This window comes from Dermacentor variabilis, chromosome 1 (genome assembly GCF_050947875.1).
Source record: "Dermacentor variabilis isolate Ectoservices chromosome 1, ASM5094787v1, whole genome shotgun sequence".
NCBI lineage: Eukaryota > Metazoa > Arthropoda > Arachnida > Ixodida > Ixodidae > Dermacentor > Dermacentor variabilis.
Window position 1 is genome coordinate 232,862,090 of NC_134568.1, and position 72,089 is coordinate 232,934,178.

Here is a 72,089-nt window from a genome sequence, read left to right on the forward strand (position 1 = left end):
TGACTGTTGGAAGCGAAATTTTGATTTATGGTCTTTAGGGCATTTATAGAGATAACTAAAAATACGGGCGCCATGTCCGCTCTAAATTATTACCACTCGGTATACGGTTGCATGACGACGGGTTTAATTTCGCCAAGATGCTCGCATCCACTGATTTTTATGTAATGTTCTTCAACCTTACCGCCGTACATGCGTTAAAGCACGAGGCCCGTATAGTATAACGTGGACGAGATTGTGATTGAGACTGCAGCCTTGATTTCCTGTGCAGATTATCAACGTTAACGTGCATTTAAGATGTCAGGGGCTGTATATGTCCGATGCGCGGCCGAATTGCACCGCATACAATATGCGCGGGGTGCTCTTGGCGAATGATCGGCGAATGGTTGAGAGTCGAAGGGGGTGGACACTGTATATACTGTCCTGCCAGACCATCGTACTGTGGTGACCAATATCAGAAAATTGCATAACGAGCGCTTCCAACCCAATCCAGGCATATCCAGATGCTTCCGCGCTATATACCCCGATTAATTCGATTATTATTTTTTTTTTACCGCAGAAGCGGTTTTGTTCAATATTTACCGCAGAATTCCTGATGCAACGGAAATGACATCATTGCTTGACATGTATGGCGACATTTGGCCCGCTACAGGCCTAGCCGGTGGCCGTTTCTGGCCCGTTTTTCTCTGTCACTGAAATTGGTGTTGACTTTCGCTACGCTTTATCTCCTCGGCAGCAAAGTTCGAGCGGGATCTCGGTGGTCTTTTAGAGATTGCTTCTCGATATCAGGGAATGAAGGAGGCCTGACCTATGGTCACGCAGAGTCAGCTAGCAATGTCACTGCAACGTAATGGTGGCGCCACCTCTAACCGCTATGGCAAGATGCCACGTGCCAGCGTTCCATTGCAGACAAATCGCTATCTTTTAAACCGACACGTACTTGCCATTGTATTGTAGTGGCGTTTCTTCAGGAGCATACGCAAGCTTTTATGTACCCCTCCCCCCCCCCCCCCCTCTATCGCGAATGTTCGGACACGTCAAACCGGTTTTATAGGTACTGCACGAATTCTTACTGCAGCTATACATGCGTGAGGTTCTTGTGGTTAAACTTTATGCTTCAGTGACTTCTGTGACTTGTGCCTCCCTAGTTTGCACCGCCAGAGAAAGCGTACATGGCCGTCAATCGAGCAGGACCTTCCAAACGACCAAGGAACGCTGGAACGGATCTATAGTGGCTCAGACTATGTACATCGGCCACCACGCGCTAATACACATTTCAATGCCATATACTTGCAAACCTTCTGGCGACTATATACTTTCACTCTTTCTGTGGCACACAGCGACCGGCAGCTTCTGTGACAACCTATACTTCCGAAATCAAATAGAAATCCATAGAAATAGATAGAACGACGAAGGCGGTATATATGACGACTACGGCACGATAACAATGAGATGACGCTTCTGAATTGATGACAATGGTATACGACGACAGCGTGACAACAATGGGATGACAACGAAGGCGCGACTAATACGGCATGTCGAGAGTCGGATGGCGGAGATGGAACTACCCCGACGGCACCACGAGCACAGAGTTATAGTGGTCAAAGATAATAGACAACTTCGGTCACTGGGTCTGCCGTAAGAGGCCAGACAAATAGTGTCAAAGTGCCTGAAATATACACAAAGAATTAGGGGCCTGCAAATATTATAAACCTCCGAATAACGCATCTACTATATATGTGCTATTCGATTCGGTCTTGGAATCGAATAGTTACTATTCGTAAATGCGAATATTTTTCGAATATATTGCGAATATTTCAAAACGTCAACTGCGCCCAAATAAACCTAAATTTGGAGCAAAAGTGCGTTAAATGCTTCACCCTCGAGGTCAAGTATAGACATGAAACATTAGAACTTGCGTAGCGGAGCAGGCTGCGTCGCTTTGGTAGCCATATATACTTTACAACCTGTACAGCGATCATTCGCACTGTCTGTAGAGCCCTGTGCATGCGAAGGAACTACTTGTTTGCTCCTATAATGCTCCATTCGTGCTTTTAATAAAGAACGCTCCATAACGTACTGTGTAATGACAGGAACTTGTATAAACATTAAAACGTTTTATATTAATTGTTATAATGGATATTCATTATTTGTCGTTGTATACGTATGTCAGCTAACAGTGGCGAAATCCAACATTGGTGCGATCAACAATTTTTAAGCGAAGTGGACAAACTCGAGAGGTTGCCACGGTTTGGCGTCCTTTCGATATATGTGTTGACTGTTACACAATCAATGTGTTTATTCCCCTTATGGCTGTTAGTTATCCAAATGCCTGAATACTTATGTGTTACCGCTGGTAAAAGGAAACGTTAATTAATATATTAGTTAATAAGAGGTGTGTGTGTGTGTGTGTGTGGATAATGTGCTTAAGCGCAGATTATTCTCTCCATAACATGCTGTATTCGACATTCTGCGATCCACGAAAGGAAAAACAAACGCTGCATGGCACAGCGTGGCGCTTCCGTTCGGTCAAGGAAGGACCTTTCACGTAACGTGCAGTACAGCGGCAACCCACGTGGCGGCGGCGAAGGTGCGCACTGAGAAGCGAACGTCGCAGACGTGACGGAGGATTGCTCGTGCATCTGTCCGGGGCTGGAAGTTCGTCGTGAAAGCTGTTCGCTTCGCTGCATGGCGCTCGCGGGCGTGCATGCGCGCACAGCTGTGCTCGCGAGGGACACGGGCTCCGGAGGGAGGCTATCCGTTTTAGCGGCCAAGAAAAGGCGGGGAACGCGGGCGGGCTCTCTTAATGAAACTCGATTAATGAGCAGGGCCAGTTCGAGGCACAGGACGGGGCCTCATCTGGCGCTCCTGTTGCCCCAAAGCCCAGCAGCAACGCCGTGCAGGTATATCCCCCGTCGAAGCGCACCGCTGAACAACGCGCATTCGCAGTGTGCTATGTCTGGCCACTGGTGAGAGTAAAAGAGAAAAAGAGGGAACACCGACGAACTAATCCCGCGGAGAAAAAGAAAATACTGACACCGATGGTGAATGCGAGGTATCTGAGCAACCCTGTAGCAGCGGAGGAGGGGACAAAAAAGAAAGCGAGCTCAGAGATGCGTCAGGAGAGAAGGCGGTATGAGAAGAAGGACGGCCGTTATTAGGCGCTCCTAAATGAGCATGCCATTAATCATGGCGCCCGAGTTTGCATCAGCACTCGCCAGGTGCGCTTTTGTTGCTACCAGGCAGGGCGCACACACGCGTGCCGTTTTTCGCGCCGAGGGCGGAAGCAGCAGCAGCAGCGGCGGCAACGGCAAGGCCATCGCATAAGCGCGCGGAAACAAAAACGGGGACGAACGGAACGAGAAAAACAAAGAAAGGAGGTCGGGGGAGGTGAACCGCGGGAAAGCCTAAAAAGAGAGTGACGTATCGATGAAACGTGACCACACCAAGACTGCTCGACGCAACGGTGTTCGCGCACGGGGGTGGTGTCGGTGTGTTTTAATGCGGCGGCGAAGCTACTTTTTATTTCTCGCGGCCATTGTTTTAAGGCTTGCGATGATGAAGAGCGAGACGACGCACGCCGCGAAAGTACCAGCAGCAGCGCACGGTAATGCTGGCGGGGGTGGGTAGGGGGCACGACGTGTTGCGTTGGTCAGCGACGGCCGCTGAAAGGAAGTCATGAGAGGAGAAAATCAAAATGCCTTTACCACCCTTTCACGCCGTGGGGGTGGCTGGCGCGCCAGCCGAGCGCGCCGACGCGAAAAGAAAAAAAGAAAAAGATAGAGGGAGAGGAGGCAGCCGAGCACCGCCCCCGGACCAAAACTTAGGCCAATGGCCGCGCGCGACGGGGGTGGAGTTGGGACTGTATCCTGCGTTTTGCTCGTTTGTGTTTATTGCCAGCGAGGCCTCTCAACCCTCTTGCTCTTTCTCGCTCTTCTTTTGTACTTTTTACTTCTTCTTTATCTTTTTTTTTTGGGTGTGTGCGTTGTTGTTAGTGGTGGTACGATCAGTTTTGTTCCTCTTTGTGTGTTTTCGGGAGTCTCCCCTGTCCGCCTGTTTGAGCGGAGTGTCGTTGCTGTCTTGGCGCGTTTTTTGGCCACGCTCCCGAGTCATGCCTCGCTTCGATTTGTTTTCGCAGGCTGCCCGCTCGGAGAATGGCGCATGTGCCGGGGCGTCGTCAGCGCTGATGAAGTCGGCATCGATCGGGTCGGCACCGTTTCACGCAGCAACGATTTCGGAAAGAGCAGTTTCGCCGGCGCTCTGTACTATGCACGGCTGCCCGGTATGGGGGATGCGCCTGACGGCCACGTGGATTTAGCGCGGGCTCTCTTCTTCTCGCGTGCACGTGACGTCGTCGCGCGGTTTCGTGCACTGAGAAGGGGCACACGCGGTGCAGTTGCCGCGTCTAGAGCCACTGGAGAGATCACACACACACACGTGCGTATCTGTGTATGCGCGCCTGTGTGTGTGTGTGTGTGTGTGTGTGTGTGTGTGTGTGTGTGTGTGTGTGTGTGTGTGTGTGTGTGTGTGTGTGTGTGTGTGTGCGGGTGTGTGCGCGCGCGCGAAAGAAAGAGAGAAATGGCGGCATGCATGCTGCTCGATTCACCGTGCTCACCCCTCGCATTATAATAAGTAAATTGAAGCAAATGAATATAACCTGCGTTGGAACGGACAAATTTGTAGCAGATGTGACTTGTGGTCACGCTTTTATAGTGGCCGGCGGTGTAGCGAAGCGCCTTCGAAGCTGCGCAGTGTCGGCGCAACGAATCTTTTGTGGGCTCCGAACGTCAGCATCCAAACGCATGCGCTCGAAGGCAGCTTTCATTATTATGTTCCTGCCCATAAGTAAGACATTACATCTTTAGGTACTTAATAATTAGGTTCGTCTGTATTTAAAGCGTCCAAAAGCGTCAGCAAAAGCAGCGTCGAAAGGCAATGTCCATATAAATGCCTTCTCTGTCTCTTCCATGCCTTCTCACGGACGTAATATATGTCAGGCGGGATGATTCCACGTGTGGTGGCCGAAAGTACGAAAGCCCGCAGCAAAATGGTCTCCCTATGCATTATTCATTGCAGACCAAGAAAAAACAAAAACACTATACTCGTGCCGGCCTGGAACAAAGATATTGTGTTATATATATGCACTCTCAATCATCAGACTGGGAAAAGCTCCGCGTACACGAACGGTTAAAGCCGCGTGGCGAAGTTGGCGTTAATATACGTGGGGCCGAGCTCCACCACTGGAAAAGCTGACGACGCCGTCGGCGGGACGTGGTATGAGAGATCACGTGGACATAGCGGCCGCGTCGGCTGCTTCGAAAGCGAGCAGAAAACGAAAGTTTATAAAGTCCCACCTGCGCTGCGGTTGTGATCGAGCGGGGAGGTTTTCCCGCTTCGGGTGTCTGCTTGACAACACTTGAAAGCAGGCTACTTCTCGGTGTCACAGTGCCGAACACACACACACACACACACACACACACATATATATATATATATATATATATATATATATATATATATATATATATATATATATACGCGCAACGGAGCCCGATGTCAGCCTTATTCACACGTAGCCGCAGGACAAGCAGCTGCGTGAAGCTCGGATCGCGAAACTTAGGACCGGCAACCAGCCATCAGCTACAACTCGGGTGTGCAGCAAGCACTTCCGCGAAGAAGATTTCTGCTACGGCATCGGGGATGCGATGTTCGGTGAGCAGCAGAAAACGCTCACTGAGATGCTCCCTTGTACGCGCTGCCCGGCGAATGTCGTGAAGCTATGGTCTATGAACTTATTGATGCTAGATACTGGCAAGTTCACTGGAATGGAAAGGGAACGGTAAGCAACGCATTAAAGAGAGGTATGGCATATGCTTATGTCTGTATTAGCACCAAACAATGAATGTACTTGATCAAGAAAAAGAAGCAGCGGGAAATCGCTCGCTGAGAAGACCGATAAACATGCAGTGCGAGGCAACTTGAGAAATAATGATGTTGAAACGTCCATGAAATTAGAAGAAAAAAAAAATCGAATTGTCGTGACGGTAAATCACAAGTCGCCGTATAGGCGTCGCAAAGTGCCTAGTTATGAAGAAATTATTTTTGAAGAGCTCTGATAGCGTCCATGCGACAATGGTTGCTTGTGTACTGTCAGACTCATATCATCATCATCATCAGCCTGGTTACGCCCATTGCAGGGCAAAGGCCTCTCCCATACTTCTCCAACTACCCCGGTCATGTACTAACTGCGGCCATGTTGTTCCTGCAAACTTCTTAACCTCATCCGCCCACCTAACTTTCTGCCGCCTCCTGCTACGCTTCCCTTGCCTTGGAATCCAGTCCGTAACCCTTAATGACCATCGGTTATCTTCCCTCCTCATTACATGTCCTGCCCATGCCCCCCATTTCTTTTTTTTGATTTCAACTAAGGCGTCATTAACTCGCGTTTGTTCCCTCACCCAATCTGCTCTTTTCTCATCCCTTAACGTTACACCCATCTCATATATACTCGTCTCATCTCATCTCAAAGACTCATATACTGAGGCCCAAAGCTCATAACACGGTGAGAAAACGCGCTCGCAGCGGAAGCGAAACAATGCGCGCGGACATGCATGCAGACGCGCAATCGATCGCCGCGAACCCATGCGATCGCTGCATTGAGGCTTCATTCTGTTATGCTCCATTTGGTTGTATAGACAGCCCACTATATAAAAATATGTTTCACATAATTTGCTCTCAGCAATTACGGTCTTTCACGCAAGAAACCGGTTCGGGGGACTCCATTCTGTGTTTTGTTTGCCCAAGATTATTATTTTGACAATAAAAGCTTCCTTAATTTCGAGAGTACTTACTGAACAGTCCAGGAGGGCTCCGTCGTGGTGTTTTTATTGAGCGCCAACAGCGAAACCTATAGGGAGTGCGCCGCGTTATCCCTCATACTACGCAAGCGAGCCGCTTCCGACAGATGGCGACTCCGTAAGTCGTCGCCGCCAATGCTGGTTGTCCAACGTAACTTGAACGAAACCTTAAAAATATGCAACTGCCACATAGTTGGACAAAAGCTAATGTTTTCCGTCGCTTGGAGATACTCATATTTGCCAGATACTACAACATTGCCGTGCGACTGGCCGCTCGAGGCACTGTGCTTGTATTCCCGCGCTTCTCTCATGCTTGGAAAAACACTTTTATTTAGCCCGTATTGACCCACAGAAAGTTGTATCGGGAATCCTTGCCCGCGGAGGCTGAACATGTTTTATCCTGAGACGTATACAGAACCTTATTTCCAGGATTGTGGTGCTTTAGCCACGCTCGAACACATGCTCTGGTCTTGCGAAAGAATTGAAGACTCGGTGATCAAGGACGCGTCAAGGTGGGAGGCTGCACTTCGCAGCCCGGACCTGGATGAACAATTCTGGGTTGTCCAGCAGGCTCACGACGTGGCCGTGAGGCTTGGCCTTCCGGTCCCGACGTGGGAGCGGCCCACTTAGTGGTTAATTATCACTACTTGCAGGACCAAATAAAGTTTTCCATTCATCAATCCATCCATCTACAATTTTCTCATCGACACTTTTCATCTAGTTATAATATCTGAGGAGTTGATTAATTAACGCTAATTATGTAATTAGGCGGAATGCAAAAGATAATCTGGGTATCTTAAAGCGACGGCAAACACAATTACCTTGGTTCTGCCCAACAACGTGGAATTTGCATATCTTGAATGTTTGGCTCAAGTTCTCTGGGACACCCTGTATGCGTACCCATGCACCAAGCACGCCCAGGTATACTGCTGCTTCTCTGCGCTTTTAAGTGTATGAGTATGTCGCAAGTTCATGACCCGAACAAGAACCATGAGTTCAGGACGACCAGTGTGCGAACCATTGTTAGCAAGGAAATTGGAGTCGCATCTTGGGCGATATATATATATATATATATATATATATATATATATATATATATATATATATATATATATATATATATATATATATATATATATATATATATATATATATATATATGCTGTCCCAATCAGGCCACGCAATGAAATGGCCATACAAGACGGTGATAGATTGATCTACGCAAGTACTTAAGGGGCACGTCGATAGTGAAGATAGACGTGCCTGCAGTGGACATAAAAATAGGCTGCTGGTGATGATAGTGAAACCATGCCAGAATAAATAAGCTTCAGGCGAAACGCAAAAGAAAAAAAAAACGTTGTGCAAAAGTGCGCATGTAAATCTGGGCAGAAAACAACAAACGACCTAGCAAGGAGAGTGTATATCACGCCTGCCTGACCAATGGTGGCGTTTCAGGCCCAACGTCGTGCCTCGTGGGTATAAACAATATAGCTGCACGCTGCTGAGCCAAAATTCAACTCACGCGAGATGTACAGACTTCTAAACAATTGACAACTGACAAGCAATTGAAATTTTTGTGCTAAAGTGCGCCGCTCGTGTGCCGACAATGGGTAGCAAAACTAACAACCACATGGCTGGTTATCAAGGCCCGACTCGTGCAGAGTACGCGCGAAATCTTGCCAATAACAACGCTGGAATTATTACCACAGAGCCTCCACTATTGTTAGTGTCTATAGATGTGTAATTGTGCCATTACTACCTTGTTGGCCAGAAGAGCACTCTGCAGTGTGCTGCTCCTTATTGCTACAGCTTGCCACTTCCGTTTTGTTCATAAACCGCATTAATTCCCGCTAATTGTTTCTTTTTTTTCTTCATGCGAGAGACAGTGCTTGCAATTATGTGTCGCAAAACGTTTGATGCCGAAGGGCAAAGTAACGTTAAAAGAATTACCACCCCTCGTCGAATGTGCATGCAGGGCGTAACCAGTTGCTATATATAGTAACTACAAGAAAGCATCATTCTGTCCATATACTCCTGCAATACAGATCATACCAGTCACTTTCAGTTGGTCTTCAACCCCACACCTGTAATTAACCGCCGGTCACGTACTATTGGAGTGAAACGCAAACAATTTACGAACAAAACATGTGCTCTATTTCCCGCTTAATACATACCTTCAACCATGGAAGTAGCCGGTGATACGTTGTTTCGACGTGAAGGGTAGATACTTCCATGTCAAAGCATGCGCGTAACTCAGTTGACCCGGAGCGGCAGAGAGCAGATCTAGTCACACTTCCCTCATTCGTCAAACCCCTCCGACTCGTATCGCGTCATACCCTCTTTGTCGTGTGTCATGCACAAGTATCGGCGTTTGTGGTAGTTTATGGCGCCGGCAGCCACTGCTGAGGAGAACCTCCTCTTTGTAAAGAAAGCTAGTCTACAAGAATACACACAGATCTCTTCTAATAAATATAGAATCAAAAGGAAATATGAAAGGTCGCCCTTAACCAGTGTGTTCTATAGCCAGCTATACCTAGCGCTGGGGAAAAGGGTGAAAGGGAGCAAACGTGAAGGAAGGGAATGACGATAATGACCAATACGATAGAGACGAGATGAGCGCGCATTTGTACTTTTTGCTTGCAACTAGTGACAAAGATTGACAGCCACAAACCTAGGTAGCAGCGAACACAATATAGGGACTTTTTTTTTATTTACGAGTTTTATTGGAAACCGTCCCAAGCTTACTTGATACGGAGGTGAAATGACCGTGGGTTTGTGTTTCGGAAAATAACATTTATGACAGTACATATACATAAGAAATCTGCTGACACGTTATCCGTTCATACGTTTTCCCGGATATTACATCTTCGAAGCCCGATCTCAGTAAGATTCCCATTCACTTTCGTCTACTGTATGATTGCGCCTAATACTTCGTCATATTGGGAACTCCCGTACGTCATATCATGAATTTAGCGCAAATTAAAACAAGAGAATATGGTGGTTACCTTCTAAAACAGATGGCGAAATTATATCCATCACCTGCGTCGACATACAATCGATCTTATATAAGATGAGGACCTGGTATCTACAGAGACGTGGAAGAAACGTCATATTTTAATAAGGAATTTCTTCCAGACGAATAAACTGCTATATGAATTCTTTCTGCACGCGTTGAAGCCCTGCTGAGCATTCAGCTGCACGTTCTCGTTAGTTGGTTCTATGCGGCCACATTGAGCTCTCTCTCTCTCTCTCTCTCTCTCTCTCTCTCTCTCTCTCTCTCTCTCTCTCTCTCTTCTCTCTCTCTCTGTTATTCACGCAGTTCCTCTAAGAACGTACTTCTTGGGCGTCGGCTATACTGTACACAAAAACGTAACTATCATAAATCGTGCAGCTCAACCGGCAGATTTGGCTACGACATTTCCCCAAGGCTTCATTTGCTCCTCTAAAACACTCGAAGGGTACTCGAAAGCAGCACCCGATCGCTCCCCGCACATGGTTTTGTTGTATGTACGGGGTGATCGTGTTTAAATTTCTCAGAATTTTTAAATATTGCCTGTTGCAGATAACACAATTCTAGTCCTTGAGCTGGATTATTCAGAAAGGCTCACATTACTTGCAAGAGAAACTGAACCACATATTGAACTAATTAACAGAAGTCACTAATTAACTTCATAATTAATTGTTTTGCTGTACATATTGCAATTTACAAATTGTAGCCGGTGAATTTTCGAGGCGTACGCACTTGAATTTCCAGAACGACACCAGTTTGAAGATATGCGCCATTCAACTCGCCGTAAAAATTCGCTGTTCCACTTACTTTTTTAACAAAACGCTATTTTATTCACTGAAACATAAAAGTAACTGGAACGCCCATGCACTTAGTCCCACAATTTGTGAAATAATATCTCGAAACTGGTGTCCTCCTGGAAATTCATTTCAAGTTACACTTCTTGCAATTTCACAGGCTACAATTCGTAAATTGCAACATGTGCCGTAATGTAATGAATTACGAGGTTAATTATTCAATTTTTATTATTTATTGAATACGTGTTTCGATTTTTGGGCAAGTAATGTCCGCCTTTCTGAGCAATCCAGCTCAAGGACTAGGATTAAGGTACAGTATCAGCGGGCGATCTTTAAAAAATTGTTTAAAACTTAAAAACTGGTCACCCTGTATATAGTATATCGCGCACGTGTAGCTCCGTAAGATGTCGATTCTATTGCAACGGCCGAGCATCGCTATTATAGCCGCCCTAAGCGCCAGTTTCACTTACGAAGCGGGCTGCCGCCGCAATATGTTGGCGCAGCGTTCCACACCAGTGGTTACGAAGTGTATACTATTTCAACTGGGGCCGCGCCAAATGCCTCTTTCAGTTCACGGCAGTGTGCCGTCGTCGCTGTATAAATTGAGGCGCGAACAATGCACGTCGCACAGCCTGCGTCGCTCTCGGTGAGCGCTTGGTAAACAATTGCGACACGTTTGAAATTGCGTGGGAAATTAAGCGTGGCAGGGAGGTGCTGACGGATCCCCCTCCCCTAGCGCTGGCCAGCATCGCCAGCAAGCACGCACGCGTGCGCCATTCAATTACGGCGCCTTGTGAGGTCGTTTGGTGCCGTTCGGCGCCACGCGCGCAGACTTTGAATGCGTGACAAGCCTTATTCCGTGCTCACTAACGTTTGGGGTGTCCACTCCTGCCAGCTGATAGATGAGCTTTAGTGTCATCGTGCGTAATTAAATTTGTGTGTCTGTGCGTGCGTGCGCGCGTGTGTGTGTGATCAACAATCGCTAATTATGTAATCAGGCGAAATACAAGAAATAGCCTAACTTGCTCAAAGCGACAGCAAACAACATTACCTTAGGTTTGTCAAGCTACGCGTGGCCCTTGAATATTTTTTTAAGTTTTGGCACAAATTGCGTGGGACACCCTGTATATTTGACTGACCGGGGTCGCCAGAAGTTACGTATATCGATACAGAAATATCGAAGGAAATTCTTGCGGGATTTCTCATGGAAATGTTTACGCAGATTGTTAGCAGCACTTCTTACGGTTTAACAATTCAGCATTCTTGTGCTTTCAATAATGCTCGACTCCACAATGCAGACAGACGGCCTGAAATTGTCAAACATTCAAGTTGATATCGCTGGCAAACAACTATGTCTCACAGTTCGTTTCAAGCCTTGTGGCCGCGTTTCAATATGGGCGGGATGCAGAAACAACCGTGTGTTCAGATTTCGGCTTACGTCGGAAGTGATGACGAACAGCGTACAAACAAATAATTTAGATAGATAGATAGATAGATAGATAGATAGATAGATAGATAGATAGATAGATAGATAGATAGATAGATAGATAGATAGATAGATAGATAGATAGATAGATAGATAGATAGATAGATAGATAGATAGATAGATAGATAGATAGATAGATAGATAGATAGATAGATAGATAGATAGATAGACTTATATAGAAAGGAACGGTCGAAGTCATTCGAAGGCGGAATAAAAAAGAAATGAAGAAAACTTCCCCCTCTCCACCAGCAAATAAAAAATGTGCTGATGTTCAATACAAATACTACACGAATGACGAGGTCAGAGAAAAGTTTTATGACACGACGAAGTTTGACATTATGTTTTGAGCATAATGTTTGACATTATGTTTCGGAGCGCGCTCAGCCGACTGGACGGTCGACCATTTACAGGCGCAAAGGTGGCGTGTGCATGGCGTCGCCCACCATTAGTCCAGATACGCGCGCTTTACCGACTTTCTTAAGATCAACGAATAACGCTTCTAAGCACCATGTGTCTGCTAGATGTACGCGTCAACTCTCTTTTCTCGCTCTCTCTCGTTTTGTCTCTTTCCCGGTTTCTTGCAATTCCTCATTACCTTTTCCCCTTGCAGGGGAGCCAACGGGAAGTCAGTCTAGTTCCTTGTTTCTCTCTCTCTCTCTCTCTCTCTGTCTCTTTCACTCCCAAATCCTGAAGGATATAATTTACCTGCGACACCCTCAGGTATAATACGCCAACATTGGAGCAAGATAAGGGCTCCCTTTTCTAGGTGTACAGAAGTGTTCTTCAGTCGACGCACACTGCAGTGGTCGGCGTTGCAGGCTTGCAGACGAGGGTTGCGCTCGCATGGCTTGGAGCGGCAACCGATTTCTCGGTGCGAGTTCGAGCGTGGTGCCCGCAAAGGCGGAGGGCCATTCGTGTCCACCGCCGGCGTTTCATGCGCCCACGGCAGCACTTGCGTCGGCGCCATGGGCGAAGTTGCTGTGTACTGTTTGGGATCGGATTGCTGGTACGATCTGTTGGGAACTCGGCGCTGACGCCCGTGGTTGTACCTGGGTCGCAAGCCCCAAGGGTAGCGTTGGCCTGGCGGCCTGGGGTACAACTGGAAGCATCCGAAGGTCCCGGCAAAGCATGAGTCGACTGGTAACAACGAAACAACTTGTTTATTTTAACATCGCAAAGAGTTGGCGGTCAGGTTTGACCGTAGTAGAGAGACGGGAGAGCACTTCACTCAACAGAAGAAATCGGAGCCCTCCTTTTGGCGTCCGGGGGCAGCTGTTTTTATACTCTCGCAGTTGAGGGCAAGAAGGAACCCCTCAAAAGACGAGCACGTGAATGTACAATGGGCTAATGGTGACGCACACTGTCGTAGCGATGCCGTAGCACCATGTCGAGCACGATCTCGTAGCACCCTGTCGTGGCGCTGCCGGTCGGACACAATGACTGTAATGAGAGGATGGTCCCTGCTTTGGCATCGCCTGTTTCGGGCACAATGACTGGAACGAGATCCCTGCTTTGGCATCGCCTGTTTCGGGCACAATGACTGGAATGCGAGGATGATCCCTAGGCGGTCGCATCGCCGCAGTCGCGCCTGGAAACACCTGGCGATGAGTGTTGCGGCGACGACGATCGGGCCAAAATGTCTGCCGCCCCGCCGCAGTCGCGCCGGCAAAACCACGTGTCGCAGGCGAAACGCAACAGTACGCACGTCTAGCTGTATATAGGGCTGAAAAAAGTCCTAAAACTGGGGGCGGCTATACTTGCATGCCGTGCCTGGGCGTTTTCTTATCTTTTTTTATTCTTTCTTTCTCTTTTTTTTTTCTTGCGAGTCGTATTTTTAAGCGTAATACTATTATAACGGCGCATACGTAAGGTGATACATTAACGGCTAGGATAAAAAAAAATAAAGTGAGCGAGACCAATTTATCTTGTTCTGTATGGTGTTAGGCTGCTGAGCACGGCGGTCGCATTTCGATAGGGCCAAATGCAAGAACACTGGCGCATTTAGATTCAGGCGTAGGTTAAAGAACCCCAAGTGGTCAAAATTAATCCGGAGTGCTCCTTCACTATACAGCGTTCCTCGTAATCAGATCGTGGCTTGGCACGTAAAACGCTACGTTTGTTGTCGTCGTCGTCGTCGTCGTCGTTGCTGCTGTTTAGTGGCAGGAAGCACGCATACAACAATGGAAACCATTAAGCGACCGCGGAAATGACAAGGACGTCTACGTGAATTAAACTACATACACTGACCGCAGGCTCACCACGGGCTCAGAAAAAAAAAATTGAAAAAACTACAGGCTCAGAAGAGTGCAAGAATAAAAAAGACAAGGAAACAGAAGAAACTAAATTTTCTCGTATATACACGAGCATGGAGCCTCAATACCAAAAGCGTATATAGCTCGAAATGAAGCCTTGACGAAGCGCGGCCGTCGTTTTTGTATAGGGTGCGCGCTGCGGTTCCGACCGCGTGTGGTAATTTCGGTTTTATTCGCGGCAACCGCGGTCGTATTGTCGCTCGGCGCGTAACCTGGTTCCGACGGGAAGGCACACTGCGTGACGGTGCTCGCACGCTTCGTCAAACGAGCAGCGCGCAGAGACCCGTGCGTGTCCGCGCGCGAGGAGGTTCCCGATCGGTGCTAATTAAACGCCTGTCGCCCAGGGTGATGCCCCTATTAATGGCGCCTCCTATACGGCCTCGACGCGCATAGTCGAACGCCCGGGGACCCTTGGCAATTTGCCGCCAAGATTACGTCGGCCACATGCGAAGCGGCGGCGGGCCGCTTCTGCAGTGCGCATGCGGCGGCCGCAATCCAGGTTTTCGAGAGGCTCGCCGGCGACCGGAAATGAAAGATGCGCCCCGTTTCCTGCTTTTCTTTGGCCTTTCGTCCTCCCCTTCCTTTGCGGCCGCCCGCCCTATTACGTCGCCGATACAATACTTGAGACTGTTCTTACATATCCCTCTCGCGTAAGAGAGCTCGCAGTGGTTGCAGATAACGTGCCGGACGCAAGAGCAGTGCGAATTTCCGGAGAGTGACTCGAATTCTCTCGGAGATGCAACCAAATAGCCCGCCATCGCACTGCATACTGATGACACCGCTTGCGGCGAGAATGAGAAAAGGACAGACGCGCGGCGAAAAAAAAAAAATAAAGAAAGAAGAAGAAGGAAAAGAAGAATATATAGATAGTGCGGAGGATGGTGTGTTTATTTGTCACGTAACACAAGTGAGCACGTTTATTCTTCGCATGAATTGCGCGTTTAAACGAAAAATTGATCTAAACATGGTGCATGGATGTGACTGGTGAGTTCTGTACATATACGTTTTGTACAGGGATGCTCCGAAGCGAAAGCAGTTTGAATCCGATTCGCTCACGGAAATGCGTGCGCGGCGAAGACGAATTCGGCGTGATAAATTTGTGCAACAATTTCTCTGTTGCTCATTTAACCGGCCGTTCGGACTGGCGTAAGGCGCACGCTATTTCCATTGTGGCACGTTGCGTCCGCGGCCAAACTGCTAGGTAGCTACTGTAAGTTTAAAGAAAATTGCATATATATATATATATATATATATATATATATATATATATATATATATATATATATATATATATATAATATTTCTTTAACCTATCCTACCCTTGTTTCAGCTCCCTCTCCCTAGGTCGTAGAGCCATCCTGCGTAATAAAGATTTACCCACTCTCATCATCTTTCCAACATACGACGTTAATTCAATGCTTACGGTTTTCCTATTTCGTCGTCTTCGTCTGAATATTTCTGCGTTTATATATATAGAGAGAGCATTGTAATCAAAGTTGAAAGGTTCTCATTTGAGTGGCACCCGTGATGTCTCTATACACAATGCACCCCGTTGTTCTTTCTTTTTCGGCGATAAACGAGTGGAACAAGCGATTTCTTAAGCTGCTCATTATTCTCCAACGCGAGATGCACATTTGACCGTCTGACGGGGACGCTGACTGTCAGTTCCACGAAGACGAAGCGCTGAGTACGTGCTGTCCCCAGACCTTGGCACGTTCAATTACCACACAGGCAATAATTACCGCAACGAACTTCTCCCTCACTCCTGCAGCACCCACGTCCATATTTCTACGGAACAGCTGGGAGCCACAACACGCATGGCGCTCGTGCATCCGACGGCACGTGCTTGCACGCAACGCAGCGCGCCGCTTTTTTTTTTTTTTTTTTGTCTCCTATAAGCTGTTCTGCAAGCCGCAGCGCGTCACCACATGGAACAATAGCTGCCACGATCGTTTCATCGAGTTTCGAGTCCCAAGCCTGCTGCTCTGTATAGAATTAGGGGTGCGCCGCGGTTGAGCTCTCAGGAGTGATTTTCTTGAACGTGCACTTAAAATCTAAGCGCTTTCAAACTCTCCCTCTCTCTCTGACCCCCCTCCCCCTGTTGAAATTTGGCGGTCGCCGCGGCCCGAGCTCGAACTCGCGACCTCGTGCTAAGCAGCAGACGCGCCACAGCCACAGCGCCACCTCGACGGGTGACCATTGTAGTATATAGTGCCAACTTGCTGCAGTACGAATTAAGCGTTTTTTGCTTGCTCCTCAAAGTATGGCGCTTACCCATTACGTAAGATTGAGCTTAAAAATTACGACAATGAAAGTTGTATATTGCACAAATAATATTAGAACAGAGTAATTATTGATAGACTGATATTTTAGCTACGCCGTCGTCATTTTCGCGCCATCTAAATACTGCACAAAATGAACTGTAGCTTCTACTGTATTAGGTAAGCGCCGTGGTTCTCTCTTGGTCACCATGGATCAGAAAAAAAAAAAATGTGATTGTTTAAAAGACTCCAAAGAATACGGAGTCGACGCAATGTGAAGTTTTTATTTTTTTTCCCCTTTACGAATGACGTCGCGACTCCGATATATCGCCCGAGTATATACGTAGGAACGAGCGGAGAGAGGTGTACGCAGCGGGTATATGTGCACAGGCGCCACGCACTTCACTGCGTGCGAATATCCGCCTCCTGCGAGGTTCGGTACACGCGGCAGACGCGGCCTTGAAGCCGTTGAGCGATGGGGCACGGCATCATTAATCAAGCCGACAGGGGCGCGCACCGGCGCAGGCCCGTTTTCTCGCCGACGATCGGCGAAGAAAGCGGCTCCGCGACACTGCCGCCAGCGCGGATGTGGCTGGCATTGCGGCCGCCGTGTCCCCCCATCGACTCCCCTCGGACCCCTTCGCGACTGCAGCCACTGCAGTCTAAAAAAACGTCGCGAGGAAATGGGTGGCCCGTCGTTCAATGCACGACTTTTGGCGTAGACGGAATAATGTACTCTGCTCCCGGGCGCAGTCACGCTCAAGTCTGTTCCGTTGCATTTTCCTCGCGCGGAGCTTATATTGCTGACAGCTCGAGCCGATAGGCGCTATAAAAAGCGAGAGGGGAAGAATTATAAGGGAGGAACAAAGGGAATACGCACATTAGTCCGTTAGCATACACAAAGACAGTGTCCACATCATTCTTGCAGTCACTCTGAGTTTCTGAATCTGTACCTTATGCTTCGGAGGGCAAGCGCTTGACGCCGTTATTCTTGCACAGAGTTACTGCCTTCCCTTTCAATTTAGTGGTTTCAGGGAGTCGGAGATTATGAGGGTTGCTATGTATTTTGCCCATTCTGCGCACAACTTTCTGGACATGCGTCTCTCCCGTGTAGCGATCGATGTGAATATAAGCAAAGCAAAGCGCAATGAGGTGGAAGTGGTATCGGTGACGGTTTACGCGTATAAAGGTGACGTACTGCTAAAGCACTCGCTCGGTCGCTGTAGAACGGCTATAAGGACACAGAGCAGGTCGGGCCAACATGGCGCCGTATTGGCCATACGTTGGTCCTCTATCGTAAGGCCTACATTGGCCCCACTTCTTTGTGTTTCTTGTCCCATAACTAACGCAGCATCCAAAGCTTTATTCACAAACAAGTACCGGCAAACTAAGAAAGTGACCTTAGCTGGACCTTCGCATCCCTTTTTATCATAGTTATGGCGCCATGAACACATAGCCGCCATGAACACATAGCTTTCATTTTGACCGTTCTCATGCATACAACGGCTTAAGTTATGCCCCTGTGCACTTCGTTCAGGCGCGCTGCAACGAAGCTTGATATTGGGACGAGAGAGAGAGGGAGAAAGGAAGAAGAGGGAAATAGGGGAGAGATACGCGCAGGGAGGTTAACCATGGTCGCGCCCGTTTGGCTATCCTATACGTGGGGAAAGGAGAAAGAAGGATAAGAAGGAGAGGTTAACCAAATTACTTATGGATGAGGAGGGGGGCGGGGCACAATAAGCCCATATACAGAGAAAGAAAGAAAAGAACGGTCTGTAGACGAATGCGCGCGCGGGAAGCGACACTGCCCTCGCAAGAACGTTAACAGTGGCGGTGGGCTATCAGAGAAGCGGGAGTACAATGCATTTGAAGGACTCCACAACTACGTGCATTGTAATTTGCGCCGATGTAATGGTCATTCTGTTCACTATAGCGCACCGAAGACGCCCATTGTTCTTTTTTATATAAAGTCTACTAAATGCGATGACCGTGGCAATGTATACAGTGGTATACATAGGCGATGTAGCAGCGGGCTTCAACCCAAATATTTCATGTCGCAAAGTTTTTTTTTCAATTTTATTTTAATTCTGTGAAGCATGTATTCATAGTGTGAACATCGATTCACTGTGATGCCTAATAGGCATGAGGCTTCATGAGCGTTCGTGTTCTTTCTTCATTTTTTTAAAGAACTGGACGTGATATACCCAGCCAAAGCGACACATCATTCAGCACACATCACGACAGGCCGCAGAGACCAGCATCTCCCTTTCGGCACAACACATCATATCTTCAGAACGACTCCTCTCTCTTCCTCTCTGCACGAGGAAGAAGCGTGAGAGTGCTCGGAAAAGTAGGCACACGTCATACTGCGCTTAAGGTCGGGCACAACCAGCGCTCGATGCACCGCCGGTCTCTCTCCTGAAGTTCGCTGTCAGCGCGTTATCTTTCTTTTTTTTATATATAAATCGTTAGCGTTTCAATGAACCCACACGGTGGTGGCCAGACCTGCAAGGCACGTCCAAAGCCTTGGTGGGCGCCACCGTGTCCGGCGCGCGGTGAAGGGAACCCTTGCTGGGACGTCCCACTGAGCAAAGCTGCTGCCTGGCGCGTCCAAGTGCGTCCGAGTTATGCAAGCACCTGTGCTGCCGCAACCGCCGCCTGCGATGATGGAGCGACACCGGAGGCCGAGAAACTTGCGCCCGGCTCCCCGCAAGCGCAGGAGCCGGAAGGCGCGGATTACGCGAGGGATCAGGTGCGCCTCGGTAGCGCGGCTGGCCCTGCGGCGGCGAGAGCGCGACTACGCAGACGTGGCCGCAGGCGCGCGCTCGCTGCGTATATAACGTCGTCCGCCGCTTCGCGAGCCTCATTTCGTGCTCCCGTGCGGCTCCCTTAATTGCCTCCGCCCGTTTTATAGCGCGGAGCAAAAAGCGGCATTAGCCGACGCCTCTCGCATGCTGATCGAAAGCGGCAGGTGGACGCCAACAGCCGACCCCGCGTTCTGGACGGCGCTCTTGCTGCACGCCGGAAAAGGAAGGGGGGGGGGGGGAAATAAAAACGCCTTCGATCTTCTGCGCTTTCAAACTGGAACAAGCACCTCGCCTATTTCAACCGACCTCTGTATGCGGCCGGTCTCAAACGGTGGGCGAGGTTTTAATTTCATAGCGCAGTTTAATGAACCGATTGACCCTGTCCACGTGAACGCGCAATTAATCGCTGCAACGATACATGTAATACAGTTCAGAATGCGCAAGTAATACCGAGTTTGACGTATATCCAGCCATTACATTCACCAGTGTGCAGGTTCCGTGCCACATTGCGGCTCATGAAATATACCAACGTTACGCAAACTATAGGAAGTAGAAGGAATCAGCCGGTCGGAAGTAGCCGATTGGCTGAACAAACAAACAAACAAACAAACAAACAAACAAACAAACAAACAAACAAACAAACAAACAAACAAACAAACAAAGGGTCAAATAGTAAATTTCGTTCTGCTGATAATTGCTGGAAAGTATCACATATATTTCGCTTAATTTAATTTATTGTATCCTTAAACCGGCCCGAAGGCATTACATAAGGCTGGGGCTGTGACAATATAGTACGACATACACGAAAGAAGACTCCAGTAACACAAGAGAACTAGTCTCGGATACATTAACAGCATTTGGGTATGAAGCATACTGGAACAAACAAGCAGTGAAGCAATAAAAAACCTTCATACTGGTAAGTTAACAATGCGGTGGTAATATTAATTTCAATGTGAAAAACAGCGCTGATAGGACGTTTAATTAATCAGCTAGCACCTCCAGATATCGTATATCTCGTTATGGGATAATATTAAATGCAATAACGGATATTGGACCCAAGGTATCCTTTTTCTCATCAGTTTTCGCTAGAAACTTTCGCTACAGTCCATCGCTACGGCTTAAGCAAGAAAGAAGGAAAGAAAGAAAAGCATTCGACCTTATATAAAAATGGGCTGCACGCAAATTGTCCACATTTGCTGCCGTGCAGCAATTAGCCATTAGGATAGACATGGCTACAACATTATAAACATATTACTTTATTTACGAAGGTTGCCGCTTCATATATGGCGTCACCGATGCAGCGGCACATTTCACAGCTTTTTTGTTTCTTAAGAGCTGTGTGTAAACGTCTCGCGAAGATGTTTGTGCTGCAGTTTAGTCAGCGCTAACTAAGAAATCTGACTAAAAACGATTAAGAACGCACGGCGCTACCGTGCCTTTCTCTTGTCACGTCAGGGATGTCTGTTTGGTTTGCACAATAAGCAACTCAACAACCTCAACTTGTACCGCGTACGCTCTTGCGTTTACCCTAAAAGCATGCGGATATAAACGTGCGGTGACGGCAATAGACGCACTTGGCAAATGAGGCAATTAGAAGAAGTGAAATAAAATTGTTCGTCAGGATGAACTTTAAATGTTACGCGGGGTTTGGGATTCACACCGTTATTGCTGTAGTAATGCTGCAACGTACTTACTGGTCGTTTCTTAACATTTCTTAATATTCGGTGCTGCCATTTGAGCAGAGCTTTAATAGGTATCCCAGTTTAAAACAGCTGCAAATTATGCCTGCAAGGACGACGAGAACATCTGTCGCATGTCTGACGGCTTGTACCGATCATAATCAGGCTTTGTTATAACAGGCACTCGGTATACCGAAGGATCGAGGTCCTATCTGTTCCACTTCATGCAAGGACAGGCTTGGCCTCGGCGTCACGAAGAGACGTCAGACATGCGACGTAGATTCCTCTCGCGAAGATAAAATTGTCTTTGTCGTGACTGTATTCAGGAAGGTGGGTTGCACTGCAGAAACTTCACTTGCTCCAGGACGAACTTTTGTCCCGTCGTCTGCGACGTGTCAGAAATTACGACGAAAATTTCCCTTGTTAAAGAGAAAATTTTTATGTTGCAATTTTAGACTGTGTTACATTCCTACTAATTGATTTTCGAAGCAATTTCGGCACGCTGGTGGGAGACCAACTCTAGCAATAAGATGATTGTGCGATGCCGAAAAATATATATCAGCCATCAACCAAGTCACAGTTTCGCCCGAAAGGCGAAGCCTCAATTGCGACAGCAAATTAGTGGACAGCTATACGAAGTAAGGATAGAGATAGCTTTATCGGCCGTATAAACTTGTAAACGTAGGTGTACTAACGAAATTAACAAGCACAGTGTCACGCGCGCACAAGCAAACATGAACACATCCCACTCGATGACCGCGGAAGCTCGCTGTCAAAACTCTGCAGTGAGGAAGCGCGGCAGAAGCAGCGAGTGAATTGACCTTCGTGCTGCCTCTCACTTCAACGTGAACTAAGCGGCGAAGCTAGCTTACGAAGCTATCAGCACTCGGCGTGCACTCTGTCCCATCGCAGATCTCTTTCAAGATAGGGCCGGCACAGCCGCTTCATACACAGGAGCCGCCAAAGTACAACGGCCCCCCTCGCGCCCTCCACTCCCTCCGGTGTCTTGCGCGCGACGGAAGACGGTGCGCTTCTTCCCCACTTTCCTCCCTTGCGCGCGCGAGATTGAGACGCCATCATCGGCTCACCCTCGCGCGCTTTCACTCGCACATACTGCGCGCGGCGAGGATGTTATGGCCCTTGGACTTCATACGGAACGTCACGGCGAGGGCGACGGCGACGGGAGCGGCAGAAATGCGCCTGGAGTGTCCGATAACTGCTAACGCAATAAAATATTACGTTGCCTGCCTGCTATCATTCACCGTTTCGATCCTCAATTTTGCATCGAGGGTGTCGTGTACTTCACGATGCTTTCAGAACTGCAAGAATGATGGAGCAGTAGTCGATAAAACTGGCAATGAGATAGTTATTTTTCTTCGTACTCATATACGTAGGTTGTGAACGTTGGCAGCTTCACAAGCCGTACACCGGTGCATTGCGGTTGAGCTCCACTCACAGGTGATTGCACTTAAAATTTCACAGGCGTTGCACTTAAAACGGACGGCAGTTGAGAAAAATTGTGATGGAATATTATTATTATTATTATTATTATTATTATTATTATTGTTGTTGTTGTTGTTGTTGTTGTTGTTGTTGTTGTTGTTGTTACAGGTCGAGGTGTGTTCCCTGCGTGATGAGCTTGGCACTGAGCGCAAGCCGTCTGCGCCTATTTTTTTCCTGCTGCGCTGCCCGTCCACCCGTCCAACACAACGTATACATGCTGCGACTGTCCGAACTCTTTCGCTGAGAGCTGCCGCCGTTGGCCAGTTCTCCAAGGCAACACGGAGTGAACGTTGGCCTGCCAGCCTGGGAGCTGGGAAAAGCAAGGGAATATTGATGGTTAACTTTTGAAAGCGCCCCGTGACCGAGAGCCGCCTATCTGTCCAGGATCTCTCCCGAAACCTTGTCTGCGGATCTGACCTCGCACCTCTCAAGCGTAGGAGCACCGCCCATTGCCTGCAAACGCCTGAAGACGAAGCATGATTCGTGTGCCTCGTTACACGTCTGCGCTAATGAAGCCAACGACGGTGAATCTCTTAAGCTCCTGAACGACCCGTCAATGTGGCCAATGGGATGCATATTCAAGCCGTTCCGTGGGGCGGCACACGACGCCATGCTTCATGCTTCAGACATAACCTCCAAGGGCCAAAGTGGTGTGTAATTTGGACATCTTTTACGGAACGCTCGTAGACTTCGCACAAAAGCGTGTGATTTTCTCTGCAATGTCATTTCGTCTTCATTTCTAGTTTTGTGTTTTCCGAAACTTGTCTCTGCAGTGGAGTTTCCTTTTCCGACTTTTTTTCCGTCGCACTACAACGTCTTCCGCAGTGACCGGGACTTCAGTGAATATAAACAAACAGGTGGTGGCGTACTGATTGTTCTTGACAGTTCACTGAGATGTGTTCGGCGCAACGACGTAGAAAATTCATAGGAGTTGGTTTGGCTAGAAGGCAGCCTAGCGCGGTGGAAAAATTGTTAATTGGATCTTTATATGTAGTACCACCGAATATTTCCGCTGTCTTGTTTGATGAGGTCATTTCTTCTATTAAAAGCGTTCCGTCTTCCCCTAGGAAGCACAAAGTAATCCTTCTTGGATATATTAATACACCCACGGCATTGATTGGAGCACGCTTATACATTCACATTCCGATACTTACATACAGAACAAATGCAGCCTGCTGTTGGACTTTCTGTCCTGTTCACTTCAGCAGCGTAACTTTATCGCCAATTGCTGCGGCAACATCTTAGACATTTGTCTCTCGAATGCATCAAGTTGTAGATGCCTCTCGTTCCGACATTTCCCTTGCGCATCCCGATAAGTTTCACCCGTCACTAAAGGTTACTGACTCTGTGTCAGCCTTCAGGCAGAGCTCCTCCAGTGACGTAAATGAATCCTCTCGATTTGCTTTCAAGCGAGGTGATTCTGTTGGTTTATATGATTTCTTGTCCACCACCAAGTGGTCACATGGTCACAGACAAAACCAATGTTGATGACCGAGTAGATCAGATTACGAAGCTTGTTTTGAGCAATATGCGCAAAAACATTCCCCAGTACAGACCTAAGCGCTCTAAATATCCCCACTGATTCTCGTATAAAGTTGTAACTGCCCTGAAGTACAAAGATCGCGCGCACGAAAAATCCAGAAGTCCTGTGCCTAATGAGTGGAGAGAAGAGTTCAGCTTTTTTCGGACTCTTTGCAAACGCCTCTATAAGCGGGATCACGATTTATGTATTGCATTCTTGGAAAAGAGCGCCTCCGACTGGCTGGCGGTATTTTGGAAGCATGTCCGCAAGTGCTCTATAGTAAACCCGGAGAGTGCTTTCGCTTGTTCTACCCTGGCGACGTCCAAGCAGTCGCGCAATATTTTGCTGCCCATTTCTCATCCTTATATAAAGCTTCGGGTTTCAGCGCTTGTGTTAGTCAGTAGCAATGACCGTTCCTACACATAGTGCTGTGTTGTTTGATGAAAAGCTCATCAGTGGATGCCTTAAGCGTTTGAAGCCTTCCCTACCCTGCGGCCCTGAGGCCATACCCTCCGCAATTCTAAAAGCTTGCGGCAGTATGTTTGCCCCTGTATTGACATCGATATTCGACAACCCTTTGAATATTTCCACTTTCACTCACATACAGATGTTTCATATATATTATCACCCGATTTCCCTTCTCTCTGCCACGTCTAAGGTTTTTGAGCTTGTCCTTCATAACATATTGTCTGTTACTGTGAAGACGTCATTGATTCCGAACGCGCATGCATTTCTTACCCGCCGTTCCACTGCCACAAATCTCGCAAGTTTCATGACACAGGTCCTCGCGCCAGTACTTCAAAAGGGGCAAGTTGACGCCATTTACATGTGACCTCAGCAGCGTTATAGATAGTCAGCCGCTGACCGCTTGTAATCAAGCTTACGGACTTTGGTGTTGACTCGTCAACTGACAATCTCTTGCGCAGTTATCTTCTTGATAGATCATGGTATATTAACGTCAATGGCCAAACGTCTTCTTTTTTAAATGGCAACTAGCGGCGTCCCTCAAGGATCAGTATTAGGACTACTCCTTATTTTAATGCCGATTAATTACGCTCTTTCCACTGTTCGGAAGTCTTGGATCCCTTTATATGTTGATGATGTCAAGATTTTCAAGAAAACTGTCGCATCCTGCAGCCTGACCTGTCTTCTTTTTCTGTATGGTGCAAAGATAATAACCCTCACTTTGAATGCTGCTATAAGACCAAAGTCATGACTTCCACGCGCATAACAGCAAGCAATTTCTTTTTCTTATTCTGTAGGTTCTGTGCCATTGTCTAAGGTCCATGAGATCAATGATCTCGATGTGCTCTTTAATTCAATCTTACTCTTTTCTGATCACACTAAACGCGTTGCAATGCGGGGCATGCGCTCTCTTCGCTCTGTTTGCAGACTGTCGAGAGAATTCAATTCTTCTGCAGCGTTCCGCAAGTTGCACACAACAATCTGTCTTCCTCCATTCGAATGCGCGTCGGTCGTCTGGAATGACATTTCTAGATCCAACAGTGACATTATAGATCGAGTCCATAAAATGTTTCTCAGCATATATCATCACCGCTTTGGTAACACGGACACTGGACCTTTTTTTAGCAGTGCTGGATTATTGTCATTGCCTTTACTTCGCTACAACGACGTTATCGCGCTGACCTTCTGTTTCTTTTCAAACTCCTTCACGGTATCCTCACCTCCCCCGAACTCTTCAGTTTCGTATACCGCACAGGATCGCCAGAGAACATAGGCCTTTCCATGTTTTTGCCTATCATCCCTAACACTCAACTGTCCACAGAATTCTGAGTCTTTATAATGCTTCTTTTCATGGCCTTGATATTTTTCATAACTCGCTGTCCTTGCTCTTTTCCGAGTTTTGCCTTGTGTCCTAGTTTCACACATTGTTCAACTGCCCTTCTCCTTATTCTTTTATATTCACCTTGCGCCTTGTTGTATGCCCACTCTTCTTTTCAAAATTGTTCTTTTAAGAATTCATTTTTTTTACTTATACTCCCCTGTAGTTCCTTGCTTTTTTTTGCTTTTTTTGTGTATGCGTGCGCCAGCACTCAGACCTTCCTGGGCATGGTAAATAAATTATTATTATTATTATTATTATTATTATTATTATTATTATTATTATTATTATTATTATTATTATTATTATTATTATTATTATTATTATTATTATTATTATTATTATTATTATTATTATTATTACGAGAGCAGAAAGTCTCCACCACGTCCAACTCGTTGCTGTTATGGCATAGTGCAACAGAACTGAAAGAGTGCAGTTGAGTCGGCGGGGTTTTCAGGCCGCGCTCGATGCTCCATATTCTTGACAGCGGTTTTCTGGGGTCAAGTTTGTCCAGGTGACGTTGGATGTGTCTTTGCACTCGCCTAGCGTCGCGAATGTCATGTACCGGCAGTGTCCTACGAGCGCGCCTCTCACATCTACGGCGCATTGGCCGGAGTCTCTCGTACTCAACGTCACTGACGTTAAACGAGTTCAAGGTGGTTTCAGATGATTAGTGCTCCTTTGTTTTGCTCGATTTAGCACACCAACGAACTCCTCATACGTCAGTCCAGATAGGTCTGACTCCTCGATTGTAGCGTTGTATGCAACTCAGTTAGTGCAACGAACCGCTCTTGGTTGTATGTAGCATGCAGGACAGCCCAAAGAGATGTAGGTTAGTACGTGGTCACTGCTATGACTTTCAAAGCCTGCGAACCAGGTCACCGTAGACATCAGGTGCGCGGAGATTATGTTGACGTCGAGTGCGCTGTATCGGTCATTCTTGAAGAAGGTTGGCTGCCCGTCGTTAAGAATTTCCAGGTTATTTCGATGTGCTATCTCAAAAAGGCGTCGACCGCAGACTGAAGACCTCCTAACACCTCAGGCGGGGTGATGAGCGTTGAAGTCCCCAGTTAGCATGTGCGGTCCAGGCATTCCATCTATTATGACTTGCAGTCTATCCACGTCACATGTAGCCCGATGTGGTAGGTACGCCGCAATCACCGTAAATGTCAAATTGCCCCATTTCACGGTCATTGCAGCATACGCGTTGGATGCATCGGCTGGTATGGCATGATCAATGAAATTTTCTCTTTTGCTTTTAGCTATTAAACTTTGGAGCGAACTAACAAAGACGTTACGTCTATCGAAAATTCTGATGCATTTTGTGCCGCTGTAACCTCTGTATAAGCCTGCGCTTTTTCTTGTTTTTGTATTATCTGTGAGCGTGAAATAATGTTTCCCCCCCTTATGTTTTAATACCCCTGTGGGGTCCTTAAGGGTACTGTAAATAAATAAATAAATAAAACATTGCGGACAGCCAAGAGAACCCTGCTGGTATCTGTTCCTGTCGATGAAAGTGTGATGGTATACCCTGAAAGGCAAATGCTGGTGCGCACACGGGACTCTGAGATGACGATCGCTGGAAAGTGGTGCTTGCGTACAAATTGTCTGACGTCGGAGGTACGACAGCGGAGGCTGCAGGCGGTCCATTGAAATGTGGCGCCTTTGTTTCGAATGCTCGTCAGGCTGGGCCGTTGGGCCGTTAGCGCCATTTTTCCAGAACCGGAGAAAGCAAGTCAAGCAGCGTCAGGATGACCTTAGCCACTGGAGAAGGCACTGGGGCGAAGAAGCTGCGAGCAGCGTCGACAAGCGCAGATAGCCATGATTATGCGTGTTCGCGGTCTTGTCGAGCGCCGCACTCGCGCGGTCCACCTCCGGACGCTGACACCCGTGTACTTTCCGACGGGCCAACTGTGCTCTCCTGGGCAATTCGCACACGAGTTGGAGTTGGTACAGACGAGTTGGCAGAGACGGGAACTCATTTGTGCCGTCAATTTGTGGCGCATTGGCAGTTTTAACTACTGCCTCTTTAGGTGTACCTTTGCCGGCTGCTGGGTCTTTGCTTGGCCACTGCCTCGAGTTTCCTGTTGCTGGTGAACCGCAGCCTTTGCCGATTGGTACCTAACGTTGTTTTTCATGTTGTAATTATGTATCTGTTTCTCTTTGCGCAAAATAGCGCAGCGAGCAGACGTGGATTCGTGTTTTTTTTCTCCCGCAGTTTGCGCACTACGGTTCTTCATTTCTACAGGTAGATCGCTCGTGGTTTCTCCCGCAGCGTGAACACCGTGCTTGTCACCAGCAACTTGCCCAAAACGCTGGTACTTTGAGTACTGTCTCGGAGCCTCAACGTGTTCGTATACTCGATAATGTGTGTAGTCCAAGATGACGTATTCAAGAGCACTTTCTGTGGCAAAGACGACACGGACGTTTTCTGACGCTCCCACTCGATGTACAAACTTGCAAGAGCTCTTTGAAGAAGAGTCGGGAAGATATCCACTTGATCGAGGTCTACAGGAACCCCCCTTGATGACACCTACTCCACAATTGCTCGGCCGTGGCTCGTAGGCCTGAATAGGTATTTCAGCAAATCTTGAGATTTTCAGAAGGCGTTCAGAAGCTTATGCATTGCGTGTATCGACAGCCAGGAGGTTCAAACGCTCATTTGGTGGTACTTACAGTACTCCATCTGGAGCTATATACCGCTTCAAAAGCTGTCTTCGGTGTGAGTGGATTGAAGCCTGTGATCACTTGCTCAGGATTTTTCGGCTTACTTATGATGGTCAAGTTTGGCTTAGGTGTGTTTTCAACTGACAGAGAGTTCACTGCCATGAGCGACTTTTTCGATCCGCGGCAGCGTTAAGGGGCGGTATTTCAGTGTGTTTTTCCGAGCCGGCGGAAGAATTCGCGGTAACGTCCATGTAGGTAACAGCAGCAGTGGATTCTGACATATCAGAAAAATCATCTTGACCTTCGGGAAAACTGACGTCGAAGCAGGAGATGGTCTCAGTGGGCGGAAGCGAGAAATTCGAAGAGGACGGAATATAGTGGTGGCCTGTGACTGTTCCAGACTGCAGCCAAGCGCCAGAGGGTACCTCGAGGCTCGTTACCACCGCTTGCATCTGCAGTTGCTGGTCTGGTGTGATACCGGGCTGAATCTCAGGAGGCTTGATAGGGTGAAGTCCCGAGGGCACCGCACCCATTGCTAGAATCATGCCCGACGCTCAGAATTTAAGTGTACAAGAGGACAAGCAACGTGAGGCACACTGAGGCACAACGTGAGGCACAAGAACCGCAGGGAGACGAGTGAAGCAGCACAACCGCTCCACAACTTCACCCAGGCCTTAGTGTTGTCCCTGGATACATTAAATAGACGATTGATTGATTGATTGATTGATTGATTGATTGATTGATTGATTGATTGATGCTACCTTATTTGCTTTTTAAACAACTAAAGTAACTATAGAACTGAAAGACTTGGGAAAGACGTGGGAAAGACTATGCACATAGAAAATCGGCGCAAACTGGCCTTGATAACTGGAAGCTTGAATTTAGGCGCGGTCGTTCTCTTTGTAAAGTTTATTACAACAATAATAACTACGTCTATATTGCACGTGTCGAAGCCTGTATTGCACGTAATTATAAATATTTCTGAAGCTACGCGCGCTCTTACTAGCAAAAAGAGCGCGAAGATGTAGATCTTGTTGATAACCATGATGTTGTTCTGGACGTTGCTGATTACTTTACAGAACATTCTTGTTTTGCGTTTGGTGCAAAAATTATTCTACCTCAAGTAGCCTTCCTTCTTAGTCTGGTACGGTGTGTACACTATCATTCAAAGAAGATCTTGTTTTCAAGTATTTGAAGCACCTAAAACTTTCCCTTACTTGTGGCACCGATGGTATCCCTCCAACACCGCTTGAGACTCATGGGAAAATACATGTCCCTGTTCTCACACCCATCTTCAACAGTTCTTTGAAGTCTAGTGCATGTCTTAGCGCTTGAAAGGTAGCAGGGTAGTGACCGCATACAAACCGGGTGCTATAAGTGCAGTTACTAACTACCGGCCTATACCTATCCTCCGCGCTGCGTCAAAAGTGGTTGAATCTTTATTGCATTCCCTGTTTGTTGTTAGTGCTAAGAACATTTCAATAGATGGATAGTACAGCTCTGCATCAGGGCGCTCCATAAAAATGAACGTGGTTATATTTATGACCCATGCTTCCATTTCCATAGCACGGGCCAATAACACACCGCTTACTTTGGCCTAAGTAAAGCATTTGATGTAGTATTCCATGAACTCACGCAAATGGACATACATTCTTCCATTACCACCCTGGTATCTAATTACCTAAGCAATAGATCTTGCTTCGTTATCATTAATGGACAGAGTTCTGTTAGCGATATGAGGTCATTAGAGGAGTTCCTCAGGGATCTGTTCTTGGCCCTCTTCTCTTCCTACTATTCATAAGTGACATTTCGTCAGCAACTCAACACTCTTCATTCCTTCTATATACTGACGAGTTAAAGCTATGTAAGACTGTCAGCAGTTTTCACGACTGCATTGACCCCCAAAACATTTTTCTTCACTCTCAAACTGGTGCAAAAACAGTAAGCTACTCTTAGATGCTTCCAAAACTATGGTGTTAAATTATACGCGGAAAACATAATTTTCATACACCTTTCGGGATGCTCCACTGCTTAGGGTCGATGAAATGGAAGATCTTGGTCTGTACTTCGACACAACGCTAAGCTCCTCTGCATATGCTAAATATGCGAAACTCTTGGCATTGTTTGTCGTACATCGCATGACTTCCACTCCCCTGTTTCCTTTCTGAAATCGCATTCCACTGTGTGCATTCTACTGCTAGAGTATGTGCCTCTGTAGTTTGGGGCGTAACGTGCAAAACTAATTATAAGCTCATTGAACGCATCCAAAATAAACGGATATCCATTTTCAAGCACCTCTATTTCCGTTCTGACAACCATAGTACTGATCTCTCAAATATGCCTCAGGCACGCTTCTGAAATCAAGATGTTTAAAATCAGACCTCTTGTTCCTTTGCACGGTGTTTCATTGCCCAAAGCTTCTTGATCATGTACAATTTTCCGTGCCGCAAAAGTAACCACGCAACATTCTGCGTTTGCTTCAAGGCTTTGTTGCAATAGTTACTGTACTGCGCCTGTAATTAATAAGAAAAAAAGAAAAGAAACCATGTAATAAGCTCTCTGCCTGTATTGACATATTCCAGAGTTCACTCACTATGTTCTGTACATGTGTAGACAACCGTGTTGCATTGTTAACTCCCTGTTACACCCGCCTCTTCGTTTTATTTCTCCCTATTTGTTTCTCTCCAAGTTGTTTTGTCTTTGCTGTACGTAGTGTCTTGTGTAATACTGTTTAGGTGCGCCAGTGCAAAAACTCTGTAGCTGTCCCTGTGCACTATATTAAGAGGAAGCTTTAGCTCGGGCCCAACTCCGACGTGGCCTATTCAAATGCATGTAAAACGCAGAAACGTTTTTCTGAGATATCCACTGGACCGACTTTAATGAAATTTGTTGCATTTGAGAGAAAGTTAAATTCTAGTGACTCTTGGGAGCTGAATTTCGATTTAGGGCCTGGCTTCTGTTAAAAAGGTTTTCAAAAATTCGCAAGTTTGAAAAAAAAAAAATAGAAGAATGAAGTTTACAAATTAATAGCTCTGCATCAAGAGCAGATATCGCGGTTCTGTAAACGGCACCCATTAGGTCATCGAAAGCGGACAAACTAAATATGTCACTTTATATCGTACGCGAATTTTTTACGTTGTGTACAAGGGTTCTGCAAAAGCTGTATTTTCATATTACTAAACTTTTCGAGATTCACGCGTAACATATCAATTTTGTTCGCTTTAGATTTACTATTAGATGCAATTCACAGAATTGTGATATCATTTTTTATTGCTGAGTTACAGAGTTTTAAACTTGATAGTTTGGTTTCCTGAAAGTCTTCGATTTTTGCCAATTTTTAATAAAAATTGACAACCTAAATCAAAAATTGGAAACCAACAGTCACTATATTTTAAGTTTTTTTTTATGCAACAAACCTCGCCAAATTTAGTCTAGTGGTTTCCGAGCAAAACGAATTCTTCTTTTACCTGTGTTTAGGTAGGAGCACCAGAGCTAATGCTTACTCTTAAACATCAGATTGATTGATTGATTGATTGATTGATTGATTGATTGATTGATTGATTGATTGATTGATTGATTGATTGATTGATTGATTGATTGATTGATTGATTCTAGTGACATCTACATTGAAACGGGGTGGCGACGAATAGTCACCTACTACGCATACTGCTCCTAAGTTCTGCTGTAGTGGTCCCAATGCGCTCCCACAGGGACACACCTCAGCGTAAGCAAGCTGCGACACATGTTGAATACGACATTTCCCTAGCGATGCGGTGTTGTCCCCGGTAGCCGCATACCATGGCGACGTATGTCCCGCCGTATCCGAGTAAGTTAGTCATTGCTGGGCGTCGCGAAGCTCTGCCTAACAGCGTTGCAGATGCTTTTTCTCAATTTACTGCTGCTAATTTTCTGTATGCATCACTGCAGGCTACTTCCATTGAGAAGTTCGCCTATCATGCGCAGGGAGGGGCTAGGTTACTCCCTTCCGACTTGCGTGTCCGCGTCTGTGCCACTTTAGTAGTTGTTTTTTTTTCCCTCTACAGTCCTTCTTACCTTGTCGGTAGCTAGTACTCATTTAGCGGAGATTGACCAGAAATCGCCAACTTCAATCATTAGCTTCATAACGCCCGAACAAACATTTTATTATATTCATTCTTCCCTCAAACAATAAACGAAGACCGGAACAAATTACCAGAGGAACAAAACTGGCTTTAAGGGCAGGTTTAACGAGTTCTTCGAACTCCATCATGCTGCAAGCTTTGTTATAAATTTTTTTTTTTTAGATGGTTACATTCCCACCTTTTTTCTAAAATTTTGTGGTCTGGTGCATACTGCCCAACTATGTAGTGTCAGTTCTGTGTTTATCCGAACAAGCCGATACCGCGTTGAGATAATTATACTGCCCCTGCAGGGGGCAGTATACCGCCGACGAATACCGCCGACGAAGACAGATAAGCAGCAGTTAACAATTCAGAAAAGTCGCTGCTGGTCTCCTTTCTCGTGTTCTATAGCCCTCTCGATCTGTAATGTCACCCTCATGCTCAACAGAAACAACGTGGGTAAGATCCCTTACCGGCTACCTTACCACGCATCTCACGCGAGCGACGAGTATCGCTGTGTCGTCTGCACAGGTGTACGCTGTTGTCGGTGCCAGCTTTGGCACCGTAAGAAGGATGCGCACAACTCACGAGTGCGTAAAAAATAACTTGGACGGCCAGCTTATCTTTATTTATTTTTCCCCGTTGTCCTTGTTGTGGAGTCACGACGCCTCTACTACATAATGCGCCGCCAAGCACCAACGATATCTTTAGGAAGGGACACTGTGCGCAAGCAAAAACTCCAAGCCAGAAAAAAGCAATAATAAAGAGCCAAGGCGACCGTAAGTACACCGTGCCACCAGAAGTCACGCGAGCAAGTTGCGCCGCGAGCGAGCGCGATCGATTCACTGCGAGCGGCCTGTCCACGTGACGATCGCGTGCGTGAGTGCGCCTTCCATGCAGAGACACATGCGTGCATGGAACTTGGTTGGGAAGAGTGCACCTTTGCCGATACTCCCTCAAAACGCGTTGAAAGCATAACATCCAGCAAAAGAGAAAGGAAAGGAAAACACTCAGACAATTTCGACCGTTCTTTTTTCTTTCTTGGTTTCTTTTTTTTCTGATTCTTTTTTTTTTAAAAGAACCAGAGAGCGTGCACACAAGATATACTTTCTGGAAATGAGGTACATACGAGGTGTTTCACCTGAGACGCACTCCTTAAAGACAGTGCAGTAGAGATAAAGTGCTTGTTTCTTCGCCGTGACATTATTCGCACTTGCGAACGGCGGAAATCGAGCGACATTCATTGATTAACTATTTATGGACTTCAAATTCTTTTGGCTACGTACATGTTGCAATGGTGGAATCTAAAAGTCATACATCACCAGATACATTTCTAATTAGCAGGAACCCTTAGACCACAACCACTTAATTAGAATCCGAAATCTGACACGAACTGACACGTTTGTGAAGTACAGTGGCGTTATGCATAATTTTTACCGCAGAGCACAAGATCTTTATTCACAAAATAGAAAGTAGAAAGTGAACGCATTTAATTGGCCACAAGTTTGCGGGCGAACACTTGGAAACTGGTGCAATATTCTCGGGGCCCTGAGCACTGACTGGCTTAGACTGGCAACTGGCAACATTTTCTCTGAAGCAATAAACTAACGTCCATTGGTGAACTTTCCATAGTGAAAAACTTTACTACCGCACATAGCAAAATTGTGTCACGATGTGCGGAAAGGGTAAACGTTGCAGTGCCACCCAAAGTATACGAAGCGGCAGCACTGAAGCAGACTATAAGAGCACACTCAGACTGCTAGCGCTTCGTGCAGTATCATTTGCAGAATTCCCAGTAACGCTCGACTATTCCGCCAAAGCTGTGGTGGGACAGGCGACGCTCAGAGACATGCACAAATCTCTATAGGACCCCCTTTCGAAATGAAAACCGATGTAAACAACCAACCGATCGCCAGGCCATGGTTCATCAGCAGCAATTAGAAAGAAAAAAACGGTCGGTTTCCGCCGGCACCGGCATTCGAACCCAGTATCACACGCCAACCAGGCGGACGCTCGACCACTTCATCACCGCTGCGGTAAACACATACGTGAATGTATTGGCTAAGGTTCACCACCATAGGAGAGCCACAAAATCTTGCTCCATTATCTTTTGCATCACGTTTTTCACGTTTGACGAGGCCCGTTTGGCGGAGTCGTTAGACGAGGTCCAACATGTCATACGCCTGGCATTTCTTACACACCATTTGGACTCCACAGTCGTCCGAGCCGCAACTATTGCCGGATAGAACCTTCTCGCTCAAGGACTGCGTGTTCTCTCTCAAGCTGTTTGTCGGACGCTTGCATATGCCATCGAAAGTTTCTTCTGGAAGGGTAGGGGTGAACTTCACCAAGTTCGCCACGCTGCACAAGAGTTCCCGGTCCATATTCACGTGGAACGTACAGCCCATAACGGCAGAAGAAACTGTGAGTGCCTTCCGGCGCCTCAACCTCCGGGCAGCCAGCACCCATGAGCTTCTGTTCCCGCCGGCCTTGCGGGCCCTGCGCAGAACTACATTCCAGGCTCTCCAAGTTCTCGCGGAGAACACCATTCTATCCGGTTGGGGTCTAGGTTCAAATGGGCATAACACCTTACGAAGGGAAAATAACAGAAGTCAAATAGTGCTGGAACGCGCGATTGTTGGTATGTGATCTTAGAACACATGTGTAGCGCATATACAGACGAGGACAATACAAGGCATATGAAAAGCATCGTGTGTGTGTTCTGTGCCTTCTATTGTATTCTGCATGTGCCACACAAGTATTCCAAGGTGACGGACGAACACTGACTCCGCCCGGTCATGCTTTCCCGCGGCTACGTGCTCCCCTCTTTCCTGCTTTTTATCTTACTATACTTTCAGCTGCCCTAAATCCGACGCACTAGTGACGCGTCTCTCTTTGACGCGTCGCACAATTAGACCACAAAGAGTTAAGACGCCCGAAAGATAAGTATAGAGACGGCAAGAGAGTGAGAGAGAGACAGCAAGGACAGGAAAGGCAGGGAGGTTAGTTAACCAGACGAGCGTGCGGTTTGCTACCCTACACTGGGGGTGGGGGAAATGGGAATTTAAAGAGGGAAAGAGGGAGAGAGTGAGCACTGAGTGCGTGTGGAAGGATGCACAGGGACACTATAAACGGCCTCTTAAGTCGGAGCACTTTAAGTAGTGTACAAGTGCACGAATCGCTTTTCGTGCCAGTGACGGGTGTGGCCAAGGTCCGAGTATCTTTGACTCGGAGAACGGTCTCGAGTCCAGTCGGTTTAAAGTTGTCCGCAGAGAGAGGCGTTGTACGTCGCAGCGAGGGCAGGTACACAATAGGTGCTCGATGGTTTCCTCGCACCTACAGGAGTCGCACACAGGGCTATCGGCCATTCCCATACAATAGGCAAAATTTGTTACATAAACATGCAGGGTGTTAGCAAGCAGGCAAAATGGCTGGAAATTGAAACGCAGCTGAATGAAGAAGCTATTAGCGTGTACGCCTTGACCGAAACGCATTTACGAGATTTAGAGCAGCCACCTGGTATGAAAAATACTGTTTGGGAGGGGTGCAAGAGCATGGCAGGGTCACGGAAGGGCGTGGGCATGCTAATTAGGCAAGGGGTGAAGTGAGAAACGGTAAAGACACATCTGTAAGGAATATTTATGGATTAGCGGTATATGGCGAGGCAGAAAGACGTTGCTTGGAGTAGCTAACCTATGGACAGGTTGTGATAGCAGAGAGAAAAATAAAGAATTGATTGATTGCATTAGAAGTGATATTAATTATTTAAACATCGGGCCATGTGGTTTTAGTGGGATATAGCAATGCCCACATGGAGTATTTGGACAGATATACGGATTACAGCGCTCCTCTGGGGCTGGATCTGTGCGATGAACAGAACCTTATAGTAGTTAACAGGGAGCATAAGTGTCATGGACAGGTAATGTGGCAATGCGGAAACAGGCAGTAATGTATCGACCACATTTTAGTGTCAGAAATGGTCTATGAACAACTCCACCAAATGATAATAGACGAACTTGGAAAACATAGCCTGGGTAGCGATCATGAACGTTTAACCTTAAAATATGGAAGATATACTAAAGCAAAAGACAAATCAGTAGCATTAGAATTTCTAAACATGAATGAGAAGCAAATAAAAGAGATCGCAAGAAACATACAGAAGAAAATGTGGACGTTTCCTACAACAGTCTTGGAATATAAGGATCTGGTAGACGTTATTCAGCAGGAGGTAGGAAAGACACGGTAAAAAAAAAAAAAAAAACATTGTTGGATTGGAAAGAGGAAACCGGGCAAATGGTGGAACAAGGAAATAAAAGAAGCTATAGAAAAGTCTCAGCATGCGTCTAGGGATCATTGAGAAGCCAAAAAGTTGGGCTTACACGAACAGGTGCTCCTTAGATGGAAAAAATGCCGCGAAAAGAAAAGGGTGGCGCGTGAGCTCTTACAAGAGAAAATTAAATGCACGGGATGGGTTCAGACCAGGCAGATGCTTAGAGGATTACATTGTCGTGATGCAAAACAGGACATGCAGACAAGAGATGATAACAAAGCAGTGTTGGTGTTGCTGGGGCGCTTCGCCCGCCATGTTCTAGTGTCAGCTGGTGCCTTCGACATTCGTCTTGCATAAACAACAGTCGTGCTGGTCTCCGCCTCGCAACATTTTGTTGGATGTGCGGATAACTAACACGGAGCTCCGCAGCGGTCGCCGCGTGAGCTCTGACACGATTATCGACAGCCAAAGCGCCACAATCACTGACCGTCCACCTCCGGTGGCGCATACTCTGACCTCCGTCGTGTTGTCCCAGCCGCAAGACCTAGGGACCTTCAATGGCATCGATGGTACGGACGTTGAAGACTGGATTTCCTGGTATAGAGCGTGTAAGTGAAAATAATCGCTGGGACCCAACGCTAATGCTAGCGAATGTGATATTCTACCTCCGAGACACAGCGCTAGCATGGTACGAGACCCACGAACACGGCATAACGAGTTGCGATGTCTGCAAGCAGAAGCTTCTAGATTTCTTTGGAGAGCCCTTTGGCTGTCAGCTGACAGCGAAGAAAGAGCTATCCACCCGTGCTCAAACGTCGACAGAATCTTACGTGGCATATATTCAAGATGTCCTCGCGCTCTGTTGTGCAGCTGAGAAAGACATGAACGAGACCGACAAGATGGGCCACATCCTGAAGGGCATAGCAGATGACGCGTTCAACCAGCTTATCTGCAAGGACTATGACTTGGCGGACGCGATAATCAGAGTGCTGCAGTTTAGAACTGATGAAGAGTCGCCGCATTACGAAGCAGTTCAACAGGCTGTTGAACTGCTGACAAATACAGCTGATACCAAATACAGCTTCGACGTCTTCGTGCGAGGAACAGCCACGTGGACCTCCTCCGGAAGTATATTAGACGTTGAGGTGGATGGAGTTCCAGTCAAGTCCCTCGTCGACACCGGTGCGCAGAAGTCTGTAATGAGTGCCGCCCTTCGCAAAAAACTCAGAAAGGCCCTCCCGCCTGCCGTGCCGTGCACAGTACTCGTTGCCGATGGCAGTGCGCCACCGGTTGTCGGCATGTGTACAGCACGAGTAACGATTGGCGGCCATCAAACCACCATCTTATTTATTATGTTAGAGAGCTGTGCGCATGGCCTGATTTTGGGGCTGGTCTTTCTTTCGACCCATTCTGCCCTAATATACTGCGCTACAGGTGTTGTGCACTTGGACCGTCCTTCTGACAGCTACTTTGTTTCCGATGCACATCATCCATCCCTGTGCTTTGCCGAATTCACCCAGTTTCCGCCTCAAGCCGCTACTGCTGTACCTTTTAACGCTCGACACATGTTCCTGATGGCGACTACATCGTCTCTCCGCTTGTCGACGTTATTCTACTGCATGGCGTCGCGCTCCCAAGTACCACTGTCACCATTGTCGGTAATTCTACTTTGCTTCCCGTTCTCAATTTCGGGTCTGTTGCACATGTTCTTCCCGGTAATACGACAGTGGCCCGTCGGACACCTAGCTGTGCACGAGTGCCAGATATCTCCGCTCGTGCCCACTTATTCTGCCTCTGTCAGCCCTATCGTCCCGTGTTCCCGTTCGGCTTCGTGACCCTACCGCGACGTCAATAAAATGATCGCTACTGACCTCTATCCAGCTCAAACTGAAGACTTTAGGTTCATTGTGTTTAGTTACCGTGATATTTTTTCGATGACTGTCCACTCGGCCTGACAGCCGTAGTTGCTCGTCAGATTCACACCGGTGACGCAAGTCCCGTCCATCGCCGCCCCTTCCGCACGTATGTTGCAGAGTGCAGCATCGTTCAAAAAAAGCGAAGTCGCGAAGATGCTGAAGAGGAACATCATCGAGCCTTCCGCTAGCCCGTGAGCCTCACCAGTTGTTCTGGTCAAGAAAAAAGACACCTGGAGATTTTGTATCGATTATCGCCATCTGAACAAGACAACCAAAAGGTCGTGTATACAGTGCCTCGTATCGATGATGCACTTGACTGTCTACATGGGGCGAAATATTTTTCATCGATTGACCTCCGCTTGGGCTACTGGCAGATCGCTGTTGATGAGAAGGATCCCGAGAAGACAGCCTTTATTACGCCTGATGGACTTTTTCAATTCAGAGTCATGCCCTTTAAGTACGCTTTGCAATGCCCCAGCGACATTCGAGAGAATGATGGACACCCTTCTTCTAGGCTTCAAGTGGACCATCTGTCTGTCTTATCTCGAAGACGTAATCTTTTTTGCTCCAGCCTTTCAAACAGACACTGAGCGTTTCGTGACTGTCCTTGCTGTGTTTTGCACTGCGAAATTTCATCTCAACTCGTCGAAGTGTCACTTCGGTCGTCGTGAAATAACCGTTCTCGGGCACCTTGTAATCCGTGATCCCGTTCTGCGAACTATCATGGATCGGTTAAGCTCGCCAACTCCTGATCCTTCCCTGCGTCTCTTCTGTATTTCCGACGGAGTCCTGTACAAACGCAACTTGCGCCCTGATGGTGCTGACCTACTGCTGGCCGTACCGGGTCTCCTTCAACGCACCGTGCTTCGACAACTCCACGACGCGCCCACCGCTGGACATCTCAGTGTTGCACCTTTGACCGAGTGCGGCGCCCTTTCTTCTGTCCCGACTTCTACCGCTCTGTGCGCCGGCATGTGACTGCTTGCGACCTGTGCCAACGCCAGAAGCCCACTCCCATGGCTCCAGCTGGGCTTTTACAACTCATCGATATTCCCACTGAGCCTTTCTTTCGCGTGAGACACGACCTACTGGGCACTTTTCCTTTCTCAACAAAGAGTAACAAATGGGTTGTGATGGCAACCGATTACGCCACGCGCTTCGTCATTACGGCAGCTCTGCCTACAAGTTGTGCCACTGACGACGCCGATTTCCTCGTACACAACGTTGCACCACGGTGCTCCACGTCAGCTCCTCACGGATCACGGACGTTACTTCTTGTCAAACGTCATTGACGATATCCTCCGCATATGATCTACTGAGCATCAAATAGCCACTGCTTACCATCCACACACAGAGCGATTGAACAGAACGCTTACCGACATGCTAGCTATGTACGCTTCTCCAGACCACCAGGACTAGGACGTCGCTCTGCCATATGTCACCTTCGCGTACAATTCGTCCCGCCATGACACTGCAGGTTACTCACCATTTTATCTACCGTTTGTCCGTGATCTCGTTTTGCCCCTGGACACTGTACTTCCACAAGTCACACAGTCGCACACCGCTTATGTCCGCGATGCGATTTCGATAGCAGCACAGGCCCGTCAGATTATCCGCGCTCGCCTCACTGATTCCCAGGCTTCTCAGAAGTCCCGTTACGATACGCACCATAGGAACATGCAGTATTTACCTGGCTCTCTCGTGCTCCTGTGGTCACCATCTCGCCGCGTGGGCCTATCGGAAAGACTTGTCGCGATATTCAGGTCCTTAACGAATCCTGTGGCAGCTTTCGGATGCGACGTACGAGATTGCTCCCGAAGAGCCAGGCCCGTCGTCCATAGAGCCAAGGACCGATGTTGTTCGTGTCTCTCGTTTAAAGCCCTACGTGCGTGCCTTTGCCGGGCCATAATCGCGTGCGCCGGTTTGGCACTCCAACGCCGGGCGGCGTATATAGCGTCGCATTGCAGAACAGGACGTGCGGAGAAGATGACAAAAGTGTTGTCGGTGAGGCGCTCCGGCCGCCATGTGTCAGCTGGCCGGTGCCTTTAGCATTCATCTGGCACGTGCTTGTCTCCGCCTCGCAAGAATATGTTTGTACTAACTCAGAGCATATATGCTGAAATCTCTATAGAGATTTCAGTAGCTCAGAATATACCTGTATGGATAGCATTTCTAGATATTAAAAGAGCCTACGACAAGGTTGAAAGGGAATTGTTATGGGATATATATATATATATATATATATATATATATATATATATATATATATATATATATATATATATCGGTAACGGTCAAATGGTGCCATGTACAGAAGGCCCCCGGGCCGATGTATGCGGACGAGATAGTTTTACTAGCGAGCGGATGGCACAAGAGGTTCACAGACAGTTGCGAATATATGCGGCAACGCAGCGGCAAATCTAGGCCTTAAGTTTAGCGCATTGAAATCGGGAATGATGATATTTAATTAAGAGACGAGTAAGTACCTAAATACATAAACGAAGGAAAGCCAACTCAAGAACCCACCAAGATAATCTGAAAATAAAGGGGAAGCGGAATACCGCAATAATGAAACACAGACCATTTTGGGGGCACAGTATGTGTGAGGTGGTGCGGGGGAAATGGAAAAGAGTAATGGTGCCACCGCTAACGTTCGCAAATGCCAGTTCGCGCTTAAAATCGGATAACTTGTCGGGGTTGGAAGTTAGCCAAAGATCGATAGGCCGGTTGGCTTTGGGAGCCTACGGTAACACCACAAATGAGGCAGGGGCGGGTGACATGGGTTGGGCCTCTTTTGAAGTCAGAGAAGCGCAGAGCAAAATTAGTTTTGAAGAAAAACTCAGGAGCATGGATGAAAATAAATGCGCGGCTAAAGTGCACAAGTATCTGTTTACCTCAAAAGCGTGGACACAGAAGGGAGGAAAAGGTCAAGAAAGTTGGCAACCAAGTACAGGGTAATCGAAAATGTAAATGGAAAACCAGGAGTCGTCAGGAAGAAAGTGGGAGAAACAGAGACAGCGAACTGCATGCAAAGAATTGAGAAAAAAAAAAGACCAAGGAGATTTACAAGAATGGGAAGAAATAAATTGGAAAGGAACATCTGTACGATAACACAAAGGTAAGTGTCTCACTACTTGAGGCTCGAGTTGATTGCCTAAGGACAACAACGTACCGGAGCAAATATTCGCGACAAGATGAGGCATGCGTATGCTGCAGCAAAAATCCGGAGACCACGCAGTACATCCTAATGGAATGCGAAGAGATTCACCTTCCAGAAGCGCTTGGATTTAAAGTAGACGGAAGCATCAATCGGTCAGCAGAGGAGATAAGCAAGAGGCGTTTAGAGTATTGGTGGAAAATAAGCAGGAAAGAGACTGATACGATTGGATCCGTTACATGCATATATAGGTAGCGATACAACGTAGATAGAGAATGTTTGAAGAAGAAAAAAAGAAAAATTATGAAGACGCATAGAAAAATGCTAGGATGAAAAACATGCACAGCATACCTGATTAAATCAAGCAGCCTAGGTGAACTATTTGTCACCGCCACGTTTCTAAGAGGGTGCCAATAAATCATCCCCATCACCGGAGGTGAAACTAACCGATTGCGCACGCAGTATCGTGGAAGCTTTGCCGTGGCGCGCTGACGCCTCGCAGTTCCCTTCGCGAGTCGGTGGCGGCGCGGGCCTTTGCTGTTAACCAGGTGGCGTTACACATCATGGTATCTTTCGACGGGAGCGCCGGCGGTGGTGGCTCCCTGTGCTAGTGCATGCTTAAAAAGGCGGCGAGCAAGAAGCATAGTAGTTTAAGCCAGCACGCTATAGAAGATCATTCACACTAAAGTGTCACGGAGGAAGCAGGTGTCTGTTCAGACCCCCCCGCAAGCCATTCGACGAGCTCGAGATCGGGAGCGAGAACGCCTAGTCTGCACCTCAGGTAACGCTCAAGCATTCGCGTCACACACTAGTATATAACCGTCCTGCGATTTTTTAATCTCCATTCCTCCTTAACATAGTCACATCCTCTTTTTTCTTTTGTGCCCAATACCAAAAGCGTGACATATAAAAAAAGAAGAAGAACAGTGTCATTGCCAACTGAAACAGCTGTTCAATGGTTAGAACGCGGACTTGTTGGCACACCCGCCGTAGTGTAGATGATTATCACAGAGCATTTAGACGAGGAAACAGGAAATAATTAGAAGTAATATTAACAAGACAAAATGATTACTGATTTGTCTCGCACATACGTGTATCATATGAATATCCTTTCCTCATGCACCTGCCCTACAGTAATTCTCTCAAGAAAGGTTGTTTAATGCTCCTGTGCCTGTGTGCAATGCATTATGATGCACGTCTCCCTCACTGTCTCCTTCATATATTTTTTTTATTATTATTATTCTTTATTTACTGACGTAATGTAATATAGGGGAGGCTGGCGTCATTAGGTGGCATCGACTACTACTCGTCGCTTGGCAAAGAAAACTGTTACCACGAAATGCGTCACAAACGTGTTACAAAACGCTGTCAGTCAGCATGAGCAACAAAGTTCTGTACCTCATTGTTTTGATCTCTCCTTTTAAAGCGGACGGGCGTGGCGTCCTGAACCCTGCACACTGCGCGTTCTTTTTTTTTTTTTTTTTTGCCGTTCAATTCAAACTGCGGATCGACATTTTGCCGAACCACGACGCTTATACGTGCACCGCGCCAGCTTCCATGACAGAAAGGAGAAGAAAAAAATGCATTTATGTCGCGCACATCCTAACACGACGTATACGTACGAGCAGCTGCTTTTGCGCTACAGCTGCGTCAAAGGAGTTCATTTGGAGTTCAAGTCATTTCAGTGACTCGCGCCCCTTTTTACGCGTCAGTCGGTTCGGTCGTTTTCGTTATGTGCAGGCACGTCCGCGTGCGCGAGAGTGTGTTTCATTTGCGACCGTGTGCACATGCACATGCAACCAACATTTAAGGCGTTCCGAATACTCCCAACGAATCTGTAGAGGTCTACAACTCTCTCTCAGAGGTCTCACTCTTTGTGTTCGGGATCCCTCGTGTAACCTCCTTATAACGACCGCGCTTCCTCTCATTTGGAGTCATTATTCCTCTCAAGTTCTTGCTGCCTTGTTCGGCGCGTAAAAGCCGGGCGAGGACGACCCTGTGTCTTGCCGAAGGCAGGTCGTTTTATTCTTTGCGCCGCAGTCAGCGAGGTATGAAATTGCGGGGGAAAAAAGAGAGAGAGAGAGAGGAGACCTTCGCTAACAAAAGAAACTTGATGCCTCGGGCAAGAACTAGACGTGAGTCGCGCAGCCGAGGGCACCTCCTGAAAACGACTTCAGCGCGTACACACACACACACACACGCACACACACACACACACACACACACACACACACACACACACACACACACACACACACACACACACACACACACACACACACACACACACACACACACACACACACACACACACACACCGAAGCTGCAGATATATGCTATGGGCCCGCTCCTCACAAGTTGCGGTACAGGAATGCACTTATCGTTTCGTCTTACCTTCTTCTTTTTCTTTCTTTTTTTCCTCTGTCGCGATCGTCCTACGCGCACGAACGACCATTCCTGAGCCGAAGTGTATGCGTATAGCGTAATCGCGGGGCGATTTTGAGAGAAAGGCAGCGATTACTTATGATTAGTCATATTTATACCTGCTTATTATGCGTCAAGTTTTTGCTTTTGTTTTATACCTTTGTCCTTACATGTACGACGCGGCCGCGACGCTCTATTTCTTCTTTTTTTCTTTTTTTTTCTTTTTTGCTTTCACCTGGCGTCAAAAGTGCACAGGCAGGAAACGCTTGACTGCGTATAAAGCTACGCCGGAAGCAAAAAAAAAAAAAGAAAAGAAAAAAAGCGTGGATGAACCGCGATACCAAGAGTCTTCAGATAAGCGAAGGGGCAAAGTGTACACAAGATGATGCGGTGTTGCTTTCTCTCGAAATGGCTGCGGACTGCACTTTTTCTTTCTTTAAGAAATGCGAAAAATGCGTTCTGAAGAAATTGGGGCTGAGCATTCGAAAGTTTAAGCTTTTTCTAGATGCGCAGTGAGTGATTACACTTTTTTATTTCGCAATGCCAAAGTGGATGCATACGCAGCTATATAGATGTCACGTCACTGTGCGGTCATTTCTCCTTTTTCAGATCGAGATATACAGTTCTGTTGGGTAAGCGAGGGCAAAGTTCAGTGGTGGTCAGAAGAACGAGTTGGATCTTGTGAACCAATATGCATATACGTGGGATGCACATTATAAAAATGTTGCGTCCCACCGTCTATAGACACGTTACATATAGCTGCGCCGATTAGCTGGCTAGGTACCTAATGCAAACGCACGCTGCCGCACGAGTTGTGTTGTAATCAACGCAAAAAGCATAAAAGGAAGTAACGCAAAAATGAAGTAACCAGATAAACGTAAAAAAATAATAATAATAACTACGCATTCTCCTGATCCAACGCGTTGCGTACAAGTTGAATCACGGCAGTATAGATCTGACAGCAGATGATTCCGATCACATTACGCAGCAGAGCGCGCACGCTTGCACGCACGTCGGTGCACGCATTCAAAGCTATCGTTCCTGAAGCAGCGCTGTGGTACTTCCTGGCGTCTCCGACGCCTCCATTCGGTGGATGCTTCGGCAAACGGTGGGGTGCACGTATACATCCATCTGCCTCGTACCCGTAGTAGCCGGTTCGGTCAGAGATGTAACCCTGCAGCTCAGGCAGCACGGAGCGTTTGCTCTGCAAGCGCTCCGGCACGAAAGTCATGACCACCTCCTTCGAGAGCTTCCAGGCCGCTAGCGAATGCTACTCTGTCGTCTACGCCTTCCTCCAGAGCCTGGTACGTCGACTAGTCACTGGATTCCACGTATTTGACGCCTGACAAGGGTGCGTCAAACGGCGCATCGCATACTAAGGAGATGTCTGGAAATACCCTCACTGTCGTACACCTGGATTACTTGAAATAATGTTCCAAAAGCCAGGGGAACTCATACTTCAACGTGTCGTTTTCACTGGCTTTACTCAACAATAAAATAGCAAAAAAGTAGACGTTTCGCCACCTATGCGGGTGGCATCGTCAGTACACAAATGGCAACAAATGAGAAATACATCCTATTTATGTATGGTACTGTCGTAAACATCACCAGATAGAAGGCGTCCCGATGGCCAGTCCTGTTTCTGTAATCGTAGCTGATCTGTTAACGCAACACATGGAAACGGCTGTGATGACGTCCTTGCCCCTCCCTGTCAAAATGTACTGTCGCTATGTAGATGACACCTTTGGGATTGTCGAAAAGAAAAACCAGCATGCCATGCATGAGGCGCCTAATACCGTCCATCATGCCAGTCAATTTACATGCGAGAAGGAGAATAGTGGCCGCCTAGCCTTTCTAGACGTGCTGGTACGACGGAGCGAGGGAGGTTCAGTGGAGACAGCCGTATATTGCAAATCTTGCGATAGCGGGAGTGTGCTGAGTTTTGACTCTCACCACCCTATACAGAACACAAACATGCCGTGGTACGTACGCTCCTGTCCCGTTGCGATGTACTCTCGTCGACGCAAACTTTGAGGGAGCAAGAATTAACCAATGTTGCCGCTCTTTTGCATAAACGGAGTTACCCTGAGCGCTTCGTCAAAGGTACGCGACGCCGCATGCAGAGACCCCGCGAGAGCAAGGCCGAAAGGCCGGCTTCCTTTGTGTGCATTCCGTATGCCCGCGGTGTATCAGGCGCAGTGCGCAGGGCTTTACGGCCTTTGGGTGTTCGAACTGTGTTCAAACCCCCGTACACATTGGTAAACGTGTTCCCGAAGCCAAAGGACCGCACCCCTCCGGACGGGCAAAGTGGTGTCGTCTACAAGGTCGACTGCTCGGACTGTGGTGCCAGCTACATTGACGAGACGGGGAGGCGACGTCGCACTCGACTCAAGGAACACTTAAGGGATGCTACGAAAGCCACCCATGCCACACGTGCCAAGACAGAATTGGTGGATCATTGTTTAACAAAGGGACACATGTTCGATTTTGATAATGTAACAACGTTAGCACGGGAACACCGATGGGGCCCAAGAAAATTTGTGGAATCGTGGTTCATCCGTCGCAATCAATCTTCATGCAATTCTAACCGTGGCCCCCGGCCGGATGTTTGCGGCAGTATTTGTTGCCATTCGTGTACTGACGATGCCACCTGCATAGGTGGCGAAACGTCTATGTTTATGTTATTTTATTGTTGAGTAAAGCCAGTGAAAACAACACGTTGAAGTACCTGGATTACTGAGAGGCCGAGCTCAGTCGTTGCTCTCAACGACTCGATCCGGCCAAGGGATGACGCCCCCCACCGAAAGGCCATCTGCGATAACTGAGTAAAATACCTATTTAGGAGTAAGTCAATCGATTTAATTTGGGCGCAGCCCACCGGGAAGCCCCTCGGACTTGTCTATTCTCCCTCTCTCTCCCTATCGCTTTAAATGAACGCTCTGCCACTCCCTTGATTTGGTGTCTGTGCCTCGCAATTGCAGTGCCCGGAGAATGCGTTACTGGAGTTCAGGTTCTACAGCATTTCCTCCTCCCTTCTCGCAATCACCAGCCATGAGAGAAGAGATGGCCGCCGGGGAAGCAAGCGTTACAGTTGTCTTTCTTACTTTCTTTCTTTCTTTCTTTCTTTCCTTTCTTTCTTTTCTTCTCTCTTTTCTTTTCAATTGTTTCTCTCCCTTTTCTTGTGCTCCTAAATTACCGGCCCTCCAACACTGTTGGAGGGCCGATGTGTGCGTGCGTGTGTATGTGTGCGGTTGTGTGTGTGAACAGGCAAAACCACGTAAAGCACAGGGGAAGCGAACCATTTATAACGGGACAATCTAATTAAATATAGGTGAGGGACACATTCTTCGATATAATCTTCATGTGTCTGATAAAGGCAAACGAAATATAATTGGAAGACGAGAAAAAAATTTTGGGAGCATTACCCACAGCCTCCACATGACGGGTACGCTGCAGTACCACGCATTTGAGATGTAGCGGCCGCTCTCATTCCGTTCAACTTATTGGGTACTGTGTACACCTTTTTCGCAAAATGGTAACGGGGAGGCCTGGCCGCTACTCTTTTGCGATAATGTGTACAGTTCGAGTCACAATCGCCTTGCTACTGCTGAGCACGTATAGCCATGGCTTCGATTCCCGATCATACAGTGAGCGCATTCTGATGCGGGCGACGTATAAAAGCTCCCGTGTACTGCGATTTAGTTGCGCATTAAATAACTTCAGATGCTCAAAATATTTCAGAGACCTTTATCACACGGCGCCTCTCGCTGCGCTTCGGCACGTTAGATCCCGTCAATTATAGTCCTTTATTATCACACGTGTAATTCCGATGACTGCCTGCCGCGCCACATGCTAAACCATACGAAACAACCCCAGAGTTTCGCTAAAGTTTGTGAGCAGATGCGTCAGAAGGCTCAAGAAGGCGCGCGCTTACATGCCTGGAGCGCCGTCACGTGAGCGCTCCAGGCTTGCATGCAAAATACGAGTGCAAAAGTATCGCGTGCGTTCAAGAAAGTGATGTACGCGTAACGCTTTCTCTTCAAGCACAATGCGCGTGATGGCCACTACCTTTCCGAGACCGACAGTGCTGCCGCATATATAACTGCATCTTCGACAGCTCGCGTATACCCCAGATGGAGTACGTTCACTCTAACTTGGCGTGATCCGAGTAGACGTTCTCCGCCGGGGAGTTTAGTGTGACCTTTCTTTTTGGAAAATAGCGTGGGGCGTGCGGTCCGTCGCGCGTAAAGGAAACCCGGACACTCAATCGTCTCCATAACTGTGCACCAGTGCTGCGTTGTCTTGGCTGCTTCACCGTCAAATCACGCTAAAGGTGTAACTGAGAAGGAAATAAAGCGGTGGCAGCTCACCTCTCGCAGACGCCGCATCCCAAAGCGTGTGGCGACTAACGTGCGCGCGCCTGAGTGAGTACTGCTGCACGTGGCGCACAGGCGAGGAGAGCGCGCTCGCTCCTCGGCGTCGGCCGCCCTGAACAAGCGCGCGGTCTTCTGCGTGGTGTGCGAGCCTGCCCCACGCGGCCATTGTTGGCGCGTCGCAAAGAAAAAAAAAAGTGTCGCTCCCTAGTTTCCTTGGGGTGACGGGGACAACTTGTGGTCCTTAGGGATATCTATGGTAGAAATTCGAGCTGTACAGCGAACTGCGTAGCGTGTAAAGGCAGGCATGGCGGCGTGCTTTGAAACGACACGCACCGCGCATTTATCTATAAACTGCACCTATTATATTTACGGTACTTTTCATAGTGCCTGCTTCTTTTGTTTCGCTGTCTAATCTGCATGGAACGGCGTATCGCCAGCATATCGAAGACGATGCAACCTGTCCGGTAGAGAAAAACTACACTGAACATCCAGTTGGCGCTGTTTGCGATATTAAAAAAAAAATGAAACAATAGGAGCATCAGAGAGAGGGGGGGGGGGAGAGAACAGGACGAACGTGCTTCATCTGACAAAACTTTAACAGAAGAGCTCATAAGAAGTGAACGGAGTCGCACCAATTCGCCCAATTCTCCCCCATAATTCACCTGTAGGCAACCTCCAAGCTGTACGAATATGTTCTTAGAACGAACACGCTGCATGCAGCCACGCAAGTGCGTTTCTGTGAGCCCCTATTGTACGCACAGAATCCTTTCATATTCTTTTTTTTTTATATATACCGTACCACGCCAGGCATTTTTTGGCGCCCGGAGGAAATCGCTCCTGGCCCACTCTAACCCTCCCGCCATGTATAGCGTAACCCCGGCCCGTGGGGCACCGTCGGGGTGGAGTGCACACCGCGACCCTTTTGTCCTCTCTTCTGCCGAGCCAGAATGCACGCTCAGGTTGCCCCGATTTTCGGTGAAAGTTGGGTCACTCTGCATTCGGCTCCTTTTCGCCAAGCGGGGTAGCGGGAACAGAGGGGGAGGGGGAGAAAGGAGGGCGTTACGCGTGTCTAGAAGCAGGGGTGATGTACAAGTGGTTGGGGTCGGTATGCGTCTCTCTTTTTCTGGGACGAAAATGAAAGTGCACGGTGTTCTTAGTCTACAGTTACAAGAAAGATAAAATTATCGTCCACCTGACTTTAGCACAAAGCTACAAAGCAAACCAATACGCGGTTCCCGAAAAGAAAGCTTCGCCAATTGGAGAAAAATTCGTCCTGGGTCGTGGATCGAACCCGGGACCGACGCCTTTCCGGGGCGGTCGCTCTGCCATCGGCAGACTAGCAAATTTTAGGGCAAGCCTGAATTAATCTAGCACTCGAAGCGCAGGCGCGTGCTAGTCAGGCAGATGACAACTTTTCCTTTCATGAAACTTGACAAATCAGAACTGACTTGTCAATTATAGTTACAACTGCAGTACGTAGAAGCGAAACCCGAGCCAGAGATTCTTCAAATGCGAAAAAAAAAAAAATCACGCGCCATTCCACTGCTGTGAAGGTGGATTACCAGCGAAGCTGTTTAGCACACGACATAGAGACGTGACACAGAATTTAGATCAAAGGTATGAGCAAATTTTATTTCGCTTGAGCGGTGACGGCGGTCATCCCGAAGAAAAGCACGCGCACACGCACTTTTATTTTTATCGGTGCTCTTGATCGGCGGTACACGAACACGCACACACATTTTCTTGATGTCTGTGCCTTAGTTGGTGGTCTTAGTAGGACCATGTTCGTATCATTCACTTCATTTGATGCAATAGCTCATATGTCTCATGACTTGGATATGCATTTATATTGTCCTAATCAGTGGTTATCATGGCGATAGGTACGCACACACATTCTCGTATCACCTCTGTTGTTAAATGCGTAAGCATTTCCATGCCTACCCAACGAGAAATTTGTCCGTCACATAAGACAATGAATGGTTCATACCCCCTTAAGCAATGGCTAATACTCCCGTAAGGAAGAAAAAAAAATTTCTTTGAGACGACTTCAGACGAACACCCACCCCGTAGCCTATCACTACTACTACCCGGACCAATACCCTAATGTAACCATTGTAAGAAAAAAAGCGGATCTGTTCCATATTATGTGGTCGTGCCCAGCGGAAAATCACACAAATCACGAAATAAGTAATACTGAGCAGAGAGAGGCCGTGTTGCTCAGCTCCAACCCTGACCTGCAGGCCAAGGTCATCAAAATAGCTGAAGAAGCCGCCCGGGCCCAGGGGCTCGTGGCTGCCTAACAACAAGGTCATCCGTCAACACCTCGTTTTCAAATAAAGTCTTTACTCACTCACTCTACCTGAGAGTGTAGTGATCTTGAAAATGGTCCATATCGATAACTAATCCACTGAAAATGCATATCCAAACGACAAGACGTATAAGCTTTTGCATAGACTGAAGCGATTTTGCATCGAATTCGGGAGCTGAGCTTTTGCACACGCAGATTTGTTGGCGGACATAAAAAATCCACGAAACTCAAGCCATAAACAGCTTCGCTGTAAAAGAAGATGGTGATGCTTACATTTACGAGCTTCATTTAAGTTTCAGTTCAGTTCAAGTGTCCCAGCGTAAAATCTCCCATAGCCCAAGCATAATAATCCGATTTTGTTGCGCACACGGGAACTCACCGCTGTGTAGAAGGCCGCAAGTCTTCATGCGGCAGTATTGTAAGTGTACTGCGTATTTGCATCTATTTCTGTGTATTTTTCAGCGCCTCGAAGAAGGAAATATAAACACTACTGTAGCCAAGACCGTCCAAGCCAAGCGGCAGTCAGACCTAAGCGTGTCATGCCGTGGACAAAGCCTTGATAACAGCCCTACCATTGAAACGAAGCGCGACGCAAAGGTGCACGTTGGCTCCGAAATTGTAATGTGCCCTCCGATCGACTACCCTGAGATCGCATATAGGACCACGAAGTAATATTAGCGTCAACTCGCGTAAGAAGTGCGCCAGACCTGTGCGTTCAGCACGTGCAGAGTTCTCGCCCTAAGCCGCGCATATCTCAAGCTGTCTAATGTCTTCTTCGAGATGTTTGTGGCTGCCTATACGTGTAACACGAACATTGTCAAAATGCCGCAGGCATTCATCTCCTACGCAGCTCTCTTCTTTCATGCGCAATCTGGAAAGCGTTAATGAGCAGTACCGGCGTCAAGCGCTCAATTTCTTTTTGTGGTTATGGGGAACGAATGTTTCCTCTTCATTTCTTCGCGAATCATGCAGAATGATTGTGAGAGAAAATCACTTCACGAGCCAAGTGCATCATGTTTACATTGCCTTCAATGAAGAGTCAATAGAGAGAGAGTTAAGAGAGTTCAGTGAAGTGTTAAGTACAAGTGATAGTAATAGACATTTCAGGAAAAAAAGTATCGTTGAAGTCACTCTATCTTGAAAGTAGGTCTGCCAACACCATTATGAGGCAATTGAGCGCCGAGAACGAGCAGACCGTCCCTGCATATTTGATTTAAACATACATCGGCTCAGTCAACAACTGTGCTTTTAAATATAGCAAGTCGGCCAACCGATGACGCAGTCGTGCGAAGCGATCATGAAAACATCGACGGTGATAAGCAGCCCTTTGTAAGCCGCGCTAATTAGGCCCTCATTTTTTAGCCATTATGCTCCTGACGCCAGGCGGCGGCACGCAGAAAATACGTCGGAAATACGTCCCATGCGGTCATCGCTGAAGAGACTGCGTAGGATGCAAAAAGAAAAGTCCCACGTACATGCCAAAAGGAAGACAAGAGAATTCAACCATTCTCTTAAAACTGGCCTTTTCTTTTTTTTTTGCGCGGGATGGATTGCATAAGCCATGCAGGACTTGACCGTAACCGTTCTCGTTCGTTCTTGCTTCTGCCGACTGCAACAGCTTTGCACTTCTTTCAAGGTGAATACCTTGACTCCAAAGGGGCAATCGAAACTGGCGACGTAACTCGTATACAGTCCTTGAAATCGTTTAGTCGCGAGGGCTCGTAAGCAAGTTGAAAATGCGCTGTCAAATGGGTGCAACGCACAGCGATATACATGGTGTTTAAGCGAACACTTTCAAAAATTCTTGAAGGTTGCATCTCGCAGATAGCACAATTCTCGTTCATGAGCTGGTGTACTCGAAGAGGCGGACATTACTTACACAAAAAATTGAAATGGATAATCGAGTAATGAACAATAATTCATTAATTAAGCTTTTAACTAATTACCTTATGGCCCATATTGCAAATTACCAATTATAGCCGTGGAGTTCGCAAGGAGGATCCACTTGGAATGAATTCTCAGGATGAGACCAGTTTCGAGATATAAATTCCCGAACTTTGCGGAGAAATGCATTGGCGCTCCAGTTACTTGCGAGCTTCAGTGCATGAAACGACGTTTTGTTAACAAACTAACTCGAACGCCAATGCATTTCTCCGCAAAGTTCGGGGATTCATATCACGAAACTGGTGTCATCCTGAGAGTTCTTTCCATGTGGATCCGCCTTGCGAACTCCACGGCTAGAATTTGTAACTTGCAATATGGGCCGCAAGGTAATTAGTCAAAAACTTAATTAGTGAATTTTTATTATTTGGTCGATTTTGCACCTCAATTCTTTGTGTAAGTATTGCCCGCCTCTTCGAGTAGACCAGCTCATGAACTAGAATTGCGCTATCTGCCACAGGCAACTTTTAAAGATTTTTGAAAGCGTTCGCTGAGACACCCGGAATATTTGTGCTGCACCAACCATGCGGGGGGCATGTTCTCCATTCTTTTTCCTTCACTCCTCCGAGAAAATTTGACATGCAACCGCGGGATACGAAAGAAGGCGTGAAAATATTGTTTATTCAGTGACTCTACCGGCCTGTATATGCGAAGCGTCTATGGGACGTGTCATTGCAGCCAATAAGGAAGGTTGAGCGCACCACCGCAGGCCTAAAACAAAGGGCGCGCATCTTACGTCGAGGACAGCGCTTTCAGTACACGCGAGGTTAAAGGCCACATTTCTGTGCGCATGAACAAAGTAAACGTGCTGCTTTCGATAGAGGAGTTGCGCATGCCGTCTCGATAGACGAGATCCCTATTATATTCGTATACAATCATTCGAATCGACGCCACCCACGTCGCTGCACGTCGCTGCAGTCACCATAGAATTAGCACGCTCGTGCACCGCTAACAGCACAGAAAATTGCCATGGGTTATAAGTTGTTTAAAAAATGGCTTTACATTTTCTTAAACTACGGTAGCGACACTTGCAAATACTTTAGTTACTACATAGTATGTGCTCGGGTTGTAAATAATTATTATTTACAACCCGAGCACATACTCGGGTAGTACATATATGCTCGGGTATACATAAAGTACACCCCAGTATGGGCTGATTTCATTGTTTTCTGTCGCAACTGTTATATGTCCTGCTATGAATGGGGTGCTGTACGTGTAGAGACGGAGGTATAAAGCAAGGAGGTTTTACAAGAAATTCTGGAGTGGCAACTCTCGCAGATTCTTACCAGCAGATGGGAAGCCAGCGCCTTCCCTTCCTTCATCGTTAAAAGCGTGCTGAACTAGGCGGAGAATAGTGGCAGCGCAGCTGCTCTTGCTCTGTGATAATAAATTCCGGAGTGATTGAAAAATAAAAGCTTGTTGTTTCGGGCTAGAATATTGCCGTTGGCTTAGTCGTCATATCGCGATCTCCCATAACAAGTTGTCAGGACGTTCAATTTTGATCCTAAAACGAGTGACATAGACAGACACATCAACAATCACCTGCATGGCAAAACTGGCCGTTTCAAAACCGCTGAAAGCGAAAAGAAAACGCTTCCTCTACTCCGCCACAGCCTAACGTTGATCGATTCCCCGAGTAAGATGGCGGCGGCCGGCTTCAATTTCAAGGCAGTATCTCCACTCCAGAATTATCTATTAAACCTCCTTGGGTAGAAAATACCTCAGCTACTCCCTTTATCTCTGTCCAGCTAAAAAAAAAAAGAAGGAAGAAGGAGAAAATAATGATAACCGCTAGACCGTATCGTCACGAGCTCAATGCCTACTAATTCTTCTCGAAATGGTGGCGTTGGTTTGGGGAATCCAATGCAGGATCTTTCATTTTTTTTACGTTCAGTAGCATTTATTCGCAATTTTCGAACACTGCTCCTTGTTAGGTGCATGCACGCGCAAACTGCCAAGCTCTCGTTTGAACATGACCACAGAAACTAGAGACTTAGACAGTTATTAAGGCTAATCACTAAGACTAAAGTTGCCTCATCAGGCACAAAGGTTTAAAAGAAACGTAGAACGCAGCAAGAGAAACGCCCGATGCGCCGCACTCTCTTGCCATATTACGCGCTCTGTGCCACCGTGCCAGACCGTGCCACCGTGCGTGTCTCGAAGCTATCAGTGTGCGTTTTACAATATCAAGTCAGGAGTCGCAGTAGCACGCGCATTCGTCGTGCGCAAAAGCGACCACAAAGGCGGGCCGGACATTCACCTATACAGATAAAAATAATGCACTTCCACCCACTCCACCCTTACAAGAACGTTTCCCGCGTTTCGTAATGCATTTGCGTTTCCTTTATACTGTTAGCCGAAATTTGATTCAATGAACATCGGGATTTTCTACAATGTTGCTGTAAAAAACTAAGGGCTCTTTGCATGAAACTGCTTCTGAAAGCATGGGCGATAGCAATTAAGTTCAGGTCCCTCTTTGCACACGGTTCCGTTGACGAGTTTGGCCGAGCGTAAAAGTTTCCGGAGTATACTGCAGAATTCGAGAAAAAGCAAGATATTCTGGTGACCTATAGGCTCTCAGCCTGGAATTTAGGTGAACGATGTGGTAGTCGTAAGGAGAAAAAGTATCCACTGCGCCTTTCGATTAGAAGGCGGGTTAATTATTCTAGGGTGTATACGGGATATTGTTCATCAATTGCCGCTTCAGGTGGACGTGCTGAGAAACATGCGGTATTGCGGTGCCATTTTTCATTCACTCTCAAATGACAGATATTACCTCTGAGATATCGGTACACATTCGCGTTTTGCTCTTTCTTGTGTGTGTCTGTGTGCGTGTGTTGAGACATATGACACATGAGAGGCATCAGACAAGATAACACGAACCAGCCCAAAAATTAGGCATAACTCACTACTGCAAGCACACTTCTGCGTGATCCCAAATATCTGAGGCACACGCGACACGCAAGAGGAGTAGAGGCTTCACGAATCAGTGCAAACACTAAGTACAGCTTGCCTTAGCTAGTAAAAAGAAATGGCCGCAGACTTTCGACTGAAGCTCAGCATATATATGTCGAGCGGCAGCTGGAATGTTATATGCAGTTAGGTCAGTACATTTAAGAGTTGCAGGATGGTGGCTCGAGCGAGGAAGGTAGAGAGAGGGGGAGAGAAGTCACAAAGGAAAGGCAGGGAGGTTGCTGGACCTGGTAAGCTACCCTGCACTGGGCAAGGGGAAATGGGGATTGAAAGAGGAAGGTAGAATGCGCTGAGGCAAACCGAGAGTTAAAGACAACTCTTCCCTTTCTTTTCTGCATTATGTCTTCATTTCTCTGAATGATTGGTAAAATGGCATTTCAAGTCGTTCTCCGGTACAGGGTTGAGTTGCTTGCTTATGATTTCCTTGACAACTCAATAGTTTCTTGAAACGTTGCTATTTCCAAAGCCATAATCCATTTTTTAACAGGGAAAAGTCCGTGGAGGCCCTGAAGCCGCGGGAAAGGGCAAACAAATGAAGCACTGCTGGCCGCGAACATTGTACTATACACTACATCGGGTCTTTCAGCGAACACTTTCAAAATTTTCTGAAGGTTGCCTGTGGCAGATTGCACAATTCTAGTTCGTGAGATGGTCTACTGTAAGTGGTGGACACTACTTGCGCAAAAAATTGAAATGCATGATCGACTAATTAACAAAAATAACTAATTAAGTTTCTAACTAGTTAACCTATGGCCCGTATTGCAAACTACAAATTCTAGCCATGGAGTTCGCAAGGCGGATCCATTTGGAACGAATTCTCAGGATGACACCAGTTTGGAGATATTAATTCCCGAACTTTGCGAAGAAAGGCATTGGCGCTCCAGTTACTTTTGTGCTTGATGGCATAAAACGACGTTTTCTTGAGACAGTAACTGGAACGCCAATGTATTTCTCCGCAAAGTTTCGGAATTAATATCTCGAAACAGGTGCCATCCTGAGAATTCGTTCCAAGTGGATCCGCCTTGCGAACTCCAGGGCTAGAATTTGTAATTTGCAATATGGGCCGTAAGGTAATTAGTTAAAAACTTAATCAGTGCATTTTTGTTCATTACTCGACAATCCATTTCAATTTCTTGTGCGGGTAGTGCCCGCCGCTTCGAGTAGAGCATCTCATGAACTAGAATTTTGCTATCTGCCACAGGCAACCATTAAGAATTTTTGAAAGTGTTCGCTGAAACACCTTATATATGCGACCTCGGGCACTAATAGTGTCGCGAAGCCACTGAATTTTACAAAGAGCAATTACACTGCCATGAAGATTGCGGTGAACTTTCTTTTCCCAATAGTGTCTGCAGTAAGAATAAATCAAATGGTGCAATGGTCGATGCAATTTTCGCGACTCACACCTCCCTAACAACGAGGGCGATCGTGCAATCGTGTTCCCTTTCGTCAGAACCGTTTGTAAATGTCCTCTCACTCCGTGTAGAATCGAGCATACCATTCAAACACAAACTCAGAGCCTCTGGATGGGGCATACACAGCCCCGAAAACAGTTTCTGTACATTTGCTCAGCAGCTGCTGATTTCTCGCTCCTGCTGCAAGCGTGATGTTCACAGCCACACTGTAGACGCGAATCCCTGACCGCGTGCACGGTTTACCAGCAGGACACGTCGGGGAATCGCTGACTGTGACGTAAGAAAGGGAACAGTGTGCTGGCTAAATGTCAAAGAGACGGCATTTCTTACCTCAAATACTAACGCAGCGACGTGCAGCAACAGTCCTTAGACGGCGTACTATCGAACTTTTGTCCAATCTATTTGTCGTGGTGCAAAGAAAGTTCAGTGCACAGCTTGGCTACCACCAATTCCGCGGGCGTTTGGAATATGTATACATCTTCACCGCATCAGCGCGAGCGATATTACCACGATACACGCTGATACGCTTCACTCTATATGCGCTTCACCCCAAGAGCTTCCGCGGAGCGTGGAGCCGTCTTGGCTCCATCATGGCACAGATCCGCGCCATCGCGTACACGAGCCATCTGCTCCCGTCGGCCATCTGTCGGCGCGTTGCGCAAGCTTGCAGCCGCACGGTGCATATGGCTATACGGCGTCTTACACCTTCGCACGACGCATTTCCACAGTGTGGACTTCAAATCGACCACGATTTGCGAGCCGCATGCGCTGTGATGCAGGATGATCGGTTTGCCACTGCTGCTGAAATTTAGAAATCACTATATGGGTGTGTTAATATTCGACTTTGCCTGCCACTCGCTCGTATTCTCCCTTTCGCGAAACGACTCTATAGTGTGCCGCGCGTGGTTATAGGCGGCGCATTCGCGAGCGCTTACTCATTCCTCATCATAATGGCCGACAGCACCGCCCCAGAATGGCAGTCAACATTCCCTCCAGACCTGCTGCACTACATCGAGGCCCAGCACCGCGGCGGCATGCCAACGAGATATGGCGGTCACTTCATTTCGTATTCGATTCGAAAGTTGCACTTTTCGAACCCATGGTAGAGTGTATAAGCGCGACTGGACGAGGACGAAGAAAGAAACAGATACACAGAAGCGCTGTGTCTGTCTATCTGTTTCTTTCTTCGTCCTCGTCCAGTCGCGCTTATACACTCTACCATGGATTCTAACTAACTAGCCCGCCAACGTGTTTTAACTATTCGAACACTCCTGGAAATAAATCACTGACCGCTGGCTGCGCATTTCGAGGCTACGCGTGTGGATTCGTGGCCCCTGTGCATCTCACACAGGCAAAAACACAATAACTAAAGCAGGCAATCACGGCGCTGATGTGGTTGGGAGATTCAGCACAGATGTTGGAAGATTGAGCTGCTGGTACCCGGGCTCGCAGCACAGCGTTGCGTCGCCTTTGTTGATTGTGGTGAGCTTCAATGCCATGGGTTGAGCACAGAACGTCGCAGTCGGACGCCGTGTACTTATGGTGTTCCCGAACAGATTGTCCGTGTAGTACACATGGCAACGCAAGGCGTAAAAGAGAGGAACTAAACGCGAGATGGGGCAAGGGGGCAAGTTGTACCGTAATAAGCGTAGCAAGTGATGTATTTTGCTTTCATTCGTCCATATTGAGAAAAGGCTCACACTGAGCAGACATTTAGAATACGTAAAACAACGAATACATTGTCCACGCAAAGCATGCATGATGTAAACAAGTGGTAAGCATGTGTAAGCAAGCGGTAAAAACCTAAATGAAACGCTGATCTGTACACCTCCAAAATTTCAGTATTGAAAAAAAAAAAACCTGTAAGTTCGAGTGCACTACGCATGAGGTAAACTGAGCTGGTAAGCTTACAAAAACAAAGAGAAGAAAGAAAATGATGACTGTGGTAGATAATCCAATATAATAACTTAAAAAATAAACATGAGCAAGCTTTACCAGTCGCCATTTGAATTTTCCTCCAATCAGCACAGTACAAGATGCACGCACGCACTATACACTTGCACTCGAAGCCGCAGAGAAAACGCTTTTCTCTGAAGTGTTCAGTAAAGTCGTGTCATAAGTTCAATTGGAGCTTAAAGACTTAAAAAGAAACCTAATTAACGCTCACTTAATTCTAAGATCCACGTTTAAACCTAATTTCGGTGACCCTGTTATAAAATGACCCTGCAATCGCTTCTCGTTGTTCAAGAAGCAGCTTCTCGAGTTCGTAATTAAGTGAGCTCTGAACTGCGCGACATGGTTGCTCTCGAGTCGTGCAGTCGGTCTTCGTATTCGGGCACGACGTATAACAGACGCTAACTCGCATCCCGTCTCACCTCCGCGATTAAAGTACTCGTACCGAGAGAGTAGCTTTGAAAAGTCTCTTCTCGCCCCCAACCGCAGACTCCACGCGCGCTGAAAAGAAGAAATAAGAAATGGTGCCGGAAGCGGGAAGCAGAAGTGACTGTTTATTTTGTATGTTTCACATGAAAAGAACGACGCGAAAGGTGTGCCCTGTAATTACGTCATGGACACTGCGGAGGTGCTGCGTTTGTCTTTGAGAGGCTGCCGTCAGCCTGACCGCGAGTGCTCAATATAAGGCGCCCTTTGTTTCGTGTACTTTAACAGAACTTCGCGGTGCGCCTGTGCTGCGGAATACCTTTCTTTATGTGACTTTTTTTTCTTTTTTTCACTCTTTTTGAAGGCTCTATGCGCCTTTTAGTTCCCCGCTTCGGGACCGTGCCAGCTCGCCATTTCTTTTCTCAGGACTTTGCGCTCACGCGAATTAGCGGCGCGGCCTGACCTGTGCCGTCCTCGAGCTTCCGTCCTCCTTCGTGTGCGGCGCGGCCGCACCGCGCACTTGCGTGCACGCAACCGTCGCGCGCGAAAGCGTGCGATGATGTATTTGACGCCTTTGAACAACGTGTCATTTCCTACTCTCGGAGTTGTAAAACGGCGAGTAAAAGAAAAAGGAAGAGGAGGGCACGGACTTGCCGGCTAAAGAAAGAAAGAGTAAGAAAGAGAGAAAGGAAACAAATTACCAACGGCGGAAAGTAAAAGGCCGACGAGACCCGCAAGGCAGGTTCATTCAGCGCGCGCTCTTTTACACGCACGCGAATATCCTGCCAGTTTTTCACTGGCGAGAGCGCAAGTACTTTGGTTTGCTCGTCAAGGCGCGGTGTCTCGAGGCGTGCGAGCCGTCCGTCCGTCCGTCGGCCTGCATGTGCGTTCTCAGGCACTAACGATATGCTGCGAAAACGGTTGGCGTTGCACTGCTCTGGAGGTTCCCTTTCTTTTTCCGTCGCTACTGGTTTCCTCCCTTCGTTTTCTTCCCCTCCCCTTTGCGTGAAAGTAAATGCGCGGATGTCGGACGGAACCAGCGGACGTTTAACGGGGCTGCAACGTGAGTTCCGAGCGCCGCGGGCCTGTCACCAATTCGTGAGTGATGGCTGCGCCACAGCGCCGCGCGCGGGGCCGGCCACGCACGCCCACCGCAGCCGCGGCACGAACCGAGCGCGCGTATGCGCAAGTATGCTGCAGCCGGAAACCCGCTGTGCCCTTCGCGATGTCCCGCCGCGGCTTTGCTCATGTGCGAAGAATTAACGAGCAAGTCGAATGTAAACATGTTCAAGGAAGAGGATACAAGTGTTGCAAACGCGGCAGGACGGCGCGCGCCGCCGCGCGAAGCGAGCGATGGAGCCGGCTTGCCTCCTTCGGCGGCGGCGCTTTGGCAGCTCGTGTTTGCGCACGCCGAGACCGTCTTGCGCGGGATACAGCTCGCACGCGACTCGCGAGCGTTGAGAACTCCGGCATCTGAGACCGAGTGCGGCATGTCGGCTGCATCTTGCTAGAGACGCGTGCGCACCTTGCAACTTTTCAAACGGTATTGTATGTCAACGTAAGTACCGGGGCTCATTACTGCACTTCGCTATAGAGTGAGCGAACAATGGCGAATAAGTCCGCAGTGGGAAAGAGCCTCAAAGAGATAGCAAGGGAGTAAGGTAGGAGTAGGGAAACGTAAACCGGCGCACAATATTTTTGAGGCGACACACGTCAATGTCCTGTCGACCGCAGGACGCGAATTAGCGCTCTACAGCTGCGTTCAGCGCGTCCGTCCGTTGGGACCACTGTCCTGCACATTGATTTCTATAGGTTGGAATAGAACCGGTACCTGATACGGAGCGTTAAAGTAGCATTTTTCGAACATATGTAGGTGCTGTGCAAGAGAAAGCAAAACTTGAGGACTAACACAGAATGGGCGCGGGGAGATTTTTCGGGCACTACATCGGGCGAAATTCCGCAACCGGGCAATCCCCACACACTCAGTCGACCCTATAATCCAAGCTCCTTGGCATCACGTCAGCAGAAATATAAAATCTAGGGCTCACACGAAAGTGCTGCGCTCCGGTGCGACACAGGTCGCTGTTGCTACACGAACTCGTCATTGGAGCGTGCAAAAGTGACTGAAGAATTTAAGATTTAAGGAAAAACCTGCCAAAAAAAGACGCACACAGGAAACGTACAAGACAGGAAAGAGGCTGGACTACCAACGGATGATAGTCCAGTCTCTTTCCGGTCTTCTTGTATGTTTCCTGCAGTGTGCGTCTTCTTTTGCCTGGTTTTTATATATATATATATATATATATATATATATATATATATATATATATATATATATATATATATATATATATATATATATATATATATATATATATATATATATATATATATACGATAGTCTCCCTATAAAGCGAACCCGCAATTAAGCCGAGCCTCCACGCATGCCGAACGCTTGCAATGTGTGCTTGGTTGGCTTTCCATAGATGAGCAATGTAAAAAAAAGTCCGTGGATATCACCAAGTCCTTTACCCACACATTTCAATAAACCCGAACATTCGCGGCGATCACCGAAACCGTCTCCAACGTAGCATATCGAAACGCACGTGGTTTATAAGTGCGTCTCCTATACTGGCGCCTCACAGTTCGGAGGAAAAGCGATAACTGTGATACAAGAACCACGCAATTTATCCTAATTCACACGAAAAGGCCGGTTTGGGTGCTCAACCGTGCTCTGAGGGCACACGTTTTCTTCAATGTGTTCAACCGAGGAATCCCGCCGTGCAGTTAATTTGGCCGCCTTAAATCGCTTGTAAATCCCGCCGTCGTTCGTAGTGGGAAGCGTCGAACTCATACATTTATGTAAGCTAAACATCATCCCTGCGTGGCAATTCTTAATAGTTCGTACACAAGCTCGCGCTTGATTAGAAACAAGATGTATACTACCGTGACAGCCATCATTTTCCCACCCAATCTTCACACGAGCGGGTTACTTGTCTATAAAAAAAAAATTCAATCCTTTGGGTATGCACGCTAAACAAACTCAGGTAGCCAAGTTAATCCGAAGCCCTCAACTGCGCAGCGCCTTTCATAGCCCCTGTGTTGCGTATGGATGTTAAACCCCACGAATCGATACATCAATCAACCACTCACTCAGAAAATGTTTAATGACAAAAAAAAAATGCGCGACTAATTTGTCTCTTACTTGGAAAGTTTGCCAATTTTATGCTCGCTACGCATTTGGCATTCGGAACATTCAGCGCCGAGTCCGAGCAGGCGTTTTGAATCAGCTGGCGGCTCCGTGTGCCGCGACATGCCCTGACATTAGCGGGCGACTTTCGCGCAGATGCAGCCCACGTGAGAAGCGTTCGGTGCTACGATTGTTGCGCCGAACACTGGCCCCTGTACGCGCGCGCGAACTGCCGAGAGTGATTCTTATCGGCAGACTATGCGACACGGTAAGACTGGAGGCGAGGGGGGGGGGGGGGGGGGCGAGTGCGCGCAGGTGAGTGCATACTCAAGTCGCGCAGTTTTCCCCTGGAGGACCGCGACGCCGGCATGCAGTGCGCGCGCGCAGGTCGGGCTACAGGCTCCTCCCGAGGGCCTCCTCGCCAAACCGTTTTCATTGTAACTTATGGCCGCGCCGACGTTTTCCAATTCCACTCTCGGCTGCTCGTCGGGCCCATCTTCTCTAATTGGCTGGGCCCCCACCTGCGCCTGCTCGCGCTCCCGCACTCAGTGCGCCGACTCCTCGTGTGTTCGCCTCGAACGTCTTTTGGTTCCATTTTTGTTTTCCTTGTATGCCGCTAACAGAAGAGGAAAAAAAAAAAAACCCTGGATGGTTCGACACGGCTTCGCCGAGTGACACGGCTTCACTGCACACTATCGCAGATGCGTACAGCGCTGGGTGCGATAAGGCTGTCGCCATTCCACTGGCATCGGATGCCCTGTCTGACGAGGTTCGACGCTTCTGCGCGGGATGGCTGACGAGAGCACGGCCGTCTACTGCTGAAGTTCACAGCCTCGACAAACCCGCAGTTTTACAACACGACCGGGCGTTCTTCGCGTGGCAGGAGCAACAAAAATACACTCGCCGTTGTGCATGTATGCCGCCCCGTAATAACAATAATTTTAACAAAAAATGTTCCACAGAAGCCATGCAAGATTATTATTGCGTTCTTTCTTCCTTTTTTCCTTTCCCTCCAGTGCCACTGGAATCGCAAAAACGACTGTCAGCAGCCGCAAGCGACAGCGATTCGTTCGGTCACGTGCGACAAACGTCCTGCGCAGAACGCACACGGCATACGACGCGGCGCGTCGGAAGTGTGGCTCGAATCTGTCACCCGAATGAATGTTGGGACCCGTTGGAACCTGTCAAGGCCTGCTGGAAACTTGCTACATGTGGTCGCTAGTACGGACCAGTGGTACGACGACTCGCGGATGGAATCGTATACTATGTGCCTACATATACCGCCACCTATAGGGTTCCGGGTTGGGAAGTGAGGGGCCGCATGTAGAGGACTGCGCATGTAACGTCAACGTCGGGTGAGAGGTGAAACGCTTCGCGCAGTTGTCACCCTTTAAAGCAGTTGCTACTTGGAGACGCTGGAACACATTCTGTGCGACTGTCCTGAATATAATGTTCAGCGACAGTCCCTGGCATCCGTTCTAGCGCACCTTGACACTATGCCATTGTCCCTCGAAACGATTTTCACATGCCGCCGACAGAAGACATCGCAGCTGAAGGCGACGAAGCGACTGCTTCGGTTTTTGAAAGAGACGGGATTGGACAAGCGGCTGTGACAGTGATATCACGTACCAAGCAAGAGTGATGGACTCTAACGGACGATGTGTGTGCTGTGCTATGTGCTCTCTCTCTCTCCTTTCCCCATCTTTCATCCCCCCCATCCCGCTCCCATGAGTAGGGTAGCAAACCGGTTAAGCTAAACTGGTTAACCTCCCTGCCTTTCCTTGTCCACTCTTTCCTTCCTACGAGGGGAGTTTGTTACGAAAGGAAGATTTAGCTTGCTGAAGAAAGAACCCCGAAGTGTCAGATGAATATGTAGGCTTCGCCTGCTCTCGTCCCGCAACTTGTTGCATCTCGCACGTTTCTCGAGACGCCTTGAACGACCTCAACGGTACCGGGATCTGTACGGAAACAGTCATGGCCTCTGCGAATACTGACAAACTATTAAGTTAATTTTTTGCGCTTCTCGAGTGGCTCCTTAGACGGACGACTTCTGCTCGAACTTTTTTTCGGTAGAGCACAAGATTTGTAATGCAACTATTGCGTGCAGCGCGAAGCATCATATACAAATCAAGTGGCCACATCAACGTCATCAAACGAAATCAGGCACTGAAAAGGTTTTCGTGTAAACTTGCGTGGTATTATACACCGAACAATGTACATTTATGCGCATACAGGCTCGAGCAGGAAGCTCAAGAAGTTATTTCGCATATTCGGGATCAATACTTGGCCTTACTGATACAGCATAATTCGTATACAGCGCGGGAAACACACGATGAACGGGCAACAAAAGCCACGCCGTGCCTCGCCTCCTCCTCCGTTTTCCGCGCTGCAGCAAATTCCGTCTTGGGTTGAAACCCTGTAGTCGGGCTTACAACAAGAACCGTTTTCGTGTGCGTTTTTCTTGTTTCTATTTTTGGAAGATCGCCTATGACACCGCATTTAACGATGCAAGTTACCTTGACGTCTGTGCGCTATAGCAGGGACAGCTTCTTTTTTTCTTTTTTCGGTCTAACACATGCGCGGGCCATAGCACATAGCTGACACAGAGCGTCGCCGATACCAGAAGCCATCATCGACCTCACCCACCCAACGCCAGACATAATTCGAGCTGACAGCCACCAAGCACCATGCAAGCGAGGGCACTTTTCTTTCATGTATTCTTACATAAACCTACCAACTTTTCTCAATCCCACACACATCCCCGCATCTGGATGTCTATCGAATGGAAACGTGGGACACCAAACAAGCGGAGCTCATTGGCTTTCCCGAAGTGAAGATAACCCAGTATGGTCAGCCCTTCGGCCACAATGTACATGGTGATAATTTCTTTAAAAGTTTTATGGAATATATTAAAATAGCCTGTTGCATACTAACAAAGTTACCAAAGTTAACAACAAAGTTGCAAAGTTACCTGATTGCTCATGTGAAGCCTGGTGATCGATTAATTCTGGGCGGAGACTTCAATATGCCAAACGTAGATTGGTCAACCTTCACACTAAACGTTTCTAATGACAGGCTACAAGAAGGGTTGTTTGATATGATTTTTTCTTTTGATCTACGGCAAGTAGTTGACAGTTTCACTAGAATACAAGGTAACTCCCGCTCCATCCTTGATCTGTTTTTCTTAAGTGGATCTATTATGGGGCAAACAAAGTGCGAAATACTGCCTGGAATTTCCGATCACTCTGCTGTGTTGTTGACCCTTTCGGGCGTCTCTGTGAAGAAATCTGTTGATGTCACTTCCGTGCTCAATTTCTCGCGTGCAGATGATGTCGCCATATTGGATATGCTTTCGTTTAGTTATGACTCATTTAAAGGCAGCAGCGCAGACATTCATACACTGTGGAATCAATTTAAAGATCTTTTAAATGATTGCATCAAACGCTTTGTCCCGTGCATGCTAAAGAAAAGGAAAGGCAAATCTCCTTGGATTTCTCGAGACACATTGCAATTAAGAAGACGATTAAAGCGCCTGAAGACAAAAAGACGTACCGCAAGAGACTTGGACGCTTTGCTTACTAAAATTTCCGAACTCTCCTCCGAGCTAAAAATGAAAGTTTCTTCAGATAAGCAACGCTACTTTGGGGAGAAACTTCCTAAATTTATTTCAACATCTCCTGAAAAGTTCTGGAGGCTAATTTCTCCCAGTAAGCAAATTAATGATGCTTTCGTCGTAAATGGTGTTTTGAGTAATGATAGTGCAGTAATAGCAGATGCATTTAACTTACATTTTAGATCTGTGTTTACGCAAGACAATGGTTCATTGCCATACTTTCATGCTTCATACCCTCCTATGTCTGACGTTACTATTAATGAGAATGGAGTACTTAACATGCTCCTTAACCTTGATATTAGGAAATCACCTGGTCCTGATGGTTTGCCAAATGAATTCTTAAAGCGTTATGCGCCATGGGTCTCTAAATATCTGAGTGTGCTCTTTTCTAAATCACTTAATGAAGGCGAGATTCCAATCGACTGGAAAACGGCAGCAGTGAAACCTATCTTCAAAAATGGTAATAAGCAGCACGTCTTGAACTATCGTCCTATTTCTTTGATTTCAACATCATGCAAACTTCTGGAGCATATAATACATAAACATCTTACTGAGTTCCTTTCAAAGAATAAAATATTATCATGCCATCAGCATGGCTTCGGAAAGGGTTTCTCTACATGCACACAATTAGTAACTACTGTACACGATTTCGCTAAGGCAATAAATTCAGGTAAGCAGGTCGATGCAATCTTCATGGACTTTGCGAAAGCCTTTGACAAGGTTTCCCACAAAAAGCTACTCCACAAGCTTGATGTTACTCTGGGTAATGCCAAAATTGCTACTTGGCTTTCTGCATATCTTTCAAACCGATATCAATATGTTTCATTCAAAAACCATGCCTCTCGGAGGCTTCCCGTTGAGTCTGGTGTTCCACAGGGTTCGGTGCTCGGACCACTGTTGTTTCTAGTTTTCATTAATGATATCGTCAATGACATTCCCGTAAAAATTAGATTATATGCGGATGATTGTGTAATGTATTCAGAAATAGATAGCGTCAGTGACCAACTACGACTAAATGAAGCCTTTGAAAAAGTTGTAAAATGGTGTAGTGACTGGCAAATGGCTATCAATTTTGACAAAACTGTATTTATGAAAATTTCGCGCAAACTTAGAAATCTGCACGTCCAGTACTCGGCGTGTAATGTCTTGCTATCTGAGGTTGAGCACATAAAATATCTTGGTATTTGGATTTCTAAAGATCTTAGATGGAACAAACATATCAACACTGTATGCAATTCCGCCAATCAGAGGCTTTTCTTTCTCAGGAGGGCCTTGAGACTGACAACACCTGAAGTTCGCCTTCTTGCATTTAACGCAATTGTGCTGCCACTTTTAGATTACGGATCCATCATATGGTATCCTTTCACTAAAAAAGATATTAATAAAGTAGAAGGTATTCAAAAGCGGGCTGTTCGATATGTATATAACAGCTTTGGGCGCACGTCGATGACAGCCTTGCTAAGCAGAGCCAATTTGCCAACTCTAACCCAAAGGAATCGGGTTCTCAGATTAAAATTTTTGTTTCAGCTCATTAAAGGATACTACAGCATAGATATTTCTGAGATTATTTCCTTTTCAACAGGTTATGCTACTAGGCAACGGCATGCACTTACAATTACCCCCTTCACTAGTCGCAAAAATTGCTTTAAATACTCATTTTTTCCTAGGGTCGTAACTGAATGGAATCAGCTGTCCAACGATGTGGTGTTGCAGCCATCTCTGAATTTGTTTATGTCCCATATTGCGTAATTTTCTTATTTGCGCTCTGTTACATTTGCACTTGCAGTAGATGCATTGATTCAGTTGTACTCGTAGCGTATCTTTTATTTCATGATATCTGTATTGTCTTTTTTCTAGTCCATGTAATTTTTCTTTTGTTTGCCCTGCTAATCATGTCATAATGATGTATCCCCATCCTGCAAAAATGCCATAACGGGATTGCAGTATTTGTAAATAAATAAAATAATAAATAAAATAAATAACTCTAGTCCTCGAGCTCGCATATTCAGAGAGGCGGACATTCCTTGCACACGAAATCGAAACAAATACTAAGCTGATTAAGAAAATTCACTAATTACATTTTGAAGTAATCACCTTACGGCACATATTGCAATTAACGAATCGTAGCCGGCGAGCTTGCAAGGAGGCGTATCCACTTGGAATGAATTCCCAGAATGACGCAAGTTTTGACGTACGCGTCATCAAACTTACCGTAAACATGCACTGTTGTTCTACTTACTTTTCTAACAAAGCGTTCTTTTATGCACTGAAGCGCTAAAGTAGCTGGAACGCCCATGTATTTCGTTCCACACTTTTCGTATCGAACTGGTGTCGTCCTGGAAATTCAAGTGGACACATCTTGCAAGCACACCGGCTAGAATTCGTAAATTCCAATATGTGGCGTAAAGTTATAAACTAAGAAGTTAATTAGGGAACTTTAGTTTGTTAGTTGAACATGTGTTTCGATTTCCCGTGCTAGCAATGTCCGCCTCTTCGAATAATCCAACTCAAGGACAAGAATGATGCTACCTGCCGCAGGCGATATTTAAAAATTCCACAAAACTTAAAAAAATGATCACCCTGTATAGGAAGGAACACAACTATCCAAATAGTCAACCGCAAATAACGTCTGAATTAGATCCAATTCTGGGGTTTTACATGCCAAAGCGACGATATTATTATGAGGCACGCCGCAGTGCACGGGGGGACTCACTTGGGTCACTGTATGCGTGTCACGGCTTGTGTGGCGTCCTTCATAACAATCATCATAACATTGATTTTGACCACCTAGGGTTCTTTAACGTGGACTCAACGTAAGGTACGCGCGGTCTTCTTTGCATTCCGCCGCCATCGGAGTGCGGCCACTGCAGCTGCGGAATCGAACCCGGGACCTCGAGCTCAGCAGCGAGAGGCCATGGTCACTGCATGGGCTATTCCGTGACGAGTGCAAATGCCGTCTCACACAAAACCTTCAAGAACAAAAAAAAAAAAAAAAGACGACTCGGTAGACGTAAGCGATCTTGCAGGCTCACCACCCATATTCCAAGAAAACGGAATTTCAGACGAAGGAGCCGCACGGCCCGGCCAACGAGATCGTTTTCCTCGTATGGAGGAGAAAGAGAGAAAGCTATTTATTGGGGAAAAAAAAAAAAAGCCGCGTGACTATAGCCTCGCGCTCGCGTCTCTACGTGAGCTGTAAGTACGGCGGTGTTTAGCCAGCACGAGAATGGTTATCGGGACGTGGATTTGGCCTAAACTTCGTCCTTCTTGCTTCAAACGGCTCTGTGACTCGGCAAACTTATTATTTTCAACAAAATATTCCGCTAATAGTGCAACAATTCGCAATTATTAGCCGCATGCGCAGAGACTCGCTGTGTTTAGAAGTTTGGGAGTGGTTTAAAAAAAGCTCTCCACACTTTCCACCCACCCTCACCATGTTTCCTTCTTGCTAGTAGTCCCTGTAGCCGTCTGAGGACGTTAAACAAAATATATGTCACTATCATTAATATGACATCAGCGGACCATTAAAGAGAACGGCGCTAGAAGTTACTAGCGTCGATTTTCGTAATACAGTCACGTCCAACGTTATGGCCAGAGGTGAATTTCAGGTTACAATTGGTGCAGACGAGACGAATTATGCGATAAGTTAGGCCCTTCGGATTGGCCAGAGAGCAGCTATCCGCGGACACCGTGCATGCCATCCTGCGGGTGCCGTGCGTGCGGCGGGCACTCGATTAATCTTGCTTGTCCGGAAATTGCCCGCTCGTGGTGGACGCCCGGAGAGGATCCGCGCCTCCGGCCGGGACACCGCGGCGCGTCACCGCGCAGCGACGTAGTCGTACAACTACTCTCGTGCAGGTCAAGGGTTCGGGCGTCGCGTATGCAAATAGCCGAGGCACCTGGCTTCATTATACACGCGGCAGCGCGCCCTCTTCCAGAACTCGGCTTCATTCCGCTACCCGCGACGACAGGCAAGAGGGCGGTGGGAAGCCAAGAGCGCCAATTAGAATCCGAGCGGGCGGCCGACGGCGAAAAGGGCAGACACCAGCTAAGTGGGCCCTAATCGCATCTCGGCTCGCCCGGGACAGGTGTTTCCGCGCGCCAAGGCACGGCTTGGCCGTCTCGCTTTGGTTCTTGCGTTTTGCCGCGCATTTCCACGTGGCAGCCTCGCTGTCTGTTCGACGCATTATTCATTGCTGCTGGTGAAAGCTCCTGGCGAATCTTGATAGCCGCCGGTAGCCACACCACCTGCTTCTATATAGGCCGCTCATGGCGCCGCTCGCGGAGGCAGCTCGCGTTCGTGTTTCGAACGTGGCCGGACGGCGCACTTGGCACCGGCGCTGGCTGCGATCGCCGCCGAACTACGCGCGCTGTCACGTGGCGTCCGCCAAAGGATCACGCCGAGAGCGGAGGGGGAGGGCGGGATTCTGCTTGCCTGTAATGCAATCGCCAATATCGGCCCGTCGATTATGCCCCTGCAAACCGCGTCTCATTACGTACATTTTTGAGGCTGCCTGCCTGAGTCAAAACGTTATACCGTAATATATATATATATATATATATATATATATATATATATATATATATATATATATATATATATATATATATATATATTTGTTTAATGGAGACGGGAGAGCATGGAATATTCATTTTTCGGTTCTCGTGCGCGGAGCTTACCCCGTAAAAGTCAAAATATGGATGTATGAGAAAGAACGAGAGGTGTATAGTACATCAAAGTGGGCAAGCTCAACCTGGCATGTATGCGCTGTTCGGAAACACTGCGGTAGTTTCTATTAAATGCTCGACTATTCGGACGCGATATCATAGTGCGGCGCGCCGGTATCTACGTGACCTCCGAAACGTGGACACGGAAACAATTTTCGAAGTAAAAATAGCAATAAAGTAAAGTGATTTCGTGGCTCCGGGTCAAAAAATCTCTCGGGTTCTGAAACCCAGCGCCTTAACCACTGCACCACGTTCGGCACCGAGTTGTGTGAATTAGCCACGTCCAAGGGTCAGCCAAAGGTGAAATTATAAACTGTCGCCTCAATTTGGCTAGAGAGTATATTTGCATTATGCCACATGTCAGGAATATAGAGGCAGTATAACCGAGACATTCTAATCTACGTATGCAATGCAGTTTAATTTTGGATGAGACCTCGTTAGGCGAGGGTGTCGAAATTAAAACGAGCCCTCGCCTAGCTAACTATAGTACTACGACGAAACAGAAATAAACATATGATTGGCGCTTTTGGGGCAAAGCGGGTCCCAAATCTTCATATTGGG